Source organism: Akebia trifoliata, chromosome 11, assembly GCF_017979445.1.
Source record: "Akebia trifoliata isolate Shusen 1 chromosome 11, ASM1797944v1, whole genome shotgun sequence".
In the NCBI taxonomy this organism is placed as follows: Eukaryota; Viridiplantae; Streptophyta; class Magnoliopsida; order Ranunculales; family Lardizabalaceae; genus Akebia; species Akebia trifoliata.
The window spans coordinates 8710870-8782620 of record NC_141385.1 but is presented as its reverse complement, the minus strand read 5'-3'; the positions used below and the strand labels follow the sequence as shown (position 1 = coordinate 8782620).

Here is a 71751-nt window from a genome sequence, read left to right as displayed (position 1 = left end):
TATCCATGTTAAACAAAGAGTTGAATGGCGAAATAAGATTCATGAGTCTCCATCCATCAAGACGTCAAGAATCTCCATGCCCCAACAAACAGAATGAACACGAACATAACTAGTGCAACAAGGACCATGTACTGAGATGAGAAACTTGAGCGACGAGTAGAAGGTAGCTCTGCTAATAGGGATGTGGGTTGTCTATCCTTGTTTATTACACCATCCCGTCTCGAACTCAGTCTCAACCTCAGCTCCGTGTTGGGTTCATGTAAAATTTCCTCATTAATTAGAGAGTCTACGAGGGAGGTCTCCTGAACCTCATCATTGGCAGTGTGTTCTATAGCTTCTCCAACAACCTGCAAACAGCAAGTTTAATGGAGTTCAAAACCATCGAATAGATATAACAGCTTATCTACATTGCTTCTGCTAGGCATAAAATGGTTCAGATTTTATGCTAAATCTGAGTGATCCAAATTTAGCGGATTTGGACACTTGGAGTAGATCTGAATAAAAAATGGGTCGAATATGGGTTGATGTCCCTTGATCCAAGACGGATCCAGGTCAGATATGGATCCATCCTCACTATATCTGCCTACATCCGAATGATATATTACTTTGAAAATTAATTTTTTATGTTTTTCAAAATATCTTTCTTTTTATACCTTAATATAACATGAATTCTTATAATATAAAAGAATAATCATGGTAAAATAAAATAGTATAGCAATTAGAAAAGAAATATAGCAAAAAAATGTTCAGTGGTCCAAAATTATCCTACTGGAATCAAGTAATTCGATCAGGTTGGATCCGGATGTGGGTTTATTGAAACCAAAATGATTCGAATATGGTTTTAGCTAATAAGATCCAAGTCGGATCAGAAACGGATCCGGATAAAAATTAAGATATGGATGTACTCAAATCCAACCCGAACCGTATCTGACCCATTTTAAGCCCTAGTTTCTGCTTGAAGAAATACTCTGCCCAGTAAATGTTTGTTTTACCTCATTATCTTCTGCATTGCAGCCCAATTCTCTCCCCTCGAAGGAAACTGCTCTGCGGGTAAGCTTCCGTTGAAACCGGAGCCTTCGCACGGCGTTGCCTTGGTTTACAAAGTTCTGGGAATTCAAACGAGATTGTGACTCGCGGGACCTTATCTTGATTCCAGTCCCAGAAGGAATGTCACTGTCGTAGACAGAACGACCATTGAAGAGATCATGGAAGGGGAGTGTAGCAGAGTCAGGGGAGGAAGCATCAAGAGCAGCATAATCATTCAAAAGGGAATTCATATTCCCATCCCCATGTTTGACAGTTTGCATCTGTAAAGAATCATTGATACCCACAATCCCATCCGAAAACTGGACAATTTCTTCAGGAGTCTGTGACTTAGAGGGGAAAATATAAAAGGTTAGTTTCTGAAGATCAAAACCATCTATGAAAACTAGGGGTGCAACTTGGTTCAGTTTGGGTCCAAATTGGAGCAAGCCAACATACATTGGTGCCACTAAATAAGAACCAAAACCAAACCAAGATGCCATAGAACCAAACCAACCCAAAACAAACTAAGGTTGGTTTGGTTCGGTTCAGTTCTATGGGTTGGCAATATTCTATAAATTGAAGTAACATATTTTTAATGAAAAAAAAAAATGAATATATAATAAACATAAATTTCATCAATAAATTATTAATCTATCCATAAAAATTCATTCATTTATCCATAAATAAATAAAAAGTCATTAATCTATGTCCTAACTCATAAAATAATTCATAATAAATTTATATATTATGCAAGGGTTGGGTTCTATACAAGCCTTGAACTGAGAACCAAACCAACTGATCGGTTCTCAATTTTCATAATCCAGAACCAAACCGCAACTTGTTACAAACCAACCCAAAGCTATTGCTTTGGTTCGGTTACTAGGTTTGAACCAGACCAAATTGCACCCCCAAATGAAAACATACAAGGCCCAACCAACTATTAGAGGGTTTAGCTTGCACCTGTTCTTGTCCCACTTCGGTGTCTGTGTCAATGAGAAAATCATCCACATATGCCACATCAGTATCATCCGGGGATTGCATCCTATTGAGGCCATCGCCAAAGGGAATGGCAGAGTAATGCAATTGAGGCAAAGTTTTGAGATCCAATGTCTCAAGTGTTGGCGCTTGTGAGAAACTCCAATCTACTCCTAGTATTGTATTCACCTGAAAAAAGCAAGAGCAGGAAAGCTTTAGTTTTGAGTTTCTTTTACTCATTCAAGGATCCATATGAAAGTAGAAACTAAAATATCAAATTCCCAATTCACCCCTCTAGTTCTCACTTCTTCTTCATGATCGTCCTCGTGGCTCTCTTCAGGTGCAAAAGCATCAGAACTTGTATTGTCTGATTCATCATCCATTCCAACTTGCAGAACTGTCTCAGAAGTTGCTTGAACTATTGCCTGGTTTGAAGGTGAACCTTCAAGAGAAGATCTAGCTGCAGTGGGAGGGGAGCCAAGCAGCTGTATCTCCTCACTGTTTGAGTACTCCGGCTTCTCCTCTTTATCAAATAACCGACAGAGAACAAACTGACCCTGCAAAAGAACAATAATATACATTTTACTAACAAATTCTAGCAATGAAAAGGCCCTCGCGACCAATAATAATATATATTGCTAAATAAACGACTAACAAAAGGAAATCCAAAGAAAAAATAACAGAATCTTTAGAATCCACTACTGAAACAGTGACAAACCATAAATCACAGAAAGACAGATACAAAACACAAGAACAAATCAAATAGAACACTCAGAAATATAAGCAAAAAAATCCATTTTCCTAGCATTCAGGATTGCCAAGCCAAAGGTCTAATTTGAAGAAGCAATAAAATTTATTCTGAACCTGCAAGGGAGTATCAAGTTTGAAAATGTTACAACATCAACCCTCACGTTTTGTAAATAATTTCATCAAACAAAAGTGCCACCTCAGTGATGTGGTAAAGTCTGTGTGTGGGTTATTTTACTACAGACCGGGAACCTAAACCAACTTCAAACATAAACCTATCCAAAAATAAATAACTACAATTAAACTTTAACATGAAGTCGCTACTAGATTCTGTTAGTTCACATTAAATGAACAAACTCTTCAGCACCCACAAGATCTATTAAAATTGGACCCCCTCCCTCCCTCTAGAGTAGCCAGCAAATCCATATATAATCCAAGTGAAATTACGTTTCTAACAAAACTCGATATCTCATCTATCATCTGCTATAGAAAAAAATATATCTCATTGAATACAACCATATATAATATCTGGGTTGAAAGGAATAACAGAGTATTAGATAATAAACTTCTCTCTTGAGAAACAACCATTGTTAAGAGAAGTTAAGAACAAAGGCTCCTGTTTTCTAAAACCAAAAATGAAATTGCACCTCGTTCTCAGAAAAAACTATGTACTTAATTTTCAAACACTATAAGCCCAACCACCCAGACCATTGGTTCCAATCTTGAGTAATTAACCATGTTAACAGACAAACAAGGCATTCTCTCTTGCTTTCACTGAAACAGAGGTGAGTTTCAAATACAATTGATCAAACCAAGACTACAGAACAAGATAAAAGCATGTAGATTTCTCACAACCATTAATGCAAGGAAACAAGGTGGAATTATGAATCAAAACCAAAATTTTACACAAAAAAATAAAAAATAAAAATAAAAATAAAAAATTAAATAGAACAAGTTCAGAAACAATAAAACTCGGCCAACTCAACCTGGTTTTTTGTAGTTTTTTTTTTATATATAAAAATAACATTTTTAGTAATTTAAATGTTTCTTTTATCTAAATAAAAATATGATATTGTGAGATCTTCTAATCCACCTTGTTTTATAAACAAACAAACAAACCAAAAAAACAGAAAAAACAGATTGAGAGAAAAGAGGGATAAAAATCCCACCTGAACAGAGTTCATGCGATACTCATGAATGATCCAATTGGTCTTCTGACCCTTTGGAGCACGTCCTCTATGGAAAACCAATGTCTTCTTCATACCGATCACTTTCTTTCCACATGAGCGAGATTTAATTCTTCGATCCATTCCTGTGGCTTTCCAATACCCGCCTACGGTCGCTCTGTTCGATCGACGACCTTTTGGGTACTTTTGATCTCGAGGAGTAAAGAAGAACCACTCTGGATCACCATTCTTAATTTTCGACAAACCTATAAGAAATCAAGAAATTTTTTTAAAAAATTCTAGAAAGTTAACATTTTTATCTCAAAATCAACTCCCAAAATTGAAACCCTAATGAAATCCCTAATTAAAAAGAAAATTATCATAAACCCAGATCAAAATTCATGAAGAACAATAGACCCTATTAAACAAAATCACTAATTGATAAAGAAAAAAACTGGTTTTTTCTTACTGGGCAATTCCTCTGGTTCATGTTTGCATATATCAATTTCTGGAATAAGTTCGACTAGCGATTCTTTGCCTTCGATTTTCAATCGTAAGAAGTGATCGATTAGTTCTTCGTCCGTAGGACTAAATCTAAATCCTACTGGAAGTTTCAAAGACAACATATCCATCTCTCCTCCCAAATCAACACAAAAACGACTCAATTTATATATTCTTCTGCAAATTCTCCTACTCTTGAAACCCTAAAAACATAAGAGACCTTTAAATCTCTCTCTCTCTCTCTCTCTCTCTATGAAGGATCCTCCGAAGCAGCTTAGCACCTGTATGTGCGAGTCGACTTTAAAATCAAGCCGCGTTAAATCAGAGTGAGTAACGTAAGGCGTACACGTCATACTTTCCGTACAGGTCCCACACGGTTGACAATGTGGACATTTGAATCTTCGTAGAAAGAAAGTGGACATGATCGCTTAGATCCTGTTGGGACCTATTAGTGCTCAGTATTACACGTGGCTGATATATTACAAATCACAAGGATCAACACCCATTTTCCCTATAAAGAGTTTTCACGTTATAATCTCACTATAAATTTTAACGTAATTTTTTAATTTTATTGTCTTTTCTCGTCTCTTCCCTATTGACTATAAAGAGGGACTCATAAAAATAAAATAAAAAATTTGATCCCAATGATTTAAATGCAAATACAATGATTGAGATTTATCCCAACTATTTGAATAATACCCTTTTAATTTTATTATTTTTTCTTTTCTACTTTTTTCTCAATACTCCTTGAACTTAATAGTCTTTCCTCTTCTAGTCTTATTAGCCCCAAACTCTAATAATAAAATAATGGTGACCTTGCTCTTTTTTTCTCAGACAAAAAGAGGGGTTGAGATTTAATATAGTCAAGAATCTTGATGATAATTTTTAAGTTTATCATATTTTCTCTTCCTTACCTAGGACTTAAAATGGGTTGGATTTTATTTAGAATTAAAGTGATCTGAAATCTGAATTTAAAAGGTTTGTTCCTTCAAGTATATTTGAATTTAAAAAAATGGGTCATATATGGGTTGATGTCCCTTGACCCAAGTCGAATACGAATATATCCCTATATTTACTTAGATCTGAATGAGTTATATTTTTCAAGATATATTTCTTCAACCAACAAGTATTCGACACAATGACTAAGGTTTCCCTAAAAAAAGGAAGAGATTTTAAGTTCAAGTTACCTTTTGATCACGATTTTCCTTAAAATAACCTTAAACGACTCGAAATTATCTAATCCAAATCAAATAATTTGGTTGGGTCGGATTTGGATATGGATTTAATGAAAATGAAATGTTTCAGGTATGATTTTAACTAGTAAGATCCGAGACAGATAAAAAAATAAGACATAGATATACTCATATCCGACTTGAACTCAACCCATTTTAAACCCTATCGTTCCCAAAAATATCCTTCCAAATTTGATTGTTTTTCTTTTTTTACCTCTCTTTCTAATAATACCCCTCCAACTTAATTTTCTTTCTACTATTAATTTTTTTTAACAATACCCATTCGACTTTATTACCTTAACTCTTCTACTCCATATAGATTGTCCCCTCCATTTGTCTTAGCCTTTATCTTCTCGTAAAAAGGATTTGAAATTTGATCTTACCATGAATCTCAATAGCAACTAGTGTTGTTAATGGGTGAGTTCGAACTGGGCTTGGTCTAACCCTAATTCGACCTTAAAGAATCAACCTCTACCTAGAACAACTCATGAGAGTTAAAGTATACTTATACAATGTATTTTAAATTAGTAAAATTTTAGTAGAAAAGTTACAATAGAGGCCTAGGCATTATTAGGCTATAGCCCAACCAAAATTTAATGGGCTGTAAATTATTGAGCCCAATCCTACCTTTGCTGGATCAATAGTCAAATCCCAACTCTTGTTTTGTCAATTGAGTTGGGCGGGGCTAGTGAGCTCAAGACACCCTTAATAACAACTTTCATTTTTATTGACTTTTCTTTTCTCCATTTTCTAAGAATACACCTTGAACTTTATATTTTGCAAATCCTCAGTTTCTCATTTTTCGATAATATCCCTTGAACTTTATTATTTTTTCCCTTCTCCCCCTTTTTTAATAATATCCTTCTAATTTTATTGTATTTTCTAATTTACCCCTTTACCCCTTAAAAGGATGTTGTACCCATCACTATGAGCACACTCTAATTTTATAATTAAAGGGAAATATCACTTCCATGCTGTCTAGAACCAAGTCTTATTTATTGAAAGCGTTATAAGAAAGTAGATTTTGTCTCATTTTTTATTTCAATTAATTTCTAATATAAAAATTAAGTAATCACCTTTATAATACAAATCAAATTTTTAAAATTTTAAAATAGAGTCGTGTTGGAGCGACCTCAAGCTAGAACCTCACATCGCACTTCTTGACGTGAAAGTGAATAGCCAGGAACTACAAATGCTTTTTTCACTCATATCTCGATGAAAAGCATCAATGGTTTCCATACACTTTCACGTCAAGAAGTGAGATATGAGATTCTAACCTATGGTCACTTCAGCATTATTCTTTAAAATATGGACTCAAATTAACCTTAGGTCTATTTGATTGCATGGAATTCATTTTTAAGATAAAACAAATTCTTTGGGAAAATGAAGTTCATCATTCGATTGTACCTTGGAAAATAGCAAAAAGATAATTGATTTTTAACATGATTTTCTAAGTTTACTCAATTTAATTGGATTGTGAAGCAACCCATTCCCAAAATTTGATGAAGACAACTTGTCGAGTCAGCTCGAAAATGCACCTTATCAAGTCAAAAACTAAACCGAGTTATTCAGCTATATGTAATATTTTTGTGAAGAACAAGAAATTAAATACTTTAGAATATAAAAATTATTTTTAAAATATTATTAAATTTAATATATTTTTATCTAATTTGTTCCAGTTGACTTGAAAGTTTTTGACTTGACTCAACTCGATGAGCATCAAGTTGAGTTGAGTTTTAAAATTATGATTTTTAATTTGGGAGGTGAGAACATAATTTTCTAAGGAGATGGATTTGGAATCCATCAATTAGTAATCAAAGTCCCAAAAATCACATTTTTCAAGAAAAGTAATTGTTTTAATCCATTTTCCATGCCCAAATCAAACATACCCCACAGGTTTGTCATGTTCACCAAGCTTCTTCACCAAGTTTTTGGGGACGTCAACGTCATATTTTTTTAAATAATTATTTTTAATAGAGAATCTTCACATACATAGTATTACATACAACCCCACTTTAAGTTGTACTAAAATCCTTTATTATATGCTTTTGACCACCAAAACTTCCAATAGCAATCCAAATCCATACTTGCTTTTAGCACGTATTGTTCTAAAAGGAACCGACTTGGAGACATGATTTTAAATTTTGGCCGAGATTGAGGTCCAAGTCATCTTGATCTTGTTCAACAACGATATGGATATACATGACATCTTAACATTTATCTCATCTCGCGAGATAAACGAGATGTCTCTGACGATATTTCGAAAAGTTCAGACGAGTCAATATAACTCGATCGAGTCAATTGGGAATTTATAGATTTTGATTAAAATAGTAATTATTTTTTTAAATTTTAAGTATTTATTATTATTCGATAAAATCCTGAGAAACGAACAAAATAAAAATTGATCGAGGCTTGCATTGAACATAATGTCCTTAAGACAATTTTGTTCTCCCAATTTGTTGTCCACGGATCAATGAACAATTATCTCCCATTATACAATGATCATACGTGCAGATGCAGCATTTCAATCTACACTTCTGATGAACCGATCACTAAGTTTGTACTCTCAAAAAATACATACGAGAAATCAAAATGCAACTAAGTTAAAACAATAGAAGAAAAAAAAATTGAATGAAAAATGAAAATTAGGTTTTAAGAGACATAATGTTTCTTAAAAAAGGAAAGATGTCTCTTAAGAAACAATTTAAAGATTCAAAGAAGGTGTCTTAACTAGACAAACAGGTACCCATGGAAAATAAAAAGGTGTTCTAAACTTAGGCTTAAGCCTAACATGTAAATTAGTAAAAGGGCCCGCCACGCATACCCACGTGAAGCTAAATTATCAAAATTTGCACCCCTTACGCGTGCACACGAATTAAGGATTTTTTTGACCTATGGTTTAAATCTTTTTTTAGCCTATGGGCCCCTTGCGTGTGCGTGGGCTTATTCAAGTCTTTCTCTCATATTCACTTAAGTGATATGAGAAATTTTATATAAGAACTAAACAAATTTCTTATTCTTATCCAATGTGAAACTAAAGAGTTTTACTAATAAATCCAATAGTTTTATAAACCACATATAACAAATCATGGCTAGTAAAGATTGTTTGAAGTCGATTTCTCATTTACTCAAAAAATATTTTTAACAACTAAATAAATAAAATTATTTTCTTCAATGAGAAGAATAAGTTTTCAAGTGATCTTGTCTCAAATAAAGTATGAGACCCACTTAAATCGTAGTTCAAATAAACCTACTTGGTCACAAAAATCTAAAAAATTCTACAAATTTTTTCAACATTTATTATATAAATAAAATATGATTTTATGACTAAATATTTTCTAATTATCTTATTTTATTATGAAATTATAATTATTTAGAGTTAAATAAATTGTCTCATCACAAACAAGACAGTCAAACCAAGTTTTGAAACCATACTTAAAAACAGTCATAAGTGACAAATTCTTTGAAGGGTTTTGTTAACATGTGACCTAAGGGCTCCTGTTAAGGTATGTTAAGTACACCTTGGAAATAAGTATTTAAAGGCATTTTGGTAAAAAAGATTTTTGAGGGCATTTTAATAGGAATAAATAAATTTGCAAGGTGTGTTTAATGCACCTTAATGTAACAAAACCAGACTTTGTACATCTCTACTATTTAAGGTCTATTTAATCATTATGTTTTCTAAGCATTTCATACTATTTAAAAATCATATACTTCCATGATTATTCATAAGTAATTTATCCAAATAAATATTTCTAATCCATTAATATGAATATTTATTGTAATATACTAAGAAATTTGATTTTTCAGACAACAAGCAATAATATAGCAAAAGTAAAATAAATATTTTAATCTTATTTGAAAACTTGATTAGTCATAAGAAATTTGTGATTGTACGTCTACTTTATGTTTATTATTATAATGAGAGAAGATGGAGTAGAAGTGGTTCGACACTAAAATTTTAAATTTTAAAAATACCCCCACCTTGAACTTTAAACTTAATATATAAATATGGTCATTTTGATGAAAAATCAAGAAAATTGCAACCCATGACTCAGAAGTACGTTGTTAATTTCAATTTTTTTCTTTTAAATCATTTTTACTATGTAATATTCAAAAACTTTTTAATCAATATTTTGATTATAGATAAACCCTTTTAATATATATGCATTTTCACATGCCACCTTCTAATGACACCTTTAAAATGAAAAATATTATCACCTCAATTTATAAGAATGTGAGGATAATTATGTGTTCCAATTAGAGTTATCAAGGGAGTGGGTACAAGTGAGAATGATTGACACTATCCCATCACTACAAATGTGGGTTGTAACTTATTTTCCAAGGTGTATTTAATGTATTGCAACATTTGTCTTTAGAGTACATGATCAACAAAACTCTTTAAGAGAGTTGGACTAAACAGTAATATCGTGGAGGATTGAAAGCAAACTAGGGGTGTCAATGGTTCAGTTCCTAAGGAACTTAGAATCATAACTATTATATTAGTTTGGTTCTAGTTATTGTCGATTCCAAGTCTAAATCCAAAATAAATGAAATCGAAATTAGAATCGTAAAAAATCATGGATACCCATCGATTCCGATTCTCAAGAATAATGAGAAAAAAAAGTATTTCAAAGCATTATAAAAAAAAAAAAAATTCTTTCAAAAAATTAATATATTATCAACAAAATTATTAATTTACTTATAACTTATTATACTTAAGATATAAATTAATAAAAAAAATTTAAAATAAAAATTTATTTTTGTTAAAACTAATAAATTTTTAAAAAAGTAACTCATTTTAAGTTTCAACCCATAATTTATATGAAAAATTGAAAATTTTTTATATAATATGCATTTATTTTAAATAAAATAATATTTTAAATTATTTATAATATAAAAATAATAATAAAATAAATTGGTTTTGGGTAGGCATGAGTACCCAATTAATAGAATCTAATAATTTCGATTTCTATTGATTTCATTTCATTTTAAATCCAACTATAATTATTTTCAATAGAAAAAAGATCGGGAATTGAGGTAATCGACTCCAATTCCGATTCAGTTGCGGTTAAATGGGTCCCATTGACACCCTAAAGCAAACATCCATCATCAACTCCCTTTCTTAGCTTGACTCTTGTTTCGACTTTATATGGCCCATTTCTTTAATTACATTCTTCTTTTCCTTCACAAGTAAAAAAGGATGGGACGTTTGACATGGACAAGTAACGGTTTTTGATATTTTTTTTTAAAGAATACCTCCCCCAGTTTTTTAATATCAAAAATATCCTATAGGCTATTGCATTAGGACATAAAATGGGACAGATTAGATCCAAGATTTAGGGTATATTTGATTGTATGAAAATTGATTTTTCATGGAATTTGAAATCCATAGAAAAATAGTTGTGAAAAATAGGTAGAGTTAAAAAATCAAATTTCATTGTTTGATTTTACTTGAATAAAATCATGAAAAAAATATGAGAAAAAAGAAGAAGAGAAGATGAGGAGGAAGAGGAAGGGGGGAGGATGTGGTGGCGGCGACAGCGACAGCGACGAAGACGGTGGTAGTGGCGATGGCGATGGTGGTGGTGGCGGCGGAGATAACAACGACGACGATGGTGACGATGGAGGTAAGTGAGGAAGAAGAAGGGAGAATGTGATGGTGATGGTGGCGACAACGGAGGTAAGTGAGGAAGAAGATGATGAGGAAGATGGGGGAAAACGTGGTCGTGGTGGTGGCGGAGGTGGGATATGGAGAAGAAGAGAGAGAGAGAGAGAGAGAAAAGGTGGTTGGAGATGGTGATGATAGAGACGGCGACGGTGACGGTGATGACGATGACAACGAGGTTAGTATAATGGTGGTGGTGGTGATAGAAAAGAAGAAGATATGAGTGGGGAAGAATTGAGGATGAAAAATATTGGTGAATTTCACTTTCCCACCCATATAGGTGGGAAAGTGAAATCCATGTTTTGGTGGACTTTTTGATTGGGGTGGAAAATGAATTTTCATTTCCATGTGCAATCAAACACTTAAAAAATATCATTTTCCATGGAAATTGATTTTTCACCCTATTTTCCATGTGCAATCAAACATACTCTTAGGTGGTGTTTGTTTGCGCTACTTTTCAGTGCTTATTGCTGAAAAAAATTAAATTCAGCACTTTTGTCAAAATAGCGCGTTTGTTTACTCGTGCTTATTGCTGAAAATAAGTGGAAAAAATTCAGCACTATTTTGATGCTGAAAAAAAGTGCTGAAGCGGTAAGCACTTCGCTTTTTCAACGCGGACAAGTATGCCCTTTGTTTTTTTGAGCATGGACAACTATGCCCTTATTCTTAAAAGGATATTACCTCTTATATCCCATGGATAAGTATATAGACACCCCACAAATTAATAGACCCACACCATAGCTAAATTATTTTGTCTTATATGGGTTAAAATTTTTGGAATGAGTTGATTTTTGGTGAGGATGATCTCTACAATGAGGAGATCATTCTCACAAAAAATCAGCACATCTTGAAACTTTTAACCCTATCAAAACAAGTTCAAGAACCGTAAATTGTCCATTTTTTTTTTTTTTGAAAACTATTTTTAACGAGTTAGAAGTTTCAAAATAAACTGATTTTTGGTGAGGATGATCTCTAGACCATATAAATTATCCTCACTAAAAATTTGGTCATTCCAAAAATTTTAATCCATATAAAACAAAACAAAAAATGGCTATAGGGTGGGTTGCCCTTATTAATTCATAGGGTGCTTTTATAATTACACATCCTTCATTTTCATCGAAAATTATTCATAAAAAATTAAGTTCTTTTTAAAGTTGATTTCAAATTTTGGTGACTTGTATGACATTATTATTTTTAATTTGAAATTTGTGGGCTTTTATAAATAGAAATTATTATTTATAAATTGAAGATTTGAGTATTATTTATTATTTAAAAATAAATTGTATTTTAATTTTATAAGAAATAATATATTTTATTGTGTTTGATAATAAATAAGCATTTAAAACATGCAAACAATGTATAATATGATTGTAAGGGTAACAAAGACAATTTATCAGTTTCAGCAATGTGTAACAAACATGATTCAGCATCTAAACAAACAACTTTTTTAGCACTTAAATTCAGCGCTTATAAGTTTTAGCGCTTAATGCTATTCAGCACTTATTTTTTTCAGTTTAACAAACAGCATCTTAGTAGATTTGTAATTTTCCATTCTTAAAATTAGGGTGTCAATGAGTCGGTTCGGTTTGGTTCCTAAGAAACTTAAATTCATAATTATTATATTAATTCGGCTTTGGTTCTTATTAGTTTTGAGTTCGATTAAAAAAAATAGAATTAGAACCATAAACAATAAAAGGTACTCATCGGTTCCAATTCTCAAGAATCGAATGAGAAAAAAAATATTTCAAATCATTATTAAAAAAATTCTTTTGAAAAAATTAACATACTATTAATAAAATTGATAACTTAATTATAATTTGTTACACTTAAGATACAAATTAATTATTTTTATTCAAAAATAAAAATTTATTTTGTTAAAAATAATATATTTTTTTTAAAAGATAACTCATTTTAAGTTTCAATGGATAATTTATATGAAAATTTGAAGAATTTTATATAACATGCATTTATTTTTTAAATAAAAAATACCTTAAATCATCTATAGTACGACAAGAAATTACAAAATAGATCGATTCCGAATACTCGTGAGTACCTATTGGATAGAACCTAACGGTTCCGATTCCTATTGGTTCGATTACATTTTAGACCCAGTTCTAATCAGTTCCAATAAAAAATGATCCGAAACTAGGGTATTCATTTCCAATTTAATTTCGATTGAATCGGCACCCATTGACACCCCTACTTGAAATAGACTTGAATTAAAAAAAACCGGTCCGCTATGGTTTAATGTCCTTTACATAACTCGAAATTGGTCCAATATGATTTAATGCCCTTTACATAACTCAATTCCGGGTTGGATAGATTCCACTTGGATCCAAATATATATTACTTTGAAACCTATGTTTAAGTTTTTAAAAATATTCTTTTTCACTACTTATGTGCAAGAAGGATTCTTATAAAATAAAGAAGTACAATGCTAAACTTGAATAATATTACAAACTTGCAAAATAGGTAATAAAAAACATGATTCGGCATTTTCTGACTTGAAAATTTTCACTTCGTCTGTACTTGACTGACCTGGCAAGAGCACAGAACCATAGATCTTTTCTTTGAGATACACAAGAAAAAGATCAACGGTTATGTGCCCTTGCCACCTCAGCCGAGTATAGACCGAGTGAAAATTTTTAAGTTAGAAAACCATTAGCGGATAAAAAAATGTTAAAATTTTCCAAAATTTGCCGACCCAATTCAAGTTAGATCCAGATATAGTATTACTAAATAGAATCCAAGTAGGATCCGGATCCAAGTATAAAAAATCTAGATCTGGAAAATGCTCTTTATACCATATGATATAACCAACTGAAAATCACATTAAATAAAAATAGATATGCATATGTACATACACACAATAAGACAAAATCCAGAATTTTTACATACATGCACACATAACCTATCCACACTCCTACCAAAGAAAAACCTGTTAATAGAGTTTCACCACTAATCTATAAAAAAACATTAATAATTAGTATATCAACGTTCAAGATAGAGTTGAATGGTGAAATAAGATTCAAGTATAGATAAACTGTAGATGATGATAGCGATGAGTCTCCATCCATCAATACTTCAAGCATCTCCATATTCCAACAAACACCATGAACAGGAACACAACTGTTGCAACATGGACTGTATACTGAGATGAGAAACTTGAGCGACAAGGAGGTACATCTGCTAATTTGGCTCGGGGCTGTCTACATTCGCTCATTACGCCATCACGCCTTGCATTTGATCCCAACCTCAGCTCTGCATTGGGTTCACAGGAAACTTTTTCCTCGTTAATTTCGGAGTCTATGAGGGAGGTCTCATGCACCACATCAGTGGCATTGGTTTTCACCTCTACAAAAGCAACTTGTTGCACCTCATCGCTATCTTTTGCGTTGCAACTCGTCTCTCTTTCCTCAAACGAAACTGCTCTGCGGGAAAGCTTCCTTTGAAGCCGGATCCTTCTTCGGGCATTGCCCTGGTTAATGAAAGAGTTCTTATGAGTAACTGACTCTTCACGACTGTTGAAAAGATCAGGGAAGTGGTATGTAGCTGAGTCAGACGAGGAAGCATCGTGACCAACATAGTCATTCAAAAGGGCATTTGTATTCCCATCCTCAAATTCGCTCAGATAGCAACCTATATCCATATTTCCAACTTCTACTTCAGGATTCTGAAATTTTGAGGGAGAAAAATAAAAGATCAGTTTCTGAAGATCAAAATCATCAATAAAAACATAGGGGCCGTCAACCATATTAGATGGTCTCATGGGTTACAATGCTGAGGATCTTGCAACCCATGGTGTGTGCACTTGATTGACAGAAAAATCACACCTTTTGGTTGCTAACACCAACACAAATCAAATACTGACTGGATTGAGAGATCCATGCTGTTATAACCATAGTGACAAAGTTGGGGTTCGGGAATAATTTGGCAAGAGAAAGCTTCAGAAAAAGTCTGGCAAAAATTGATAAAGTTGGGAAAACATCGTATAAATTAAAAAATAAAAATAAATCTTTTAAGTAAAAAAAAAAAACTAATGTATATGATCATTTAACACTTAAAATTACTATAATATGTGAATTTTTCAAAAAAATTGTCAATTAAATCATGATTAATAGTGAATTTTTGAAAAACCAAAGATTTTTTCAAGAGCTTCTTGATTTTTTTAAACAAAAAACGTAATTTTATTGTCAACTATTAAAATTGTGATTCAATCACGATTTTTTGACAAAATTACTTTTTGTCATTATGGTTATAACCATTACTACACTAATAAAGTCGCTCACTAACTATTAGAGGTTTTGCTTTCACCTGTTCTTGTGCCACTTTGTCAATGTCACTGCCTGACATAGACTCCCCTACGATGACCTGCAACATAGAAATGTGAGCAAAACCTGGATCGCTCTCCGGATCAATGATAAGATTTTCCAAGAATTCATTGAAATTTGGGTCGTGCTCATCACTATCATCCGGTGTCTCAAGTGTTGGCAAATGTGAGAGACTTAAATCTTCTCCCAGTAATGGATTCACCTGAAGAAGCAAGAGCAAGAAAGCTTTAGTTTTTTTGAGTTTCTGTAATGTTTGATTTTCTTTCACACATCACAGAGTCCAAACGAAAGTAGAAACCGAAATATCAAATTCCCTATTCACCTCTCTAATGCCCACTTCTGCTGCATGATCTTTCAAATGAGAAGCCATAGAGTTATTGTCATGGCCCTCTTCAGGTACTAAAGAACCAGAGCTTATATTGTCTGATTTGTCATCCGGCCAACTCTCTATACCTGCCGACTGCCCTTTGACCTGCAGATCTGATTCAGAAGTAGCTTGAACCACTTCATGGTTTGATGGCATACCTTCAGGAGAAGATATGGTTGCAGTAGGAGAGGAGCCCGTCGGTTCTCTCTCTTCACAGTTTGAAGACTCAGGCTTCTCATCCTTATCAAATAAGCGACAGAGAACAAACTTATCCTGCACAAGGCCAAGGATGGAACTAAGAAAATTCTAGCAATGAACAGGGCCACAGACAATAATATATATTGCTAAATAAATACCCAGAAAGAAGGAAAATCCAAGAAAAAATAACAAAAACTGTAGATTTCGGTAGTGAAATAGTCACAAACCAGAGATCACAGAATGATTATTATAAAAAATAAGAAAAAAGTCAATTAAAACCCTCATAAATGGAAGCAATACACATTGCCAGGTGATTCACAAACAATGTTGAAACAATAACATTTATTCTGAACCTGCAAGGGAGTATCACGTTTGAAAATATCACAACATCAACCCTCACGTTTTGTAACATAGTCCTGAAAATGGCCACTTTTTCTAACATACAGTATTGACGGAACACAGGCCCAAGTTCAAAGAAGCAATAACATTTATTCTGAACCCGTTCGGGAGTATTAATTTTGAAAAAATACCATATGGTCCATATCAACCTTCATGTTCTGTAAATAATTTCATCAAATGAGGTGCCACCTTGGTGAGGTGGTATGGTAGTACCACACACCAGGGCTGAAAACACAAGATTCACAATTAAACATATCAAGAAAAAAATAAAAATCATCAAACTTTAACAAGTAGTCGCTACTAGATTCCATTAATTCACATTAAATGAACAAACTTCTCAGCATTCATAAGATATCCAGTAAAATTGGACCAAGAAAAAATGCAGTTTGGATATCATTGATGGGTTTTTCTCTTGCAAGCAATTTCGTATACAAATGTCTTACACTTCCCAGCTTCCTAAGCATATCCAAGTGAAATTTCACTTCTAACAAAACTTGGAATCACGTCTGTCACCATGTCTGGGTCGAGAGGAATAAGAGTATATCACTTAACGAATTTCTCCCTAGTGAATTTGCCTTGATAAGTTCAAAACAAAAGCTCTGGTTTGCTAAAACAACAAACAAACAATCAAACATTCCTCATTCCGAGATGAAACTACTTCGTATTTCATAACAAAATATTTAAATACTATAGAAACAACCACCCAAAACATATAACCGACAAACAAGGCATTTTCTCTTACATTCACCGAAACGTAAGCAAATTGTAAAACAAGTTAATCAAACCGATTATAAAACAATTACAAAGATGAGGCAAAAACAATGTAGATTTCCTATAACCTTTAATGCAAGTAAACAAGGTTAAATTATGAATTAAAACCAAAATTTTACACAAGAAATTGGGGAGGATCAAAATCCAACCTGTGCTGAGTTCATCCGATACTCATGAATTCTCCAGTTGGTCCTCTCACCATTTGGAGCACGCCCTCTGTGGAAAATCAATGACTTCTTGATACCGATCAACTTCTTACGATATTTGATTTCTCGAATCTTTCCAGTGGCTTTCCAAAACCCAGATTCGGTTGCCCTATTAGAACGACGACCTTTCGGGTACTTTTGATCACATCGACAAAAGAAGTACCACTCTGGATCACCATTCTTAATCACCGACAAACCTATAAGAAAGATTACATTTTGATCTCAAATTCAACTTCGAAATGGAACCCTAATTGCAATCCTCAAATCTATACAGCCTAATTAAACAGAAAAATATCAAATTTCTCAAAGAACAACAAACCCTATGAAACAAAAACACTAATTGATTTAAAAAAAAAAAAAAAAGGTTTCTCTTACCGGGCAATTCCCATGGCTCCCATTTGCAAATATCAACTTCTGGAATCAATTCGACCTCCGATTCTTTCCCTTTGTTCTTCAATCGTAAAAAATGATCGATGAGTTCGACATTCGAAGGGCTAAATCTGAATCCTGTTGGTAGATTCCGAGACCAAACATCCATCTCTCCTCCCAATACAACACAAATGCCTCGATTTAGAAACTTAATCGAAGAACTAACAACCAAGAGATCTAACACAACTTGAAACCCTAAAACACCGATAGTGAACTTGGAGCTTTAAAGGCACTCTCCCTCTTTGTGTGTCTGAGCGAGTCCAGACTCCGGACCTCATCACCTCAAACCGCGTTTAAAATTCCCGCGAAAGGTAAAATTATTAAACCATGTTTATTATTAAAATAACGAAAATACCACTGTGTTGTAGAAGAGAAGTGGTGTGAAGTGTAATATTGTAGAAATACTAGGGTTGTTTCAGTGAAATATGACAAGGTTCATGAAAGGCCAATGAGAATGAACAGTGAACAACGTAAGACGTACAGTGTGGGGTCCACAGTCGGTTACGAATGTGGCCACTTGAATCTACAAAGAAAGTTAGTGGACCTGATCATCATCTTTTTGTTAATTTTACCTTTATGAATTTAATTATTAATTATATATTTTAATATTTCTAATGATATTTTATTAACATATATATTACCAACCAATCACATTTAATTTTTTTTAATAATAAAAATAAGAATAATTTAAACATTCCCCTCTTTATCAATATTCGAGATTGAGATATTCTTCAAATACCCCCTTGAGTCTTGATTAGGTATTCTAATGAAAACTCTTTCATCTTTAATTTTTTTATAAAAATTTTAATTTTCTCGAGAACTCTTCTATCTTATTTAAATTTTTCTATTTTTTTCCTTCTAAATAAATAAGAAGGAAATAAATAAATATCATAAGACAACTAAATATATCGAAAGTTGAAAATGATGGTTTTTTTAAAGTTGATTTTCAAATAGGAAAATGTTGAAGTGACATTAAAATTTACAATGGTTCACACGTTGTTGTGTATGGAGTCATAGATGCTTTTCATCGAAATACAAGTCAAAAGCATTTATGGTTCTGGGTATACCTCCACATCAGCAACGTGTGAATTGATGTCGATTTTAGTGTCACTCTAGCACAACTCTTTCCAATAAGATATTTTTCTTAAAAATTTGTAATTGGCTAAACAATCCATGCTATTGAAAGAGTCTAAAATTACATTGTTTATGATTTTAATTATTAAATTTTTTTTTTATGTAATTCAAATTAAACTTAAACATGAGATTTTAGAATATTTAATAGCTTGAAATTTTAAAATATTGATGAAGCTTGTTCTTGAAGTTTTCATGGATCACACACTGTATCATAGTACTCTATATACTTTTTCCTTTTATTAACAGAGAATCTTCTCTCTTTAAATCGTAACAAACCACTCCCACTTTTAAGATAATAGTTTATGCTTTGAGAAGGAATCTTCCAAAAAGCAGCTAAATCTGTTCACACTTGCTTTTAACAAGTAAATGTAGGAAACGACTGACGTGAAGTGAAACCACTATTTATAGTTTATTTAATTGTTTTACAAAGCATTTTATACTATTTAAAAGTTATTAATTAATATTTTGATTCGTTAATATGAACATCAATTGAATATTTTTTTTTATTATTTTATAAATGGTGATAATATAAGAGAGAGAGAGAGAGAGAGAGAGAGAGAGAGAGAGAGAGAGAATTATTTTGGGTTGGACATAATGAACCATTTATTAATCTAATTTATAATAAAATAATTAAATTGGTTTGGAAGGAGTTTACTTTTTAGATATGAGACTACTTGTCTAAATCATCTTGATCGAAGTGGGTCTTATGAGACCCACTTCCTCAAGAGTCACCTGCGAGGATGCATCCTCACTTATCTGGCGTGTGTGATGTGTGGGCGTTACACGTACCCCAAGACTAATCCTTGGACAAGACCATGGTCTATGGATTGGATAAAACCTAAACAAAACCTAGATACGGGTTTGGTCCGCTATATATAGGAATACTTTGTTATCAAAAAAAAAAAAAAAAAAAATCACAAGTGCACTTTCAATTATGTTTTCAGGGAAACAAATTGAACTGCAAATTATCTTGTTGCCACCCAAGTTTCTATGAGGTGTTCTGACTTAAATGGTGATTCTTTTCCTTGTAACCTTGTTTCTATCATTGTTTAGAATCGTAGAGATTTTCTCTCTCTAAGTGTTGTAATTGGTTTGAATCTGCCTTAACCCTGTTGACCTTTCAAGAAAAAAGAAAGAAAAAGAAGTGCATTAAAATTTTTTAATTGTCTAAGCATTAGAATATAGATTTATGTGTGCTAGTTTTTGCAAATTTTTTCATTGATTTCGTAGATTTTACATTATAGTGCAAGTTTAGCAAATCGTACAATATGCAACAGAGGATCATTTTGTTTTAAAGATAATGATGTTCATCATGCATTGAAGCAATTACTGGATCAATGTTAATTTTTAATTCTTCCTAATTTTGGATCGATGCCAACCAACATAATGGACATAGCTCTACTTCAGAATCAGATCCTTACATGGATTTGCCCATAACCCAATCATCTCTAGTCCATGGCTGGACCCCACTGTTCTTAATTTATTCCTTATAATAGATGATTATTATTAATTGGTATAAATAAATAAAATTAAAATATCCTAGACAAATTAAAAAGAGAGCTTCTAATGACACCCTAACTTATATTTATTGCACCCCAATTTCTTAGATTATTTACATTAAATAGTAAAACCCACTCTTCAAACATTACGAAGGTTTGACTCATATTACAAACTTAGCTAGGAGTGCAATTTGGTCCGGTTCAAATTGAGAACTGAACCAAATCAATTGTTTTGGGGTAGTTTAGTTTGATTTGGAACAAATTACGATTTAACTCCGGATTACAAAAATGGAAAACCGATCAATTTGATTTGATTCTTGGATCAAACTTGTATAGAATCGAATCGAACCGACTGAACTCTTATGCTATATATATATATATATATATATATATATATATATATATATATATATATATTATGAATTATTTTGAGAGTTAGAACATAGATTAATGATCTTTTATAGATAAACTAATGACCTTTTATAAATGGATTAGTTCTAATGAAATTTAGTTCGGTTGTGATGCTTATTTAGTGGAAACGACCTATGTCAGTTCGATTCTAATTTGAGCTCAAACCGAATCAAGTTGCACCTCTAATCTTAACATTACAAAGTGTTATAACACTTGTTCAAACATTTTCAGTAGTTGTTTACAATTATAATTAGGCTCATATAAAATCCTTAACCAAAAAATAAAAATCCATTAAAAAAATATAAGAGAGTTTCTATTACCACCCCTCATCTTTTACTTAATCTCAATTATCCACTTATTTTCTTTATTTTTATTTAGTATAAGTAAAAGTTTGGGTGCTCCAAAAAAAAAAAAAAAAATCTTAAAGGCACATTTAAAAAAGCAGACATCATCTGCCCCTCAAAAAGATCATCCAAAACAATTAAAAATTATTACAATAATGAAGAAAACGACATTGAATTAGATTATTCTTTTCCTTATCTAGACTACTTTTTGACTTTATATGGTCACCCTTTAACTACATTCCTTGTTGCCTCATTAAAGTGTAGTTTATATATTTTCTATAGTTTAGAGCATTATTTATCTTTATTTTAAACTTCAAAAAGACACATTTATCATCCCAACTTTAACAAGTAACTGTATTTGGAATCTTTTTAAGGTAACCTAGATACACGCCTCCGGATTTTGGGGAATATTTAAGATACCCTTTAGAATTTTCAAACAGATAACATACCCTTGACGCTGGTCTACCATGAGAGGCTAATAAAAAAATGATGGCAAAGTCCTAATCCAATGTTGAAGATGAAGGGTTTTGGGGGAGAAAATTCAAGGGGCTCTTGTGAGTGGTGAAAAAGGAGTTTTAGTCATTTTTTAATAGTCTTTCGTAAAAGAACATGGTCAAGAAATATGTTGTCAATTTGTCACTAGAGCCCAAAAGGTTGTGTCTAAATTACCCTAACTTTTACACAAATTGATAATGGAACTAATGGGACTAATATTTGAGTTACACTCTTTTGTTCTAAAACTAATGACCGCATATCGATAAGAGACTAACAAAAAGTGAAATAAATTTTAGGTGAAACGTAACTTTCGCTTGGAACAAACTAGCTTTCAGTGCTAGATGGAATTTTCTTTTGGTAGAACAAACGTTCATAAATACCCCAATATTCAACCTCAAACAAAAGAAATTCTTCTTTGTCGTTGGAAAAAAAATATTTCATTCTAAAACTCTTCAACTTATAGGGTAATTTATATTGATTTTTTTTTCTACCCCAAAAAATCATCATTCTCCCAAAAATCTTATATTGTTCTTGAGCTTTGGAGGTGAAGGAGATACATTCTTGAGGTTGAAGTCATGGTTTTATTTTTTATACCATGGAGGTAGATAGATTTTAGGTTATAAAGGGTCAAGATGAGGGTATTTAGGTATATAACAAATAACATCAATGCCTCCTCTGTTCTCCATTGCATGTGGGCAACTATTTATTTATTATTATTTTTTTAAACATGGTATCTTTATTATTAGAGGACCAGGATCCGATCCTTCAAGCAGTCCATAGGACAGTCCTATGGACTGCCTAATGGATCAGGTCGTAGTCCTCTACCAACGAGGATTCCATGTTTTAAAAAAAAAGGGGCCCACATGTAAAAATAATTACTCATGTAAACCCTTTTTTTTTTCTTGTGAGTTTATTGTTGCTTTTCCACTAGATAACAAATAGGGAACACTACTTAATGGACTTTGAGGCATAGTTACAAAATTCTCCGAACTTTTTTAAAAAAAATTATAAAAATTCTTCGAAATTTTCAAAAAATTTATAAAATTATCTAAATTAGGGATTAGTCGATTAGTTTGACAATCCCTTGATTAATCAATATGGTAACATTTTTATCCTTCACCTCGAAAATTATAGTTTTTCAACATTAAAACATCAAGAAGAAGATAAGAATAAAAAACAAGGTGAAGATGATAGGTTTTTGTAAGAAATGCAATAAAATAATTTGCATAATTTCCACACACAAAAAAAAATTCGATTCTTTTACGAAAATTTCTTGAATTTATCCGAATTAATTGACTGGAACCCTCACCAAATAATTACTGAATCCGAACTTTGCTACTATTCTGAGGGAGGGATTTCTTTCGACCCCTAACTTTTAGGTTCTAAGTTAAAGACCCAGTAATAATAATAATAAAAATATTCTTTCTAAATCCCACTCTCCCATCCCCCTATACAATTTCTCTAGATACCCAAAATACCCTTGAGATGTGTAAAACTCCTTTTTTATTTTTTTAATAACATTTTTACCTTAATATCACCTTCAAACTCCAATGACTCTCCAACAAACTCGACAAGTTCGCTTTTTCAACACCCACAATTTGCTCAAAATTGTGATCTAAATTCCCTCTGATTTTGCAACGATTGTTCAATGAAAGAAAATTTCTCTTATACAATTTTTTTATTTTTTATTATAGAAAATTGTACGGCTTTTTTTAATTGTTTTAATTCTTCATTTCTCATCCAAAAGATACATATTCAAACTTTTGCTTTAGCATAAGTAGTGGAAGATGGTGATATGTGCCACTTTACATGCATGCTACGCACGCACCAGACCACGATGTGGTAATGGCAAGATGGAAGACTTGATCTAATTTGTTTTAGTCATTGTTGGTTGAGTCTATTATTGAGTAAGCTTTGAGTGGCATAGTGGGTGGTTGAGTCTAATATTGAGTAAGCTTTGAGTGGCATAGTGGGTGCCATTCTTTTTTCCTATTCATCAGCATTTCTGTTCTTTAGCATTGTTGTTACTTTCCCTACTAGTTTATGGCTATATATAACTTGAAGGAATTCAATAAATTTATGTTGTTTATTCATCAATCAGTCCTCCCGTTCTCCTATTTCCTTTATTTATTTAAAATCCCTTCTTATCAGTGGTATCAAAGCAGTTTTGATCATGGACACTAGCGGCAAAACGAATGTAGAATTCCGCAACGATGTCAACCAAATCTTGGCACAACACGAGAGTAGTTTCGATCAGGTGAATGCAGCCTTACAAGCGGTGTTAACCGAGCTTCAAGCTCTTCAAGCCTCTTGTAGCCAAAACACTAACCCTCCCGAAACCAACCCATTTGCACGTGACGAATCCTCACACCCACATACTTCTCGTTCTAACACTATCAATGACCACCCTCATCAACATCTCAAGTTGTCCTTCCCAAAGTTTAACGAAGACGACCCAATTGGATGGATTTACAAGGAAGAACAATACTTTGAGTTTAAGAACAGTACACCAGACCAACAAGTTCAGCTGGCCTCCTCCCATTTAGAAGGCACCGCTCTGTAATGGCACAGGTGGTTGACGAAATTTCGCAGACTATTCACATGGGATGAGTTCACCAAGGCTGTACAACTCCGATTTGGTCCAATTGACTACGAGGACCCGTCAGAAGCTCTAACTCATCTTAAACAAACCACAACCGAAGCAGCCTATCAAGAAGCTTTTGAAAAGCTTTCCCAACCAGCCTTTTTGACACCAAAGGCCTCACCCAACCCAATAGCTGGTGTACTAGGACCTCCACTAACCCAGTGCATAAACCAAAGTTCCAACACTCAATAAACAACCTTCCGCCGAATCACCAATCAAGAGGCACGAGAACATCGAGAGAAGGGATTATGTTATTATTGTGACGAGAAGTTCATTCCAGGCCATCGTTGTGAAAAATAACGAGAAGTTCATGATCGAGGATTCACCCCATCCTAGCATCGAGGATGTCGAGGGCGTTCAACTAGAATCGGAACATCATGAAGCTATACCTGAAATTTCTTTCCATGCAATTGCTGGTGCCGAACACCCACAAACCATACGCGTTTTTGGCAAGTTGAAAAACAAGAATGTAATGGTGTTAATAGACGGTGGCAGCACTCTCAACTTCATTGATCAGGTTATCGTCTCTAAGTTCGGATTACCAGTAATCCATGATAAGAAATTCCAAGTTATGGTTGCTAATCGGGAGAAGATAAAATGTGCTGGACAATGTCAAGCACTCACCTTCATCATTCAAGGACTTCTCGTCATCACCGACTACTACATTCTTCCTGTCGCAACATGCTAGTTGGTATTGAGAGTGCAATAGCTTGCAACTCTCGGACCCATCGAAACTGACTACAAGCAGCTAACCATGAACTTCAACATGGCAAAAACTTCCCACACCTTCTAGGGATTGGGACAAACTGGCATTGAAGCCTTAACTGACAAAGAATTCAATGGAATACATGGTACTGGGCTATTTTTTCAAATAATTCCTACCAATAGCAACAACCAACCAAATTCCTACCCACCTGAGATGGGCCAACTCCTAGCTAAATTCTCTCAAGTTTATGAATCACCTATCCGCTTTCCTCCGAGACAGTCACATGACCATCGCATTCCATTGCAGTCGACCACGGCACCAGTGAGTGTGAGGCCATATAGATACCCTTATTATAAGAAATTCAAGATAGAGAAAATGGTAAAAGAGCTTTTGCAATTTGGTTTGATACTGCCAAGCCACAGCCCTTTCTCGTCTCCAATTCTATTAGTAAAGAACGTAGATGGAGCTTGGCGATTTTGTGTGGATTACCGAGCGCTAAACGACATCACAGTTAAAGATAAGTATCTAATTCCTATTATCGATGAACTATTAGATGAACTCCACGGCGTCAAATTTTACTCCAAATTGGATTTACGGTTTAGATATCATAAAATTCGTGTGCAAGAAGATGACATTCCTAAAATCGCATTCCGGACGCACGAAGGGCATTACGAGTTTATTGTGATGCCATTTGGCCTTACTAACGCACCATCAATCTTTCAAAGTCTCATGAACGATCTCTTCTGTCCCTATCTCCGAAAATTTATGTTGCTTTTTTTATGACATTCTAGTGTATTTGAAATCATGGGAAGACCATCTCACACATTTGCAAATTGTTCTACAGATCCTATCAACTAACAATTTATTTGCAAAAGAGTCGAAATGTTGATTCAATGTTTCACAGGTCTGACTACTTGGGTTACATAATTTTGGAACAGGGGGTATCGGTTTACCCAACCAAAATACAAGCTATCATTAAGTGGCCAACACCAACATCAGCAAAAGGGGTTCGTGGGTTCCTCGGTTTATCAGGCTACTACTGAAAATTTATCCAGTCATTTCGGATGTATAGCAGCTCCTTTGACCCGTCTCTTGAGCAAGGACGGATTTCAATGGAATGAGGTAGTAGAGATGGCTTTCAAACAATTAAAAGAGGCATTGACGACACCACCAATTTTATGCCTTCCCGATTTTTCTCAACGATTCGTGATTGAATGCGATGCCAGAGGAATTGGACTCGGTGCAATTCTTACCTAACAAAATCGACCAGTGGTGTATTTTAGCGAAGCATTGAAAGGTTCGACATTGACATTGTCCACCTATGAGAAAAAAATGTTGGCTATCGTTAAAGCAATCAAGAAATGGCGTCCTTACTTGCTTGGGAAACCATTTACAGTTCGCACTGATCAAATAAGTCTCAAGTAACAAATTATTATACCAGCATAAACACGATGACTACCAAAAATACTTGGTTATAGTTACGAAATAGAGTATAAGCGTGGGCCTGAAAATCAAGGTGCAGACTCTTTGTCACGTATAGTTGAATTCCAATTTTTATCCATTTCTCAACCACGTGCAGATTGGTGGCCAATGCTTCAAAAGGAAGTCCAACAGGACTCATTTAATGAATAACTATTACAAAAAAAAATCCCTCTCAAGCCGCCCACAAGCTACTCCAATGTGATGGAGTGTGGTTCAAAAGAGACAGAGTTTATTTGAGCACCACCTCACCCTTGATTTCGAAGATAATGGCTGACTGCCATTCGTCGCCAATAGGTGGGCACTTTGGGTTTCATAAAACCTTCACCTGTATCAAACATAGTTTTTTTTTTTTTTTTTTTTTGTCTAATATGAGCCAGATGGTGAAGGATTTTTTGCAGCAATGTGATGTCTGTCAGCGGTTCAAAACAGATCGTATGAAGTTGACAGGGTTGCTTCAGTCGCTACCCGTCCCTACTCAAATGTCGACTGATGTCTTAATGGATTTTATTGAGGGGTTACCATATTCTAATGGATATACTGCCATCATGGTAGTCGTCGACCGATTGACAAAATATGCTCACTTCGTTGCCTTGAAACACTCGTTTATCATTGCAATTGTCGCTAAGGCATTTGTTGCCAACGTGGTTCGCCTGCATGGTATTCTAACATCAATCGTTAGCAACCGGGACAAGCTGTTTATTAGGTCCTTTTGGCGAACATTGTTCTAGCTACAAGGAACCAAGTTGTGTATGAGCTCAAGTTATCATCCCCAGTCCGACGGCCAAATTGAAATTGTCAATCGAACTTTAGAGCAATATTTACGATGTTTTGCAGGTGACCAGTTGCGGAAATGGCTCGAATGGATTCCCTGGGCCAAGTTCAACTACAACACTTCAGCTCACTTCTCCACCAAGATGACACCCTTTGAAGCTGTTTACAACATTCCACCTCCAAGTCTACTGGCTTATGTACCAGGCACTTCCCGTGTCCAAGCAGTGGATGAGTACCTACGTGACCGAGATGCCATCCTACGTGAGTTACGACATAACCTTCTGCTTGCTCAGGATCGGATGAAATGTCAAGCGGACCAACACCGGCGTGAGGCCTTGTTCCTTGTGGGAGATTATGTGTATGTGATACTCTAGCCATATAGACAGACTTCTGTCACTTTTCGGGGCTCCATGAAGCTCACTCCACGTTTCTTTGGTCTATACAAAGTCATTGAGAAAGTTGGTCCAGTGGCTTATAAACTGGCTTTGCCTCATGGTTCTCAAATTCATGATGTGTTTCATGTCAGTTTGTTAAGGAAGCATTTGGGATCAATCACTCCAACGTCTACCCAACTTCCCCCTATCTCAGATGCTTTGACTGTCCTTTCACAACCCGAAGTCGTATTAGATAGACGTGTGATCCGCAAGGGTAAATACCGCCCAACTGAAATCTTGGTGAAATGGGTTGGTGTACTAGTAGAAGACACAACCTGGGAGAATGAGTGGCATTTCACCAAGTCATATCCTGATTTCATCCTTGTGGACAAGGATCCTTAAGCGATGGGGAATGATATGTGCCACTTTACATGCATGTTACGCACACACCAGACTACGATGTGGTAATGGCAAGATGGAAGACTTGGTCTAATTTGTTTTAGTCATTATTGATTGAGTCTGTTATTGAGTAAGCTTTGAGTGACATTGTGGGTGGTTGAGTTTGTTATTGAGTAAGCTTGAGTGACATAGTGGGTGATTGGGTCTGTTATTGAGTAAGCTTTGAGTGGCATAGTGGATGCCATTCTTTTTTTCTATTCTTCAGCATTTCTGTTATTTAGCATTGTTGTTACTTTCCCTACTAGTGTATGGCGGTCCTCTCTTTCTCCTATTTCCTTTCTTTATTTAAAATCCTTCTTATCAGATGGATAATCGACAATTTATCCAAAATCCCCAATGAATGCTATAGGATCCCAAATTCCACTATTTTTCTCTTGGCAATTCTAAGGAATGAGTATTACACACAGAAAATCATTATTAGAATCTTACGATTATAAGGAGATTATTATTGTTATCCTAGCTTCTGTTTTCTTTCGATTGGTTTGTGAAGGCATGGCATAATTTGTGCTTGGACAATATTTTGTGTGGTCTCTTCTGCCATTCATTTCATACAATGATCTATTACTATGGAACATAGTTTTTATCTAATACAAATGATAATTAATTTATACAAACAATAAGGTTAGTTACACAATAAGATCCACTAAAATTTTGTTTAATAACACTTCCACTCAAGTGACCCACAACTAAAATTAAAACACCAACATTCTTCCACTCAAATGACACTCAATAAAAACTATAACTTCACTCCATTGAAATTCCTATACTAGTCAACCTTTAACGAGATTCCACATCTATCTCTCGTAAGGTTTGAACTTACAAGATATCCATCTTTAGCCATCAAAACCTATTCAGTAACATATTTTTCCTAGTCCACCCATGCCAAAGCTCGAGCATGCAGCCTAGACAAAGAAAAATAAAGAATTAGAACTATCAAGAATTAGAACAATTAAAAGAGACCGTACAATTTTCTAAATAAAAATATTTTTTGGAAAAAACCAAAAGTCCAAAAGTGTCAAGCTCGATGATTTATATAAACAAATGGTCGAACTTGACACTTTCTATTCTCGACGCAAAGCGTCAAGTTCGATCATTCGTTTGTACAAAACACCGAACTCAACACTTTAAAAATAAAAAACAAAATTGAACCATCATGCTTGATGCTTCATATAAACAAATGGTCAAACTAGGATTACAAAGCGTCAAGCTCGACCCTTTGTTCATTTTGTGTTTACTATAGAGAATGTCTAGCTCAATGTTGGTTGTTAATAGGATTTCTAGGGTGTGGGGCAGGATGATCCACCAAATAAAAGGAGGGCAAGAGACTAGATAAAATTCGCATGCAAACTATAGGAGGTTTTGCTTTCACCTGCTCTTGTGCCACTTCGGCTTCTCTTTCATTGATGACAGTGTCCAAGAAGTGCGTGCCAGATGGGTCGTACACATCAGCAACATCCTGGATTTGGAAGCCATTGCCTTCAACAATGGTATCATAATACGGGTTAAAATATCCTTCCCACGTATACATGTCAAAATGCAATGGAGAAAAAATCTTGGGATCCACTGTCTCAAGTGTTGGTGCATTTGAGAAATCAACCTGAAGAAGCAAGAGCAAGAAAACTTTATTTTTTTGAGTTTCTATCACACATTATAAAATCCAGATGAAAGTAGAAACTGAAATATCAAATTTCCTCTTCACCTGATTAATAATCATTTTGAATTCATTATCTTCCACATACTGAAAAGCCATATAATTATTGCAGTGTGTCTCTTCAGGTACTAAAGCATCAGAGCTCATATTGTCTAATTCATCATCCGGCCACAAAGTTGTTTGAACCATTGTGCGGTTTGATGGTGTACCTTCAGGAGAAGATGTAGTTGTGGTAGGAGAGGATTCAGTCGGTTCTATATCCTCACCATTTGAATACTCAGTGTTCTCACTCTTATCAAATAAGCGACAAAGAACAAATGCATCCTGCACAAGGCAAGAAAGATGGAATTAATCAAATTCTAGCAAAGAAAAGGGCCACACAGCCAATAAATATATGTATTGTTGAATACTGCAAGTAAATCCAAGAAAAATAACAAATACTACAATAGATTTCAGTACCAATATAGTGAGACACCAAAAGTCCAAAAACGAGTGATACAAAACTTAGGAAAAAGTCATTTATACACATAAAAAATGTAAACAAGACATTTCCAGGTGATTCCCATACACATTGTCCCGTTTTCCTAACATTCAAGATTTTTTGAGTCTTCAAAAGAATATCAAGTTGGAAAAATAGAATTTTTACACCACTGGATATAACTTTTTAAAAATTTACCAACAAAAAAAAAAAAATGTAAAATTACATTTATAACAAGCATTTTGCTACATAGTTGCTTTACGCTTCCTAGTTTCCTAAGAATTTCCAAATGAAATTACACTTCTAACAAAAGCAAATTGCCCATCACATTGACTCGTCTAATTTAACAGGGGCTTTTATTTTCTTATAAAAATGATTATTATATGATCTCATAAATAAGGTTCTTCAATTCGACCCTATTTAATAAAAACAATCATAATTATTTAAACTATAAATATATTTGAATAACAGATTATGATTCAAATTCCAAATAGTCAAAATTTTATAAAAGAAAAAAAGAAGAAAGAGGACTAAAATTTCACCTGTGCTGAGTTCGTCATTCGATACTCGTGAATCCTCCAGTCGGTTTTCTGACTCTTCTGACCTTTCCGAGCACGCCCTCTGTGGAAAACCAATGTTGTTTTGGTACCGATCAACTTCTTTCCCGAAGAGCGAGACCTTATTTCCCGATGTTTTCCTTGAACTTTCCAATACCCTCCCTTGGTTGCCCTATTAGATTTAGGACCTTTTGGGTACTTTTTATTAAGGCGCCAAAAGAAGTACCACTCCAGATCATCATTCTTAAGTTCTGATAAACCTACAACAAATCAAACATTTTGATCTCAAATTCAACTCCCTTAGATATTAAACCCTAAATGTAACCCCTAATCTGTAAATTAAAAAGAAAATTTTCAAAGAGCAATAAACACAAAATTAATTGATAAAGGAAGAATAAAGGTTTCTCTTACCGGGCAATTCGGAAGGTTCATGTTTGCATAGATCAACTTCTGGAATCAATTTGGATTTGAATTCTTTACCTTTGATCTTCAATTCTAAGAAATCGATGAGTTCTTCGTCTCTAGGACTAAATCTGTATCCTTTTGGCAGCTCTATAGATAAAACATTCAGATCCATCTCTCCTCCCAAAACAACACAAAATGCTTTAATTCAAATACCTAATCGAGAACCAACAACCAATAGAAACCCTAAAACATACAACTTGAAGATAGCTTAAAATCTCTCTCTCTCTGAAGCTGATCACTCTGTGCGAGTAAGAGCAGAGAACAACTTCAAACAGAATTTGAATAACCGCGTCAAATATTGAACCCTTTTATGGTATAAATATCGAAAACGCTACTCTAAGTGAGAAACGTAATATAAGAGAGATACCAGGGGCAATTATGACAGGGCATAAACTTCGGATGGAAGAAAGGAAGTTGACGAATTAAAATACGCCACGTAAGATGCATATGTTTTCTGTCCGTAATGTGATGACTTTCACACTACAGTGTTGTTGACTAACATGGTCACTTGGGCGAATGTTCTCGAAGAAAGTGAGTGGCCCTCTGGGACTGCGTAGATTCTTATGTAACTAACTAGTGCCAAGTTAGACACGTGGCTGTAAACAGTTGTATTTTATATATAGATATTTTTTAAGAATTTAATTATTTAATATAAAATTATATTTAAGAGACATTTATGGGCAGACTTATTACAAAAACTCTTGAGCAAAAACCTCACTTTATGAATCATACCATCATGACTAACTTAGAAAGATTTCAAATCTTCATTGGGCCACATGGATAAGCAAATTAAAAATCCAAAATTACAACCTTCTAGGTTTCTTGAAAAAAAAAAAAAAAAAAAAAACTCATATTCAATAAAAAAAAAATTAAAAATAAAATCTTTTTTAACTTCATCGTGAATGTTGAAAATGGATAGCTACCGAACTCTCAAATTTAAAATTAAAGTTCAAGGTGAAAACAAATATTTTTTCTTTGAATTTTTTTTCAAAATTCTTAGAATTTTATTTTTTATAATCTAGTGAAATCAGATCACGTTTTTTGGATGCCACAAATTGATGTGGTTAGAATCCACCCCAACGTATGTTAAGTAACAAATTAACATTATAAATTTGTATTTTATGATGTGGATCCTCACTCCAGGGTTTGTTGGGTAACAAACATAATGAAGTGAGGTTTGGTGGGTAACAAACTTCATAAAGTAAGGTTCTCTTTGAGTTGTCAAAACTCTAAGGGAGTTTTTGTAATAAAAACGCAAACAGTGGGGTCTGGGAAAATCTCTTTATTTTATTAGTGTACTAGATTTCGCACATGCCTACGATATCATGTTTGGGATTAAAGGGTAGGAGTTAAAAGCATAAAAAAAAAAAATTAAATAAAGTTGAGAGTATTATTAATTTTTTAAGGTTATAAGGTAAGAGATAAAAAATAATAAAATGGGTTAAATGGTAAATATAGTGAAATTAGAGAAAGAGAAAATAAAAGACGATGAAGTGGACTCCATAAAAGCTATTGTTGGATGGGATGTTTATTCTAGCTGGATGGAAGTTTATCCCCCTATAAAGTGGGCTCTATAAATGTGTTTTATTATATAAATATGTATCATCTATAATTTTAAAGATAAATTTACTTGATAAATCTATATGTTGCATTTTTATTAAAAAATTTCCCTACTTTACCAAAGTTGTTACTCGTCAAAGTTTTCTAAAGAAGAAGACTAGCTTGATTTACTTAATAAAACATAGATTATCATATGGACAATCCAACACCACATCCTTCTAGATTTTATTTGAAAAATATAATTTTTTAATTAAAAATATTTAATTTTAATCATTTTATTTAACCATAGTCCAAGCCCGTTAGGGCTAGGCTAGCGCTTAGTCGACTTAGGCCTTGTACTAGATAGGACTAATCTAGTTAGAACTTGCTTCTTTGGGTCGAGTTAGGGTTCAATCAAACTTGACCTGAACCCAACCATTGACATCCCTACTTTTTTAAACTTAGAATCTTCATTTTGGGTCAGGCTCACACAATTTGGAATGTTTATAGGTGGAAAATGTTGGATCATCAAAAAATAATTTAAAATATTTTATCGTTGAATTTTAATTTTAAATTCTCCTAACTTTATAAAATAAAAGTCTAAAAAAGTTAATTTTTACCGTTGAATTTTAATTTTAAATTAGAGAGATGGATGGAAGTTCGATAGCTGTCCATTTTCAAAATCATGAATCAAGTCTAAAATAATTTTTTTGAATGAGTTTTTTTTCCTTTAAAATCTAGAGGACTAGCGTTGGATTGCCAATGCGGTAATACACTTGAGCAAAACTACCGATAGTAACTCTTAAAATCTTATTGAGGTAGCAAGGAAAGTGTTAGTGTTGTATAAATATCGAATATAACATTATGAGGTGAGAAACATAATATAAGGGAATACCAGGGGTAGTTATGACAATGAGAATGAGCCACGTAAGACGCATATGTTCTCTTTTCGTACTGTGATGACGTACCCACTACAGTTTTGACTACGTGGCCACTTGAATGAAATGTTCTCGAAGATTCTTACGTAACCAAATTTTGCGGGACTGCGTAGATTTCTATGTAACCAAACAAAATGTCTATACGACACGTGGTTATAAACAGGTTTTTTTTATAAAAAAATTCGAGATTTTTTAATGCATTAAATACACTATTAAGATTTATTCAGGGGTTTTGTTGACTTGTGGCTTTAGGGTAAATTTTAAGATGCATTAAATACATATTAAGAATGAGTATTTAAGGGTATTTTTATAATATAAAAAATTGAGAATATTTTTTATAGGAAAGTAAATGTTGGAGGTGTATTTAATGCATAACAAAAGCATTATTTTTCTATCAAAAATATCCAAACAAGATTTTTTTTATAAAAAAATACCCTTAAATTAATATGTACAAGGTGTATTTAATGCACCTTAAGGGCACACGTTAACCAAGCCCAGAAATACATGTTAAGTATATAATTATGAATTTTGTTAGGGTCACCTTAAAATGTATTCACTACAGCTTGTAATTTATTTTTTATATCAAAATTATCCTTCAAAATTATTATTTTTAACTAAAATAACCCCAAATGCTCTTTTTCTAAGTGTAGTTAATAAGGGTGCAATTTGGTTCAGATTAACTTGTAATCGAGCTAACATAGGTCTGTTCCACTAAATAAAAATCAAAATTGAATCAAATTCCATTAGAATCAAATCAATCCAAATCGAATTAAAGTTAGTTTGGTTCGGATCGGTTCCACTTGAATTTTTTAGCATTTTATTTTATATGGGTTAAAAATTTTAGAATGGGTTGATTTTTTGTGAGGATGATCTCTATGATGAGAAAATCATCATCTCAAAAAATCAGTTATTTCTAAAATTTCTAACCCTAATTTATAAGATGAAGAATCGTGAACCATTAATTTTTACCATTAGTTTGTAACCACTTTTCATGGGGTTAGAAGTTTCAGAATTGGGTGATTTTTTGTGAGAATGATCTACTGATTATAGAGATCATCCTCACAAAAAATTCTGTAAATTCCAAAATTTTTTAGTTATATAAGATCAACTTTGTCTAGAATATTATCTAGGATTTTGTCAATAGAATGCTACCCACACATAAATATATATATATATATATATATATATATATATATATATATATATATATATAATATATATATATATATATATATATATATATATTGGGGAGGTTCATGGCACATGTAAAAACAATGGTTTTTCAAAATATGGGTTAGAGGTCTTGGATTGAGTTGATTTTTTGCGAGGATGATCACTATGATGAGATGATCATCCTCACAAAAAATCAGCTCAATCTGAAACTTCTAAATCCATCATAAGTGATTTACAAATTATTGGCAAAAAATTGACAATCCACATTCTAAATCACTTTTAATGAGGTTAGAAATTTCAGATTGAACTAATTTTTTTGTTTTTCTCAAATAATCTTCCCATCATAGAGATCATTCTCACAAAACTTCAGCTCAGTCCGAAATTTCTAACTCATATTTTGAAAATTTATTAATGTTACATTGTTTTTACATATGTTTTTTCATATGTCCCTTGATCCGTCCCTATATATATATATGGGGTCCCGTTCATCACCAAACATTTTAGCCAATCATTTTTGTCCTACATGGGTTAGAAGTTTTGGAATGGGCTGATTTTTGGTGAGGATGATCTCTACGGTGAGAAGATCATCCTCACCAAAAATCAGCCCATTCCAAAACTTCTAGCCCCATGTTTACAAGTTGAAAAATCGTGGACCGTCCATTTTTTGTAAATCATTTTTGATGGGGTTAGAAGTTTTGGAATGGGCTAATTTTTGGTGATGATGATCTCCTCATCGTAGAGATCATCCTCACCAAACATCAGCCAATTCCAAAACTTCTAACCCATGTTTTGAAAAATATTTTGCCAAAATGTTTGGTGCCGAACATTTCCCTACATATATATATATATATATATATATATATATATATATATAATATATATATATATATATATTGGGGAGGTTCATGGCACATGTAAAAACAATGGTTTTTCAAAATATGGGTTAGAGGTCTTGGATTGAGTTGATTTTTTGCGAGGATGATCACTATGATGAGATGATCATCCTCACAAAAAATCAGCTCAATCTGAAACTTCTAAATCCATCATAAGTGATTTACAATTATTGGCAAAAAATTGACAATCCACATTCTAAATCACTTTTAATGAGGTTAGAAATTTCAGATTGAACTAATTTTTTTTTTTTCTCAAATAATCTTCCCATCATAGAGATCATTCTCACAAAACTTCAGCTCAGTCCGAAATTTCTAACTCATATTTTGAAAATTATTAATGTTACATTGTTTTTACATATGTTTTTTCATATGTCCCTTGATCCGTCCCTATATATATATATGGGGTCCCGTTCATCACCAAACATTTTAGCCAATCATTTTTGTCCTACATGGGTTAGAAGTTTTGGAATGGGCTGATTTTTGGTGAGGATGATCTCTACGGTGAGAAGATCATCCTCACCAAAAATCAGCCCATTCCAAAACTTCTAGCCCCATGTTTACAAGTTGAAAAATCGTGGACCGTCCATTTTTTGTAAATCATTTTTGATGGGGTTAGAAGTTTTGGAATGGGCTAATTTTTGGTGATGATGATCTCCTCATCGTAGAGATCATCCTCACCAAACATCAGCCAATTCCAAAACTTCTAACCCATGTTTTGAAAAATATTTTGCCAAAATGTTTGGTGCCGAACATTTCCCTACATATATATATATATATATATATATATATATATATATATATATATATATATATATATAGGAAATGTTCAACACCCTACCATTTACCCAACAATTTGCCCAACATGTTTTGTCCTACATGGCTTAGAAGTTTTGGAATGGGCTGATTTTTGGTGAGGATGATCTCTACAGTTAAAAGATCTTCTTCACCAAAAATCAGTTAATTCCGAAATTTCTAGCCCCATGTTTACGAGTTGAAAAATCGTGGACTGTCCATTTTTTGTAAATCATTTTTGATGGGGTTAGAAGTTTTGGAATGGACTGATTTTTGGTGAGGATGATCTCTTCACCATAAAAAATCAGCCTATTCTAAAATAGAGATCATCCTCACAAAAAATCAACTTATTCCAAAACTTCTAACCCATGTAGGCCAAAACACGTAGGGTAAAGTATAGGGTAAAGCGTAGGGTGTTGAACAGGACCCATATATATATATATATATATATATATTATATATATATATATTTTAATAAAAAAATTTAGTTTAAATGAATTTTATAATTCAAACCAAACCTAACTTTATAGAAGAAGTGCAATGTGGATTCACCAAAATTTTAACATGTTCTTGAAGCTTAGTTCCAAAGTTTGTGGTCTTCATTATGCAATCTTCCTCTAAATTCTAAATACTATTTTTCAACGAAGAATCTAATCTCACAATTTTTCGATAAGAATCTTATCTCCTTAATTCGTTACAATCACCCCACTTTAAGCTATGCTCTGAGGACGAATCTTCCAAAGGTAGACGAATTCATCCACACTTGCTTTTAGTGGGTAGCTCTAAAATGGATGGACGTGAATGTGATAAGGCTTTTGGTTATATTTCTATTGGGACATGTGCTACACCCTACACTTTACCATACACCCTACACTTTACCAAACGTGTTTCGTCCTACATGGGTTAAAAGTTTTGGAATGGGCTGATTTTTGGTGAGGATGATCTCTACGGTTAGAAGATCCTCCTCACAAAAAATCAGCCCATTCCAAAATTTCTAACCCCATTTTTACAAGTTGAAAAATTGTGGATCATCCATTTTTTGTAAATCATTTTTTATGTGGTTAGAAGTTTTGTAATGGGCTAATTTTTGGTGAGGATGATCTCCTCATCATAGAGATCATCCTCACCAAAAATCAGCTTATTCCAACACTTCTAACCTATGTAGGACAAATCACGTAGGGTAAAGTGTAGGGTGTTGAATGGGACCCATCTCTATTATTTATACTCCAAAAAATTTCTTTTGCAGAAATGCTCTTTATACCATAATAAAAGGCACATAAAATTCCATTACATAGAAACACAAATACATAAGTACACACACATTAATACAAAATCCAGAATTTTTACATATATGTACAGCACCTCTAAACACTCCCACCAACCAAAAACCTATGTAGTTTGCCTACCCGTCATTATCAAAAGCATTAATTATAAGCAGTATATTAATGCTCAATATAGACTTGAGTGGCGAAATAGGATTCATGTTGGTATAAGGCGTAGATGATAGTGATGAGTCTCCGTCATTCAAGACTTCAAGCATCTCCACGTCCTGATGAACATAATAAACAGGAACATAACCAGTGCAACAAGGACTGTATAATGAGATAAGAAACTTGGGTGATGAGTGTTTGTCATCAGCCCAACACAGCCCATTGATGATACTGTCTGATCCGATGATATTATATTCGTCCTTCTCGTTGATGATGATAAACGAGGGAGTTGAAATATGAGAAAACGATTCGATGAGATTAAACTAATGCTCATCGCCGATCATAAAAAAGCAGAGAACTTAAAGATGAAAAAGATTGGAGAGAGAGAGGTAAGACTTTAAAATAATCCTAAATGAGATATTTCTATCTCTTTGTTTAGGATATTTTGAGATTTAAGGCCACTTTAACCAAATTTGGTGTAAGCCTGTGAAATTGAGATATTTCTGTATCTCTTGTTGGGTTTAGTGAAAAGGGTAGGGATCAGTTGCTGAATAGATCCACTATTGAATGCGGAGTGCAGAGGTTTGTACTCCTCATTTGGGATTTCTAGTTTTAACCCATGGATAAGTTGCAGGACTTGATATAATGCAACTTTGAGATCAAGGGATCGAAACCATATTACCCACTAAATAAAAAAGAAGTGTCTTTAGAGAGTGGATGATAATTGGAAAGGTGTTCCAAGATGCTCAGAAGCATTGGAATGGTTTTCAAAGGTAGATATTTGGGTGGGGTTTAGAGAACACTCAAGAAAATGGAAGGGGATTTGAGTATTGGAGATTGTCTTTAGGAAATTCGAATAGATATAGTTTAGGTTATTGGATAGAGAATTTGATGATAACAGAGTAATTGGAGAGGTCAAAGGCTGAGTGGATGGATTTTGCAAATACTTGGATAAATTTATATAGTGAAAGCTGTCCACAATATAAATTTTTTAAGACTTTCATTTTGTTAAAATTTTCCCCTATTTTCCTAATTGTTTTATTTAAACAATTAGTAGTATTTTTGGGGTGGTAGGATCGTATCCAACGAATAAGAGGAGGGTGAGGGAAAATCCCAGAAATTACTCAGAGATGAGAACTCATCAGTAGCATTCTGGGATTGGCAGCCATTGCCTTCTGCAATGGTATAGTCATCAGAAGAGAAAATCTCGGAATCCGATTTCTCAAGTATTGGTTCATTTGAGAAATTGACCTGAAGAAGCAAAAGCAAGAGCAAGAAAGCTTTAGTTTTTGAGTTCATGTAAATATTGAATTTCTACACATTATAGAATCCAGATGAAAGTAGAAACTGAAATATCAAATTTTCTCTTCACCTCTTTATTAATCACTTCGGCTTCCTGAACTTCTACATGAGAAGCTATATTATTATTGCACTGTCTCTCTTCAGGTACTAAAGCATTAGACCTCATATTGTCTAATTCATCATCAGACCACGAAGTTGCTTGAACCATAGCGTGGTTTGATGGTGTAACTTCAGGAGAAGAAGAAGTAGTTGCAGTAGGAGAGGAGTATATCGGTGTTCTATCTTCACCGTTTGAATACTCGGTGTTCTCACTCTTATCAAATACGCGACAAATAACAAGCGCATCCTGCACAAAGCAAGAAATTCTGGCCCAATAAATATATATTTCTAAATACTACAACTAAATCCAAGAAAAAATAACAAATATTACGACAGATTTTGGTACCAATATAGTGTGACACACCAACAATCTCAAAAAACAAGTCATACAACACATAGGAAAAAGTCATTTATAAATCTTAGAAATTTAAACAAGACACATTGCCAAGTGATTCCTGTAGATGCAAAATTTTGTTCTACCTCGTTGATCCTCACTGAGATAAATACTCTCCTTTTTCTGTGCTCATGGGAGGGCCTATAATAAAACCACTCCGACGCCCAAGTTAGAATCTAGCACAATTTGTGTAGAGTATTTTCAGAGAGGGAATTGTGTACCTTTGTGGTGTGATGCATCCTTGTATTTATAGGGGTTTCTGCCCTTAGATTTTCTTGGATTTTCTCCATGATTCTCGTCTGAGTGGTTATGCCTTCTTAGGGATTTGCCTTGATTTTCGTGAAGGCAATTACATATTGCCTACTTCGCGGGATTTGCTCCGAGCTCCACACCTTTGAAACCTGGCAGACCGGCATAATAGTAGGTTGGGCGATCGGTTAAGTTATCACACAGTTCGATTCTTCGGCAAAAATTCCACGAGATTGCCACGTGTCGCTTGCTCGAGAAATATCCTCCACAATACCCTTATACTTTGTTGAAATGAAATTATATTTCTAACAAAACTGAATCTGTCCAACACATTGAACTGTCAATGATTTTTTATTTTATTTTTGTAATTTATATATTTCTTATCTAAATAGAAATATGATCTCATTTCATAGCTACCCATCTTATAATCCACCTTATTTTATAAAGAGAGATTATATTGTCACCCCAACTGTTGCTAAGAGCACCCAAATCCATACAAAATCATCAAAGAATAACAGAATTTGGAGATTTCTCTTCTGGTAAATTTCTCAAAAAAAAAAAAAAAGAAAATCATTAACTACCACCATCTATCATTTCTAGGTTAAAAAGAATAACAGAATTATATTCAAACCCAAATAATCAAAATTTTATACGAAAAAAAAGTTGAAATCTCACCTGCTCAGAGCTCGTAGCGCGGTACTCGTGCATAACCCAGTTGGTGCTCTGACTCTTATGACCCTTTTGAGCACGCCCTCTATGGAAAACCAATGTCGTTTTGGTACCGATCAACTTCTTTCCAGATGAGCGAGACCTTATTTGTCGATGTTTTCCCTGTACTTTCCAAAACCCTCCTTTGGTTGCTCTATCAGATATAAAACGACCTCCTTTGATTGGTCTATTAGAACGAAGACTTGTTGGGTACTTTTTTTTAAGGCGCCAAAAGAAGTACCACTCCAGATCATCATTCTTAAGCTCTGACAAACCTAAAATAAATCAAACATTTGATCTCAAATTTCAACTCCCAAAGAAATTGAACACTATATCCAACTCCTAATTACTACAAATAACTTCAAAGAACAGTAAACCAGTAAATCCTGAATAAATTGATAGAGGAAAAATAAAAATAAAAAAAGGGTTTCTCTTACCAGGCAATTCAGATGGTTCATGTTTGCATAGATCAACTTCTGGAATCAATTTGAATTTGATTTCATCATCTTCGTTCTTCAATTCTAAGAAATCGATGAGTTCGTCGTCCCTAGGCCTAAATCTGTATCCTTTGGGCAGATCAGTAGGTAGAATTTCCATCTCCCCTCCCAAAACAACACAAAATGTCTTGTAAGGAAATAGGATGATCACTCTATAGACATCAGAGAACGACTTTAAACAGAATTTGAATACTCGTATCAAATAATTAAACCTTTTTTGTTCGATAAATATCGAAAATGCCACTTTGAGTGAGTAATGTAATATAAGAGAAATACCAGGGGCAATTATGAGATGGCAGAGACTTAGTAGGAAAGAATGATAATCGACGAATGAAAATGAGCCACGTGAGACGCATATGTTTTCCTTCCGTATTTTTTTGATGATGTAAACAGTATACATTAAAAATTTACAATGTTGACTACATGACGAGTTGGATGAATGTTCTCGAAGACCTTTGTTAGTTATAGTTTCCTATGTAACTAACAAGTGATAAATAAGACACGTGGCAGCAAAAAAAAATATATGAGAGATTTACCGGATAGACCTAACTGTGACAAATTTATTACAAAAACTTAACAAATTTGCTAACATGACTAAAGTAAGATTTTCAATCTTATTAAGAGTTGTTGGGCCCACATATTATCGAATCGGCAATCCAGCACCACAAAATTTTAGATTATATGGAAAAACTCAGATTCAAGATAAAAAAAAAAAACAAAAAAAAAAAAAAGACTTTTTTGAACTTGATCAACAGTGTTGAAAAAGGATGGTTACCGGACTTTCAAATTTAAAATTAACATTCAATAATGAAAATTAACTCACTTTATTTTATTCAAAAAAATATTCAAAATTCTTTGAATTTTATCTTTTATAATGCGGTGGCATTATATCATGTTTTTGGAGCTACAAATTAATGTAATTAAAATGCACTCAGGTTTGGGTTACAACAAACATCATAGAGGAAAGTTCTTAAGTCCGAAGGATTTTTTGTAAAAAAATGCAACAGTTTGGTCTGTCTGGTAATCTCTCTAAATATATTTTAAAAATTAAAATTTTATTATTTAATATAAAATTGTACTTTATTAGCACATATGTATCCATCCTATCAACCTTACTAAGGATCCTTGGGCTCACCTTGTGGCATCAGAAAACATGATCTGATGCTCCAAGGCTGAAGATGGCAAGATTCTATGAACTTTAAAATAATAAAATTTAAAATATATATATATATTTTTCACCCTTGAAATTTAATTTTAAATTTAGGAGTTCCGGTGGAAGTTCGGTAACCATTCATTTTCTAAACCTTGGAAGAAGTCCAAAATATTGGTGTTAAATTGCCAATATGGTAATCTATTTTAATAAAGCTACCTTACATAAGACTTAAAATCTCACTAAGTTAGTAGGAAAGTGTTTTTTTATATGTATCTCTTCTGTCCCAAAAATTTTATTAACAAAAATAATTTAAATATGATCTCCCTGATCACTACTTAAATTTTAAAAATCATTTAGTCTTTGGATTGGTTATTTGACATTGCACTTAGCACTATGGTGGCGTGAGAGTATTGAAAATATCATAGATTTTCATCAAAATACGAGAGAAAAATCTATGATTCTCTGAAAATTGCCACGTCAGTGCAATGTTGAAGGAAGTTAGTTTAGCATTTTCCTTTTCAACAATATCTTTTCAATTTTATTGTTTTTCCTCTATTAATTTTTTTTCTTGTAGTACAATATGAATTAAGATCGCAAAAGTTTTACATATTCTTGAAGCTTAGTCCCCAAGTCTCATAACCTTGCTATAGTATACTAAAAACAATAATTCTTTTTTTTAATAAAGAAGAATCTTCTCTCTTTAAATCATTACAGCGACTCGCACTTCAAATTACGCTATGAGGAAGAATTTCTAGTCCAAATTTATTCGCACTAGCTTTTCTGATGGAGACAATGTGATAATGCTTTCACTATCTCTACTACTTTATTTTCCATGGACAAATGCACATGTATTAAAAAAAAATTTAGGATTTATGTAAAATTTTCTTTTATAATTATTTTAAAAAATATTTTTTAAACTTTTAAATAAATATTTAATTTGTATCATCTTGTATATTGTAAGGCCCTTTTGCAAGTTGAATTATTAACTAAGGGGATTTTAAATTTTATAGATAATAAAAAGGACTTTTACATGATTATATAAAACTAATAATGTATAGGTATAGGGGGAGTTGGATCATACTTTTTTTTTTTGTGACCAAAATTACATTAATAATGACATGTTTAAATATAGAAGTGGGAGCATCTTTAATTTTTGTCAAACGTAGACCTCATATCATATCGCACTTCTTGACGTGAAAGTGGATAGGAATCATAAATATTTTTTCACTCGTATCTCAAGGAAAGCATCTATGGTTCCCATACACTTTTACATCTGAGTTTGCGATGTGAGGTCCAATCTTGAGGGCACTTCAACATTATTCTTAACTTTAATTAACAAAACAACAACAATATAAGATATTCTCTTACCAAAAATAATTGGATTATAAAAAATAATGTAAGCTTCCTCCCCAAGTTCTCTCGCTCCCCAACAAACCCTAGCCCACTCCCACGTACTTTTATGTCTTCCGTACCCTTTTTCCTTATGAATCGCAAATGGGTCAATGATGTGGGGTTGAAGAAAAGACTCATGTGCCATAAGTGAGCAAGTTGGGGAAAACGTGTCATGTAACAGTCTTATTTCATTCAAGAGCTCTATAGATGGAAAATGAATTTGACAAGTTGCAATCGATGGACTATTATTATATCAACAAATTCATTTTTTACCCCCACCAATCAATAACAAAAATTATAAATTAGAGAGAACAAGAGAATAGTCTAATCCAATTTTGACAAATTTTGATTACTCTCAAATGTCGAATATGTTCATTGGGCTTTTGAAACCAATTCGTTAAAATCCTTATCTTAAATAACCTCTGTACAATTGATTTTTTATTTTTTACTTTTAACTTTCGCACACTTCAAGATCACTAATGCATGTGTTATAATTTACTATAACTGGATCTTCTCCTCGATCCATGTGGTATCTATCAAAGAATATGATGTGGTACCTGTAAAAAAAAATATGATTCTTAAGTTAAAAAATCTCATAGATCAATCAAAAATCCCCCTCCTATCATTCTTCTTTGACTATTTTTAAAGCTTATTTCTTACAATCTCAATTAAGTGATTTTCTCAAGATACAACCCCTCAAAGATTATTCTTTCTGACACACTAACTGACCCAAGTTACCACTCTTTCCCTCGCTAATTGTCATTTCTTCAATTGAGCTTCGTTTGTTATGGTCCTGTTTGATTCAGTTGCCAGAATTTGCTGTCAAATTCTACTATAAGAAACTACAGAATTTGCAGTCAGAAGTTAAAACACTGAAAAGTTTGTTTGATAGAATTTTGTAAAAGTATTGTGCTATTTACCAGAATCTGGTAATTATTATTTGATACAGCTTCTGGAATTTGCTGTATTAAGATAAAATGATCAGAATACCCTTAAAGTTGATAATGCATCCAGAATGTATCAAAAATTATCAGAATACTCTTATAAATATATAATTACATTAAATATATATAAATATAATAAATTTATATTAAAAATTTATAAAAATAATTATTTTAATTTTAAAAATTTTATAATTTTATAAAAATATTAATAATTCTATAAAAATTTCGGCAACATCTCCTCTTAAAAATGGACATATGAAAATTTTCTGATAAAAAAAATACCTGCATAATATGCAATGTTGATAATACACCTATAATGCATAAAAAAACAAATACCAGAATACCCTTATAAATATATAAGTACATTAAATTTATATTCAGTTCGATTTTAAAAAAAAAATTATAAATTTATAAATTAGATTATCGAATACCCGATAATATTTGATTTATAAAAAAAATTTATAAATTTATAAATTAGATTGTTGAATATCTGATAATATTCGATTTATAAAAAAATATTTATAAATTTATAAATTAGATTGTCGAATACCCGATAACATTCGATTCGATTTATAAATTTTTTTTTTTTAGTTGATTACACATTCCATATTGACTATATCACAACAAACCGCAAATGGAAACCACTTCCAAAGTAATCGGTTTCTAGAAGACAAAACAAAGGTGTACCAACTTTGAAACATATCCATAACTAACCTTGGCATAATCCAACTTATCTCAAACTATGAGAGGAAAGAACCCCACATTTCCTTGGCAAATCCAAAGAAGCAACTCAAGCAAATAATGCACTTTGGATGGGAACTTTAAATCCCAATTTTTTTTTTCGAAGAATGACAATCCCTTTAGAGATAAAAAATGAAATGGTTGTAATTGCTTCAAAAAAATTTATTTTCACAGATGGAGGGAGGCAAACACTATTGCGGATGCTCGTGCAAACACAGTAGTCCACAACTGCTACTCTTGTCATTTGCCAACTCACTAAGAATCATTTTCATCAAATTCTATGTGCTAGCATATTTCTCAATTCAACTCTACCTCAAGGGTCTTTTCACTAGGAACTCATTTATGGAGAAATACTACATTTGTTCTGATGTTTGAATAACTCTGACTGTATCTAAAACAAAAATAGGGAAAGAAACTATAACGTAGGAGTTTGTTTTTGGAGACCCCTAAGAGATCCCACATTCTCATTGGCCCACATGTATAGAAGGGCAACTGAATTAACAAAAATACTTATATATTACTAACATTGAGATGCCTTCAATACACGTGAACCAATGAGAATGGGCTTTCAAAACCGCACTCATAACATAGACATTAATACTCCGAATGCTTCAAAGAAGTTGTAGCGAGAAATTTACAATTTACCCGAAGAAGAAAAGAAGTCGCCTGCCTCCCCATTCCACCGAGGTGAGAAAGCAGAAGACATGAAAATGATTCTTGTTGGATAAATCCAAACTATAGGTAATGAAACCTATTCCCACATACAACAAATAAAATATATCACATACATTAGAAAACTTGTACTATAATAAAGAAAATCTAAAATACAAAAAGAAAAAATAAATTTACTCACTTTAGTTTAGTCCATATATATCAAAATCAAAACCCAAAAATTTAATATGGGAATGCTAAAAAGCAACATCTTAAACATCTTGAACAGATTTAGCTCCGTAAAAGACATTGAATGGTAAAAGTTATTCAAGAATTACTTTGAAAAAATTACTCTTAATTAAAAAAAAAAAAAAATCTTTATCTTTTGATAGGAAAAATACTATGTTTTTTTTTTTTTTTTTTTTTCTGATTATTGATCATTTATTCTTTCCAATTATTGGTAAGATAGTGATGCATGCTTCTGGCATGGTTCAACATATCAAAAGCCGACATGAAACATTAAACCTAAATCATTGAATGTTTGGGAATATTTCAGAATTTATTGGATTGTATCAGAATGTTTCGGAAAATATCACTGTGTTGGTCGATACAATATCAAATTTTCTCTTGATTGAAAGGAGATTTTAAACCTTGCTTTTGAGTACCATTTTGATTCTCATCAAGCTTCCATCAAATTGTTCATGAAATATTTCATTTTGGGTTTCCTTGATTTGCATCAATTCAATCACACAATGGCATTGGAATTGGGTATATTTCCTTTTGAGTATAAAAAAGAATGATGTGTGACTTCAATGTATAAATATTATAAATTATCAACAAAAAAATAAAAAAGAGGACAATTTATCACCATCACAAGTTAGATGTTTAATCGTTCACTCAAATTTCTTGACTTAAAATTCTCAAAATCTCCATAACAACATAACACAATCTCAATCAACCTAAACGGCTAGTCAAAATTCAACAATAGATCATTTCTTGCCTAACCAATCATGAAATTCAACCACGAGCGTCAATTCTGACCCTAATTTCAGATTCTAAAGAATTTCTCTCATAAATACCTAAAAAGGAAATTTTTTTATAGATATTAGAAACTCGTAATAAATCTTTCATTTAATCTAAACTAAATCTCCATCAATAAAAATTTTAATTTTGCAAGAATCAATCGATTTGATCATCAAAACCCAAACCACCCCCCCCCCCCCCCAAAAAAAAAAAAAACACAATATAGAACAAGAATCCAAAATTTCATCAAAAATCCGAAATCTTCCCACCTTTTTTTTATTATTTCTCGAACGACGATTGGAGAGAAATGGAGGAGAGTCCACCGCTCGCTTTCTCTGTTCAAGAGAGAGAGAGAATCTATGTGGGAGCGCAGAGGAAGAGTGGTTTCATGAGCGCAAAGGAAGAATTGTATATAATGAGGAGAAGTTTAAAGAGATGAACCTTTTTGGAGTTTGCTGAGGTTGTTGGCTTTGGTCTTCAGCTCGTACTGTAGTTCATGAACTATAGAAGACGAACTCATTTCTTCTTCTTTGTTGCCTGAGTCGACTCTGAGAGAGAGAGAGAGAGAGAGATCTGTTCTGTCGATAGAGGAGAAGAAGAGACAAAGAGACGATGAGAACAAGGGCATTTCAGTTTTTTTCCTTTTTTGGTGATTGCGTCTCCCGCAAACACAAAACAAAAAAAAAAAAAAGGCTTTATAGAACTTTTCAAAATTGCGGTTAAAATCACAAATCTGTGTTAAAAACTTCGAAACGCAGATTTTCGAAGCTGAATCAAACGTGAAACGCATCACAAATCTGCGTTTTGAAGCTGAATCAAACACCACCTAAATTTCTTGTGGATTATACAACCTCGATTAAACGACAACTTAAATAAATCTGACTTCAATCTCCAAATCTAAACGCATTCTTGTTAAATATTAATTCATTCCTGATGCACATTTATTATGTTTAGTACCCACCTCGAGAACGTAACGGATTTTTGTTTCTCCAAGAGATAGCAAGCACATGGATTTAGGCATTCTAACAAACCAGCCATGCCATTCTCCACGCAATTCCTGTAATAAAACTCCTTGAAAATGATTTCAGAATATCTTTTACTTGCTTTTTTTTTTTTTTTTTAAATGTGTAAATGGAAGACTATATATATATATATATATATATATATATATATAGGGAAATGTTCAGCACCCTAAGTTTTACCACACACTTTAACAAACGTTTTTTATCCTACATGGGTTAGAAGTTTTGGAATGAGCTGATTTTTGGTGAGGATGGTCTCTATGATTAGAAGATCATCTCCCCAAAAATCAGCCCATTCCGAAATGTTTAGCCCCATGTTTACACGTTGAAAAATCGTGGATCGTCCATTTTTTGTAAATCAATTTTGATGGGGTTAGAAGTTTTGGAATGAGCTGATTTTTGGTGAGGATGATCTCCTCACCATAGAGATCATCCTCACCAAAAATCAGCTCATTCCGAAACTTCTAACCCATGTAAGACAAAACGCGTTTGTTAAAGTGTGTGGTAAAACTAAGGGTGGCGAACGGGACCCATATATATATATATATATATATATATATGGGAAATGTTCAGCACCCTAAGTTTTACCACACACTTTAACAAACGTTTTTTGTCCTACATGGGTTAGAAGTTTTGGAATGAGTTGATTTTTGGTGAGGATGATCTCTATGATTAGAAGATCATCCTCCCCAAAAATCAGCCCATTCCGAAATGTTTAGCCCCATGTTTACACGTTGAAAAATCGTGGACCATCCATTTTTTGTAAATCAATTTTGATGAGGTTAGAAGTTTTGAATGAGCTGATTTTTGGTGAGGATGATCTCCTCACCATAGAGATCATCCTCACCAAAAATCAGCTCATTCCGAAACTTCTAACCCATGTAAGACAAAACGCATTTGTTAAAGTGTGTGGTAAAACTAAGGGTGGCGAACGGGACCCTATATATATATATATATAATAAAAGTGGATAAGGGCCACAAAAGAAAATACAGAGGAGGAGCCAAGGACTACAAAGGAGGTGATAGTACAAACCCACTCCCATCTGCCCATAAAATCGTAAAAGAAGACACTCTTAAACTCTTTAAAAACTTTACACCAAAAAATCCTCTAAACTGATACAATAACATCGTCCAAAGGTACACCTGCGTATTCTTCTCACTCCAAATGTCCCAACAAATTGCAAAAAGTGTAATTCTCTACGTGAACTGAATCGAAGAGAAATACCAAAAATGTGAATGAAGAAGGTCCACACACCACGAGCAATGATGATCATGAAATCTAAGCCAGTTCAGGGGACATGGATCTCTTCCCCCTTACCCAACAACTTCAAGCAACAATTGCGGTACTATCCAATTCTGTAAGACCTGCACATTCAATGGATACAAGGAAAAAATTCCCTTTGCAAAAATGCTTTTATACCTTGTCCATCAGATAAGGCACTCGAAGTTCCATTAAATAGAAACACAAATACATAAGTTCACACCCATTAATACAAAATCAAGAACTTTTACATATATGTACAGCACCCGTGAACACTCCCACCAACCAAAAACCTATAGAGTTTCCCTACCAGTCATTATCAAAAGCATTATAATAATGCTCAGGATATAATTGAATGGTGAAATAAGATTCAAGTTGGGATAAGGCGTAGATGATAGTGGCGAGTCTCCATTATTTAAGGCTTCAACCGTCTCCACATCCCAACGAATATAATGAACAAGAACGTAACCAACATAACGAGGACTTCATATTAAGATAAGTAACTTGGGTTATGAGTGTTTGTCATCTACCCAACACAGTCTATTGACGATATGGTCTGATTTGATGATACATTTTAACAACAGAGTAACAAAGAGAGTATATGGAGAGGTTTTGGGTCGAGTGGAGGGTTGTGGGTTTGATTTGGTAATAGCAGAGTAATTGGAGAGGTTGTGGGTTGAGTGGAGGGATTTTGAATACTTGATAAATTTATATGATGAATGCTATCCACAATATAAATTTTATCCATATTTTCCAAATTGTTATATTTTAACAATTATTGGATTCCCAGGGTGTGGGGCAGGGCGAGGAACTAAATAAAAGTCCCTCACTATCTGTTGCAGGTTTTGCTTTCACCTGTTCTTCTTCCATTTGGGTGTCTATTTCATTGAGAAGATCGGTCCAGAATATATAGTTAGATGAGTCGCAGTCATCTAAGGTATCCCGGTAAAAATATTGTTCCCCGGTGTGGATGTTAGAAGGCAACGGACTAGATAGAAGTTCCTCACTATTTATAGGAGGTTTTACTTTCACCTCTTCTAGGGCTTCTTCGACATCTAAGTCAATGATAAGACCATCCAAGAATTGTTTGAAAGATGAGTCGTGCTCACCAGTAGCATCTTGGATTTGGAGGCCATTGTTGAAGGCAATGGCAGAGGTATTCGGGTAAGAATATTGTTCCCCTGTGTGGGTGTTATAAGGCAACGGACTAGATAGAAGTTCCTCACTATTTATAGGAGGTTTTACTGTCACCTGTTGTTGCGCTTCATCGACATCTAAGTCAATGATAACACCATCCAAGAATTGTTTGACAGATGAGTTGTACTCATCAGTAGCATCTTGGATTTGGAGGCCATTGTTGAAGGCAATGGCGGAGTTATTCGGGTAAGAATATTGTTCCCCGATGTGGATGTTACAAGGCAACGAACTTGACAAAAGTCCCTCACTATTTATAGGAGGTTTTTCTTTCATCTGTTGTTGTGCCTCTTCGGCATCCACAATGATAACACCATCCAAGAATTGTTTGAAAGATGAGTTGTACTCATCAATACAATCTTGGATTTGGAGGCCATTGCTGAAGGCAATGGCAGAGTTATCTGAATAAGAATTTCCTTCCATGACAAAAGGCAATGGAGAATAAATCTTGGGATCCGTCTCAAATGTTGGCGCATTTGAGAAATTGACCTGAAGAAGCAAGAACATGAAAGCTTTAGATTTTGAGTTTCTACCATTAAATAATAAAATTCAGATCAAAATAGAAACAAAAATATCAAATTTCTTCTTCACCTCATCAGTAGTCATTTCGGCTTCATGATTTTCCACACGGGAAGCCATATAATTATAGTTGCATTGTATATCTTCAGTTACTAAAGAATCAGAATGGTCTGATTTATCATCTGGCCACAAAGTTTCTTGAACCATCGCGTGGTCCGATGATGTACCTTCTAGAGAAGAAGATCTAGTTGCAGTAAGAGAGGATTCACCGTTTGAATACTCGGTGTTCTCATTCTTATCAAATAAGTGACAGAGAACAAATGAATCCTGCACTAGGCAAGAAAGATAAAAATTAATCAAAATCCACCCATGATTATCTTTTATTGATTAAAAATAATTTTTGAGTCTCCATCCCACCCATGTTCGAAGAAGCAATTATATTTAATTCTGAAAAAAGAAGTTTTACATCGCTAATTTCTAACAAAGCATGTCCAATTGTGATAAGGGGTGAACACCAAACACAAGGCACAATGGAATTTATCTACCCACTTTATATAAATTAAATAGTCAATAGCAATAAAATAACTTAATCATAGTGCAAAAAATATAATCAAGTACGACACCACAATTTTTTACATGGAAAACCCTCCAAGGAGAAGGAAAAAACCACGGGACCTAGTTCAGTCAAAACTTTCACTATGAATAATAATAGGATACTCAATCTTCTCTAGAAAGATATCTAGAGGCTACCAGTTCATTAAGAATATATATATATTCTTGGATTAAAAAAAATTCATCACTATATAAAGTGGATTCCAACAAAAATAAGAAATATCTCACCGAACAACTGAAGAAGAAAATATATTATCGACACTAGTCGATGCGTAGCACTTGTAGTCAAGAACAATATACTGAAATTTGATCAAGATCAGGTCACAGAAGATCTTCCAATCTCTGACAAAATGATCAAAACAAAAACCCAAATTCTCTCTTCCAAAAACGGCAGCTCTCTCTCTCTCTCTTTCTCTGTTTTTTTTTTAATATATATATATACGGTTGTTTTGTTTTTCTTTTAAAACAAAACCTAACTCACGTGCGTCCCACATAAGATGGACCCCTAATAACATATCTAACAAAAATGAATCGTCCATCATATTGACTTGTCAGAGTCGATTAAAAATGATTTGTTTGTTGTTGTAATTTATATATTTGTTATACAAATAGAAATATGTATCTCTACCAAGTACCACCATCTATCATTCAAAATCCAAATAATCGAATTTTATAAATAATAAAAAAGATTAAAATCTCACCTGTGCAGAGTTGTTGATACTATACTCGTGAATAATCCAATTGGTCTTCTGACCATTTGGAGCACGTCCTCTGTGGTATACCAATGAAGTCTTGGTACCAATCAAAGTCTTGCCAGACTTTATTATTCGAGGTCGTCCTTGAACTTTCCAATATCCGCCTTCTGTAGCCCTATCACGACAACTACCTTTGGGATACTTCAGATTACGGGGACAAAAGAAGTACCACTTCAGATCATTATCTCTAGTATCTGATAAACCTACAACAAATCAAACATTTTGATCTAAGATTCAACTCTCTAAGAAATTGAATCCCTAATTATTATTACTAAACAACAAATTTCTCAAACAACAATAAACCCTAAATTAATTGATAAAAAAGGGTTTCTCATACAGGGCAATTCGGATGGCTCCCATTTGCGGAGATCAATTTCTGGAATTTCTTCTACTTCGGATTCCTTACCTTCGTTCTTCATTCGTAAGATATCAATGACTTGTTCATCCGTAGGACTAAATCTGATTTTTTTTGAGAGTTTCTTGGATAAAACTTCCATCTCTATTCCTAAAGCATCCAAATCCAATCGTAAGAAATCGATGAGTTCTTGTTTTGTATGGAAAAATCTGTCTTCTTTTGGGAGTTTTATACGTAATAAAACATCCATCTCTCCTCCTAAAAATACAAAAAAACGCCTTAAACCGGAAATTAAATCGAAGAAACAACTACCAAGATAAACCCTAAAAATACAACTTAACAGCTCTCTCTCCCTCCCTCTCAGATGATCACTCTGTGATCGTAGAAAAAGAATTCAAACTGAATTTAAAGACGCATGTCAAATTGTTAAACCCTATCTATTGTTTAAATATCGAAAATACCACTGTCAGAGAAAAAGAATACCAAGGGCGGGGACTGAACTTAGGTGAGAAGAAAGAGATTATTGAAATAAGACACGTAAGATACAAGTGTTTCCTTTCCGTATGGTGATGACGTATACATTACAGTGTTGACTACGTGGTCATTTAGAATGTTCACGAAGAAAGTGAGTGGACCTTGTTAGTTTGCGGGACTGTGTAGGTTCTTATGTAACTAACAACTGCTAAGTACGACACGTGGCGGTAAATAATTGAAAATTGTGTTTTGTTAACACGTTAAGCTGTATTAAATACACCTTGGAAATAACCATGTCATGGTATTTTTGGTAAAAAATAAATCATTTTTTTGAGTAGTTTTGATGGACTGCTTCATAATTTTGAAGAAACCCTCTCCATTGGATTACACATGGCATTTCTAAGGAGTTATTCCAATTTTGACAAAGATGTAGGGGTGTGAAATAAATTCAAAATGCTATGTGTCTTCTAACTAGGAGAGTTGCTTGAAAATTATGTAGCCGTCTATGCGTTTAAAAGTCAAACTCGCATTTTTGGTAAGAAATTCAATTTTCAAGATGTATAAGCAGCTTAGTGTGTGCTCTTAGAGCACGTGTTAACAAAACCCTTAAATATATGAGGGTATGCCCTTACTATGGCTGCAACTTGAGTGGGTTGGAGGGTAAATCTAAACCCAACCCAAGTGGTAAAACTCTAGATTGGTAAAACTCTCAACCCGACCATTGGGCCTAAGCTCACTAACCCAAACTCAACTCAAGTTTGATCATCTAAAATTGGGTTGGCCGAGTTGTGTAATTATTGACGGATTAGCTCGTTGAATATCCCTAATTTCATTTTAATAAATAAATGTTAAAAAATATACGACATCAAAAATAAAATCACTATTAAATGAAATCACATATAACCTTCAAATCCATCATGGAGAGAATATTTAGACAAACTATACTTCAAAGCTCACATTAATAATATCAATTGTCCACAAACCATAATAATAAGATAGATAAAAAATTTAAACAAAAAATATATAATTACTATAAAAATATTTGTATATTAGTATATCGGCATTGGATTCAGGTTGAGTCGAATTGCTCGATCCCTCAACCCAAATAGAAGAGAGAATGAATGAATAGGAAGATGAATAGTAAACTTGCATAATGATATTTTTTTTCTTATAGGATTCCAATCCATCAGCCAACTAGCAACTCCTTTTTCGTCTGGTTAATTAGTTTTTATAGATGAAATCCAAAGACAAATGTCACCACACGATTGATTCAGGTGTTAGATGAGCTGTTAATTGAGGTGCATTTGAGTGTTTTGTAAGATGGATTCATCATTTATTAGTGAGATTTCAATTTGATGTGGACGTGTTGTAGGTCATCAATGTGAAATAAAAACATCTCTGACACAATCTGTCACATTTGTCTGATAAAATCTTTTTTTGTACTTATCCATCCATATGAGAGGTCATGCTCGGATTTATGTATTTATTCGGGATCATTTATGTGTTATGGATCTGGTTGGATACAAGTTAGGGGTTTAGATGTAAAATCCTGAGTTTTTTATTCGTATATCGAGGAAAATAAATAGTGAAATTTTGAGAAAATTCTAAAAGTAGGATTTAGGGTAAAATTTTAGGATTTTTTCAAGTTATTTTTAATGAAATATAACTTCACCGTTAGATTGAAAAGGGTCGAAAAACATACTTTAACCTGTAAGCACGTTTAAATGCGAGTCCGAATAGAAAAATTACAAAATCCTCGATTTTCAAGTCGAATTAGACTAAAATAATGACTTTCTGCTATAACAAAATTTTTAAAATTCAATCATATCATTGGGTTTATAACAAAAAATTATAGAAAATTGACTATTTACTCGTCATTTTTGAAGTCTAAAAAGTCAAATAATCGTAAAAAATGGAAACGACGTCAATTTTATGGTTCTATCGGATCGAAGAAGTGAATTTTTATTAGAAATAAAATTCATAGAATCTGACTACGCTATTAGATCAGGAACGAAAAATTATATAAAATAAAATATTCACTCGTTACTTTTGAAGTTCGGACAATCAAGTTATCGTCAAACGAAACAATATGTAAAATACTGATTTCATCCCACAACTTATATAAATAATTTTTAAAACAAAAATCACTATTCATCTTCTTTTCTAACGCATAACAATCAGTCAAGAGTTTTTTAAAAAAATTTTGATTTTTTTTCAACTTTTAACCATAAATTAAGCACGACCAAATCGTCGTCGGCTTTTAACGAATAAAGGAAAAACATATGTATCATTGACCTCTACAAAACCCACCCAATTTCTTTTCTTTTTCTCTTCTCTTTCTTTTTGTTTCGTCGAAAATCAGCTGTATGAGATACAGAGGTTTTGACTTTTAAACATCAGATTTCATCTATTTCAAGTCCAAATCATCTTCCGTTGCAGAAAGGAGAAATAACGGCAATATCGAGATCTTCAAAATCATCAGACTCAATTAAAAAATAGTCGCCTTCACGTCTGATCCACCTCAATTTTTGCACTGATCATCTCAATTTTTGTGCACATGCTTCAATTATGTCACATAGAGATTGACAATGACTCTCAATTTTTATTGATAATCGTAGATTGTGAAAATTATATTTAGGATTTTTAACGAAGATTTGTAATGTGTTTAAAAATATAGAATTCTTTTCATTATTTCAAATTCATGCCAGGACCTGTATATTTGATGTGTTTAATTGTATTTTATAACAAATTATACGTGAGTAGGATATTTCACCGAGTTATATCTGTCAATTGGGTTTTGTGTACTGCTTGGACCCCGTCTTGATATAAATTTGATAAATTTTCAATTTAAATGATAAAAATAAATTTCAAAGTATGAAGAAAAGATTGATAAATTTTTAATTTGCGTTTCTCTCAATACTATCGCATTAATGCAACGTTAAAGGAAGTCGGTTCAATATTTTCATTTTCAATAATATCTTTTTAATTTTATTATTTTTCTTCTACTATCTTTTTACTATAGTACTCTTTCAATTTTATCACCTTCCCTTTTCTACCCTTTAACCCGAAACTCTAGTTATAGAATATGGACAATATGAATTTAGATGGCAAAATTTAGACATATTTTTGAAGCTTAGTCCCTAAGTCTCATCACCCTGATATAATACTCTAAAGTCTAAAAGCATTTATTCATTTCTTTACATAAAGAATAATCTTATCTCTTTAAATCATTATAACCACTCCCATTATAAACTATTCTATGAGGAAGAATCTCTAGTCCAAATCTACTGGCACTAGCTTTTTGGATGGAAATGAATGTGATAATGCTTTGACTGTCTCTACCTTTTATAGTCCATGGGCAAACGCGCATGTATTACAAAAAAAAATAGGGTTTATGCAAAATTAATTTTTTTAATAATTAACTTAAAAGAAAATTTTAAATAAATATTTAATTTGTATCATCTTGTATATTTTAAAGGCCCTTTTGCAAGTTGAAATTTTAATTAAGTTGAATTTAAATTTTATAGATAATAAAAAAGACTTTTACATGATTATATGAAACTAATAATGAATAACCTAGTTACAGGGGGAATTGGATCATAATTTTTTTTTTTTTTTTGTGACAAAAATTACATTGATAACAATATGTTTAAATAGAAAAATCGAGGCATCTTTTATTTTCAAAATTTTAGTGTCAACAAACATGGCCTAATTCTCTCATTATAATAACAATGATTTAATCACCTTTTCCAAAATCTTAGAATTTATTTCCTAAAAATCCATAATCTTAATCCAAATTTTAAGATATGGTGATAATATTAATAAAATCCATTATAAAGATGTAGGATTTTTGGAAGGAATCAAGAATTTATTATTTTCTTTGAGAGTAAGAAGACAAAGTTATTTTTAATCATTTTCACGTCTCTCATAGAATGTAATCAGCTCACAACACAAGCGTATCACAAATATTTCCTAGAACTACAAGAGATTTCTCGTGTTTTCAAACTAATAGCATACCCCTTGACCATGGTTAACCAATAGAAACTACCAAAAATTGACCTAAATATCCCCATCTTCAGGTTATGGTAAAAAAAAAAATCATTGATTTGTCTCTAATAAAGGTACCATTTAAATTATTTTAACCAATTCTCCCTCTCACTTAAAAAAAAAAAAAAATCATCCCTTTTAATTTAACAAAAAATCCTATATGTTTTTTTTTTTTTTTTCCACATTTGAAGACAGAAGGAGAGATATTCTTGAGGTCCTAGAGGTTGATGATGACAGGTTTTGGTTAGACAGGGTTTATGAATAGAAATTGAAGATGAGGACATTTAGACCATTTCCAAGTATATAAGAGAAGACTTAAGTCAATAGGATAAGCCAAAATTTAAGGGATATGTTAAATCATGGACCCCACCAATTGATGTTCAATTTAAAATAAATAATATACTATGCTTTAACTTAACGAAACTTGCTGGAGTGACCTTTAACTTTGGACCTCATATCACAGTTCTAGATATGAAAGTAGATTGGAACCGTAAACGTTTTTTCTCTTGTATTTCGAGGAAAAGCATTTACGATTCTCATACACTTTCATGTCAGGGTGTGTAATGTGAAATCTAATCTTGAAGTTATTTCAGCATTATTCTTAGCTTTAACTAGCAAAATGACAACAATATAAGATATTTTCTTACCAAAAATAATTGGATTATAAAAAATAAATGTAAACTTCCTCCCCAAGTTCTCTCGTTCCCCAACAAACCCTAGCCCACTCCCACATACTTTTATGCCTTTCGTACCCTTTTTTCTTTGTGAATCGCAAATGCGTCAATGATGTGGGGTCGAAGAAAAGACTCATGTGCTAGAATTTAGCAAGTCGGGAAAAACACGTCATGCAATAGTGTCTTATTTCATTCTACAATTCAAGTGATGGAAAATGAATTTTACAAGTTGTAATCGATGGACTATTCACAATGTGAAAAAAGTCCAAATTTAACGGAATAAGGAGTCAAATATTTTATTGTCAAATTTTTTTTTTGACAGGTCGAAACTGTCAAATTAATGAAGGATAGGAGAAATTCAACAGTTCTAAACTGTCAAATTTGGAAACATCAAGAATTTCGACGGTCTTAGATCATCAAAATTCAGTTTCTAAAATTCATGGGGGTTTTTGCCCGTCAAATTTTTTTGTTGAATATTTCAATTTTCACATAGTGATTATTGTACCTACAAATTCATTTTTTTACTCCCACCAATCAATTACCAAAATTATAAATTAGAGAGAACAAGAGAATAGTCTAAACCAATTTTGACAAATTTGGATTACTCGCAAATGTTGAATATGTTCATTGGGCTTTCGAAACCAATTCGTTAAAATCCTTATCTTAAATAATCTCTGTACAATTGATTTTTTTTTTTTACTTTCACTGTCATACACTTCAAGATCACCAATACACGTGTTATAAGTTATTATAGCTGGATCTTCTCCTCGGTCGATGTGGTATCTATCAAAGAATATGATGTGATACCTGTCAAAAAAAAATCTGATTCTTAAGTTAAAAAATCTCATAGATCAATCAAAAGATGCCCTCTACCATTCTTTTTTTGACTAGTTTTAAAGTTTATTTCTTAAAATCTCAGTTAAGTGATTTTCTCAAGATACAACCCTTCTAAGATTATTCCTTCTGACACACTAACTGATCCAAGTTATCACTCTTTCCCTCGCTAATTGTCATTCCTTTGATTAAGCTTTGTTTGTTTAATTTCTTGGGGATTATACAACCTCAATCAAATGACAAGTTAAATAAATCTGATTTCAATCTCCATATATAAACGCATTCTTGTTAAATATTAATTTATTCCTAATGCACATTTACTATGTTTATCACCATTTTCGTTTCTCCGAGAGATAGCAAACACATGGATGTAGGCATTGTAACAAACAAGCCACGCCATTCTCCATGCAATTACTGTAATAAAATTACTCGAAAATGATTTCCTTTGAAAACGTTTTGTCAGAATATCTTTTACTTGGTACTTGTTTTTTCTTTTAAAATCGGGTTAGTCCGAATTATGTAATTTTGGGCCGATTACCTCGTTGAATATCCCTAATTTTATTTTAATAAATAAATTTTGTTTAAATATCGATAATACCACTCTGAGAAAAAAAGAATACCAAGGCGAGGACTAGACTTGGGAGAAAAGAAGGGAATTTGACGAATCAGATTATGAGTACGAACCACGTAAGACAGAAGTGGTTCCATTCCGTACGGTGATGATGTATACACTACAGTGTAAAGGTGTGAAATAAATTCAAAATGCTATGTGTCTTCTAACTAGGAGAGTAGCTTGAAAATTATATAGCAGCCTGCCCGCTTCAAATTCAAACTCACATTTTTAGTAGGAAATTCAATTTTCAAGGTTTATAAGCAGTTTAGTGTGTGCTCTTAGAGCACATGGTAACAAAACCCTTAAGTATATGAGCGGTGTGCCCTAGCTATGGCTGCAACTTGGGTGGGTTGGAGGGTAAATCTAGATTCAACCCAAGTGGTAAAACTCTCAACCCAACCAACTCAAGTTTGATCATCTAAAATAGGGTTAGCCTGGGTTGCCTCGTTAAATATCCCTAATTTCATTTTAATAAATAAAATTTAAATCTTAAAAAATATACAACATCAAAAATAAAATCACTATTAAATGAAATCGCATATAACCTTCAAATCTATCGTGGAGAGAATATTTAGACAAATCATACTTCAAAGCTCACATTAATAATGTCAATTGTCCACAAGCCATAATAATAAAACGGATAAACAATTTAAATAAAAAATATATAATTACTATAAAAATATTTGTATATTAATATATCGGCATTAGATTCAGGTTGAGTCGAGTTGCTCGATTGCTCAACTCAGATAAAAGAGAATGAATAACGAAGAAGACGATTAGTAGACTTGTAGAGTGATATTTTTCTTATAGGATTCCAATCGATTAGCCAACTAGCAATCCCTTTTTTCATTTTGTCAATTAGTTTTTATAGATGAAATTCAGAGATAAGTGTCACTACATGATTGATTCAGGTGTTAAATGAGCTGTTAATTGAGGTGCACTTGAGTGCTTTAAAAGACGAATTCATCACTTGTTAGTGAGATTTCAATCTAATGTGGACATGTTGCAGGTCATCAATGTGAAATAAAAACATATCTAACACATTGAGTCTCATTCGTTTGATAAAATCTTTTTTGTACTTATCCATGTGAGAGGTCGTGCTCGGACTTAAGTACTTGTTCGGAGTCATTTATGTGTTGTAGGTCTAGTTGGATATAAGTTAGGGGTTTAGATTTGGAACGAACTAAGGTAAATACGATCTCAGGCTTAGATCGAAAACGAGCTAGGGATCGAATGCGAGTTCAGACTCAAATTGGACATGCAATATCGTTCGGACGTGAAAACATATATCATGGGGTTGATGTAGTTTAATTAAAATAGATGATAAGCATATGCTCATTATTTTAGAGTATTTGTGTTTAAATGGGAAAGGTGGGAGATGAGTGTCTTGTACATGGGTAGTTTGAGAATTAATTTGTAGGAAATTAAGTTGTAGTGGGTAGTTAGGACTCTCTCTATTTAAGTCTCTTAATTGTATTTTAAATTATCCAGAGAAAATATTTGTAAATCCTATTATAGTTTGGAGACTAACCATCTCAAATTGGTTTTGAAGGACCGATCTCTCTCAAATGAGATCATATCTATGTTCTTTTTTTTGTTATATAAAAAAAAAGGTATTTTTATGTTTTCTAAACAATATCTTAAATATTCACTAGAACTTATGAGAGTATATCTAAAGGGTCAGGTTCGTTGACTCAAAAAATATGAATTAAGAAATGACACAAGACCTTGATTGTGCAAACACAAAATCTAACGGTTGAAATTTTATGGGTATTTGAACAATACATATCGCAATGATACTTTTCTCAAGAATAACTTTCTACATTATATTTTGTATTTACATAATCAAGATCTTGTATCATTTCTTAAGTCATTAAATTACGCTAATTTTATACACAGAACGCAACTAGTACATGGGCCCAGTTGTCCTCATTTAGCATACCGTTTTCCAAGTTTAGACGACTATAATGAGATTTTCCTTGTGTTTTCAAACTAATTACACACCCCTTGCCCTTGATCATCACATAAAGACTAACAAAATTGACTTAAATATCCCCATCTTCAACCTTAGCAAAAAATAAAAAATCCTTAAATGTGCCACGGTGTTGTTGAGGATGAAATTTTTCGAATTAAAAAAAAATGAAAATAATATATTTTACACCATTGAATTTTTATTTTAAGTTTGGTAGCCTTCCATTTTCAATTCCCCAGATCAAGCTTGAAAAACAATTTTTTTTTTAATTTCTTTGAATATGAGTTTTTTCATAAAATTTAGAAGGTCGGGGTGTTAGATTGACAATGTGATAATCCATGTGGACTTGATGATTCATTTTAAGATTTTAAATCTTAAAAATGAAATTTGTGTCTTTCAGGCAGGAAAGAGAAATTCTCTTTATTGCTGAGGTCATGTTAGCCACATGTCAAACGATAGTTGGGCTGTGAGCAAAAAATCTTTCACCAATTACTAACCATGTCAGAGCGTTCCTCTTCAAGCTTGAGGGGAATAACCTATACATCCAGCCCTCGTTTCCCTCCCATAAGGTTAACATTTGCCAAAAGTGGTGCATGTGTTTGATCGGATCTTTCGTACCAAATCTTGGCTATAAATTTATTTATAATTCCTACAACCATGATCTCAGCTGTAAAGGGTGATTTCTGTATCCCTCTAATAGTCTGGGCTACAACCAATCCTATTTATGTGCTCTTCACTACCTCCTTCTCCTTTAAGATCATATCCATGATCTTTTCTCGAGTTAAACCTACTAGAGGTTCAACTCGAGTTATTGTCGTAGTGGTTGCAACTTTAATGTCTTCCTTTCTGTCTGAGTTCTTTGATCCAGAAATGTCTTTTGTATTCCAATCTTGTTCACCTTCAACTCAGGGTGGTGGTACTTGTCTTTTTTTTTCGTTGAATCCCCATATGTTGGTTTAATGTCTTATTTTGTTCAGCTAACTCATCCATCTTCCGCTGCATCTCCTCTTGTTGTTTCTTCATCTCATTTATCTGATTCTTTAAAATAGATTCCATAGTAGGGGCGATAGGAGAAGGAAGAGCATTGGCTTCAGTAGAGCGAGTGGGTCTCCCCATTGTTTCGGTTGAAATCAATTTTTTGATTTTCCCACGGATTGTGCCAAATTGTAGAGGCAAATTTGGATTTTACCTCAATTTACTTCACTCAATTGTTCCAAAAAGACATTCCTTGCTCCTCTCTGATAGTACTGGTATGGTACTTGCCAATAATTTTCTAACGATTAAGTTAGAATTACATAAAAGATGTCACCAATATTAGCTTCAATCTCCAGGGGATTGAAAAGAAGCACCCCCTCCAGCCTTGGGTCCTCCATCCATTATATAGCATGTCCCTAAGATCAAGGTTTCCCTTTTATTTGAGATTTGATCATAGGGGATCTCACTATCACAGAGATTCTAAATCGAAAATGGAACCCCCTTATCATGCTTCAAGAATCTTGGGATTTTTCCTAGAGTCTCGGAGCTTGATAACCAAGGTAAAGGATCACACGAATGTTCTGACTTGGTCTACCCTTTCAATTAGGGTAGATTTTGATCTATGTCTTGCCCTCTTATTAGCCAGGGCTGAATTATTGACCTGTCCTGAATACCACTTACCTTTCACAATCTCTTTTCTACCCTTCAATTCTTGTCTTCATTAGGACACGTGCAGGACCCTAATGAAATCTGATTTTATCTTCTATATATATATATATTGAAGGATTTGAGTTTTTGCCTGGAGTCTAGAGGGTTGCGATGTTGGATTGCCAATGTGGTAATCCATTTTAGTAAAACTACTCTTAGTAAGTCTTAAAATCTCACTAAGTTAGTAAGGAAAGTGTTTTTTTTTATTATGTGTATCTCCTATAACTCTAAAATTTTATTAACAAAAATAATTTAGACATGTTCCCCCCTATCACTATTTAACATTTAAGAATCATTTATTCTTTGGATTAGTTACTAGACATCACGGTGACATGAGATTATTTGAGAGTACCATAGATTTTTTCTCAAGATACGGGAAAAAATCTGCGATTCTCTCAACACTGTTGCGTTAATGCAACGTTGAAGGAAGTCAATTCAATATTTTCTTTTTTAATAATATCTTTCAAACTTTATTGTTGTTCCTCTATTACCTTGTTCCCGCAGTACTCCAATTTTATTTCCTTCCCTTTTCTACCCTTTTAACTTGGAACTCTAGTTATAGAATATGGACAATATGAATTTAGATGGCAAAATTTAGGTGTATTTTTGAAGCTTAGTCCCTAAGTCTCATCACCCAGTTATAGTACCCTAAAGTCTAAATGGATTTATTCATTTCTTTACATAAAGAACAATCTTATCTCTTTAAATCATTACAGCTACTCCCACTATAAACTATTCTATGAGGAAGAATCTCTAGTCCAAATCTATTGGCACTAGCTTTTTTGATGGAAATGAATGTGATAATGCTTTGACTGTCTCTACTTTTTATAGTCCATGGGCAAAGGCACATGTATTACAAAAGAAATAGGGTTTATGCAAAATTAATTTTTTGTTTTTATAATTACTTTAAAAGAAAATTTTAAAATTTTAAATAAATATTTAATTTGTATCATCTTGTATATTTTAAAGGCCCTTTTGCAAGTTGAAATTTTAATTAAGGTGATTTTAAATTTTATAGATAATAAAAAGGACTTTTACATGATTATATGAAACTAATAATGAATAACCTGGTTATAAGGGGAATTGGTTCAATATTTATTTTTATTTTTTTGAAAAGAATGACATTGATAACAATACATTTAAATAGAAAAATCGAGGCATCTTTTATTTTCAAAATTTTGGTGTCAACAAACATGGCCTAATTCTCTCATTATAATAAAATTGATTTAATCAACTTTTTTCAAAATCCTAGAATTTATTCCCTAAAAATCCATAATTTTAATTCAAATTTTAAGATATAGTGATAATATCAATAAAATCCATTATAAATTCTCACTAAAATTTATGGGGTATGTTAAATCATGGCCCCCACCAATTGAAGTTCAATCTAAAATATATAATGTAAAGTGGTAGCACAAATGTAGAGGCTTTAACTAACAAAATAACCATAAGATGATATAAGATCTTCTCATTCCCAAACCAAAGGTGGATTATACTTAGTAAATCTAAGCTTCCTTCCCAAGTTCTCTCGCTCCCCAATTAACCCTACCCCACCCAACACATACCATATAGAATCCGTACATGTTTTTCTTTGTCATCAGTTACAATTGCGCGTTAATGATTTGGGGTCAAAGAAAAGACTCATGTGCCACAATTGAACAAGTTGGGAATACGCGTCGTGCAACAATGTTTTTATTCCTTCTATTAATATTTATATGAAAGGACGAAATTCTACGAAATGAAAAATAAAAAATAAAAATTTCACCATTAAATTTTAATTTAAGTTTAGGTACTCAGAAACCGTACATTTTCACTTCCTCAAATCAAGCTTGAAAAACATTTTTTTTTTAATATGAGTTTTTTCATAAAATGTAAAAAGTTGTGATAGAATGACAATTTGACAATCCTCGTGGACTCAATGACTCATTTTAAGATTTTAAATCTTAAAAATAAAATTTGTGGGCAAGAGAGAGAAATTCACTCTCTATTATTAATGTCATTTTTGCTACATGTCAAATGGTTGTTAGGCTGTGAGCAAAATATTAAATAATCTTAAATAATCTCTATGGATGTGAGCAAAATATTCAAAGATGTCCTTTGGGCTTTCGAAACTAGATTATTAAAACCTTATCTCAAATAATCTCTATTGATATGATTTTTACCTTCACCATTCAACATTTCGAGATCACGAATGCGTGCGAGCTATAATTTATCATAGCTGGATTTCTCCTCAATTGTTATCACCTTGGAGCATTGATGCAGTACATATCAAAGAATATTTGATGCTTAAGTAACAAAATTTCAAAGATCAATCAAAAGTCCCCCTTTATATTCTTCTTTGTCGATTTTTAAAGCTTATTTCATTAAACGTCAATTTAGTGATTGTCTTAAGATACAATCCTTCTATGATTATTCCTTCTGACCCTCTTACTAACATCATATAAGGAGATATTGTGACCCAAGATATCACTCACTCCCTAATATCCTTAGATTTAGCTTCATTCTTTCATTTCTTGGGACTCGGTTGAACAGTATATTCAACAAAGAGTCCTATTTTGAAGCGGGCAGACCATGTCAAAATTTTGAAGGAACCCTCCTCATTATAAGATGTGTGGCATTTTGAATTTATTTCACGACCCTACATTTCCTCCAAAATTTGGGATACCTCCTTGGAAATGCCACATGTAATCCGCTTCAACGTTTTTTTTCCATTCAACATACCTGACTTCAATCTTCATATCTAAATGCATTTCTTGATAAGTATTTATTAATTCCTAAAAGATATTTATTACATTTATTTATCGTCTCTTGAAGAACATAAATAATTTTCATTTCTCCAAGAGATATCAAACAATGTAGGCATTCTAAGAAGCCTTGCTCTTCTCCAAGTGATTACTATAATAAAGCTCCTCGAAAATGATTTCGTCTGGAAACGCATTGTTAGAATATCATTGTTTTCTTGGGCTTATCGTGGGTATCTACCCTTCAGGTGAGACTAATCTGATAGTCACACATACCGCCCCCTTGGAAAGTCCTATGTGCACTTGATTGATAAGGCTTAAAATGGATGGGAGTGGGGCAGAATTTGAGTATATTTACATTAAGATCCAAACTTTTTGTCCATATCCAAATCCAACGCTCCTACTAGATAAAAACCATATCCCAAAGATCCAAATTGAGGGAGTTTAATGAAAAAATTTCTTGGAATTAGGTGGAAGATGTAGTTTTGGTAGTAAATCATGAAGTTAAAATTCTCCTATTTTGGGTGCTTGATTTCTAATGCTACACATATGGATCTGCAAAGGCTATCGGTCACAATTCATGAAGAATATGAGGTTAGAAGGATGTATTTGATTTAGTCCCACATCGGGTACAACTTGCCTTGTCTCTCTCCTTACAATTCCAGAAGTTCAATGAGTCAATTCAAAAGGTACTTTCAATGGAGTTTAATTACTCACGGGAAAGGAAGTTCATCAATTCTATCTCAAGTTAGATATTTTTGTACGACCAGAATTATGAATCAAAAGCTAAGTAGGAAAAGGAGTTCGTGTAGATATCGACTGCCATCGAGTTCTTGGCATTCAGGGAAGATTTTTACTCCATGTTGCTTAGGGCTTGAATTCAAACTCAAAATCCTTCCCATAAATAAATAGTGCCACAAAATCTTCATACAAACTCCTAAAAGTGTTTTTTAAAAGACTTAAGAAGGCTTTTTATGGCACCATCCATGCCATATCTTTGTTGTGGTACAACGAAGGCTATGAGCCATTTGAGGAAGGCTATAAGCCATTTGACGAGGAATAACTTTTAGCACAATTGAGGATGATGAAATCTAAGCCAGTTGAGGACATAGATACCTTCCCCCGTACCAAACAACTTCAAGCAGCAATTGCGGTACTATTAAATAGTAAAACCTGCAAATTAAATGGCTACGAGGAAAAATTCCCTTTGTAGAAATGTTCTTTCAATTAAACAGAAGCAAAGATACATAAGCACACACACGTTAATACAAAATCCCAGAATTTTTACATATATGTACACACCTGTAAACACTCCCACCAACCAACAACCTATTAGAGTTTCCATAACAGTCAGTATCAAAAGCACTGTCTTAATGCTCACGATAGAGTTGAATGGCAAAATAGGATTCAAGTTGGGATAAGGCGTAAATGATAGTGATGAGTCTCCATCATTCAAGACTTCAAGCATCTCCACGCCCCCAATGAACATAATGACAGGAACATAACCAGTGCAACAAGGACTGTATATCTTTAGAAAAGAGACTTGGGTGACTAGTGTTTGTAATCTACCCAAAACAGCCAATTGATGATATGGTCTGATTCGGTGATATATATCCATACTTCTCGTTGATGATGAGAAACGGGGGAGTTAAATGGGTTTAATGTATTCAAATATGAGAAATCTATTTGATGAAATTATATTAATACTCATCATCGATTATAAGAAACGAGATGATTAAAAGGATTTAATGGATTCAAAGTAAGAGAAAGGAATAGGGGAAAAAAGGGTTTGGCATGAGAAAGATTGGAGAGAAATAGGTAGACTTTAAAAAATCCTAAATGAGAGAATAAGAGAATTATGATATTTCTATATCTCTTGTTTAGGATATTTTAAGATGTCGAGATTTACAGCCATTTAAACCGAAATAGGGGTTAAGTTGCAAGACTTGGAAAGCTGTTCCAAGTTGCTCAGAAGTGTTGGCATGGTGTACAAAGGAAAATATTTGTAGGAAATTCGAATAGATATATTTTGGGTCATTGGACAGAGCTTTTGGAAATAAGAGAGTAATTGGAGAGATTTTGAGTTGGGTGGAGGGATTTTGAAATACTTTTATGTGGGAACTACGGACTTATTGGTTCTTTTATTTGGTTGAACTTTTTCCCTATTTTCCTAATTGTTATATTTTAACAATTATTGGATTCCAAGGGTGTGGGGCAGGGTGAGGTACTACATAAAAGTCCCTCGCTATCTATCACAGGTTTTGCTTTCACCTGCTCTTGTGCCACTTGGGCATTTATATCATTGAGAAGATCGTTCCAGAATTTATAGCAAGATGAGTCGTAGTCATTAGTACTATCCTGGAATTGGAAGCCATTGTTGAAGGCAATAGCAGAGTTATCTGGGTAAGAACATCCATCCCCAGTGTGGATGTCAGAAGGCAATGGACTAGATAAAAGTTGCTCACTAACTATAGGAGGTTTTGCTTTCACCTGTTCTTGTGCCACTTGGACGTCTGTATCATTGAGAAAAACGTCACAGAATTTTTTGTAAGATGAGTCGTACTCATCAGTAGTATCCTGGAATTGCATGTCATTGTTGAAGGCAATGGCAGAGTTCTTCGAATAATAATACCCTTCCCCATTGTGCAAGTCAGAAGATAATGGAGAAGAAATCTTGAGATCTAATGTCTCAAGTGTTGGCGCATCTGGGAAATCAACCTAAAGAAGCAAGAGCAAGAAAGCTTTAGTTTTTGAGTTTCTACCACATATTATAAAATCTGGATGAAAGTAGAAACTGAAATATCAAATTGCCTCTTCCCCTCATAAGTAATCATTTTGGCAGCTTCATCTTCCACATGAGAAGCCATATAATTATTGGCGTCTCTCTCTTTAAGTAAGTAAGCATCAGAGCTCATATGGTCTGATTCATCATCCAGCCACAAAGTTTCTTGAACCATTGTTTGGTTTGATAGCATACCTTCAGGAGGAGAAGAAGATTTAATTGTAGTAGGAAAGGAGTCAGTCGGATCTATAACTCCACTATTTGAATGCTCAGTGTTCTTATTCTCATCAACTAAGCAACAGAGAACAAGCGAATCCTGCAAAAGACAAGGAGACATGAAATTAATAAAATTCTAGCAATGACCAAAGCCACACAGTCAATAAATATGTATTGCTGAATACTACAACTAAATCCAAGAAAAAATAACAAATACTATAGTAGATTTCGGTGCCAGTATGGTGACATACTGAAAATCTCCAAAAAACAAGTGATAATAAAAAATAAAAAATAAAAAATAAAAAAAACATAGGAAAAAGTCATTTATAAACCTCAGAAATGTAAACAAGACATTGTCAGGTGATTCCCATTCCCATACATTGTCCCATTTTCGTAACATTCAGGGTTTTTTTGAGTCTACGGCCCATGTTCAAAGAAGCAATAACATTTATTCTGAACCTGCAAGAGAATAACAAGTTCGAAAAAAGAGTTTTTAAAAAATAAATTACATACAAAAATGTAAAATTACATTTCTTAAAAACATTTTGGTATTCAGATGCTTAGGCTTCCCAGCTTCCTAGCCAAGCATGTCCAAATGAAATTAAATTTCTGACAAAAATGAATCGTCCATCACATTGACTCGTCTGGGTTTCTATATCTATATATATGATGAGGATGATCTCATGTTCCACATGAGCTGATTTTTTGTGAGGATGATCTCTATGATGAGGAGATCATCCTCACCAATAATCAGCCTATTCCAAAACTTCTAACCCCATCAAAAGTGATTTACAAAAATAGGACGGTCCACGATTCTTCAATTTGTAAACTAGGGTTAGAAATTTCAAAATGAGCTGATTTTTTGGAGAGAATGATCTCTTCACCGTAGAGATCATCCTCACAAAAAATCAGCTCATTCCAAAGCTTCTAACCCATGTTTTGAAAAATGTTTGGCACAATGTTTGGCAAACTTTAGGGCTTTTGAATATATATATATATAAGGTCCCGTTCAGCAACAAACATTTTGGCAAAACATTTTTCAAAACATGAGTTAGAGGTTTTGGAATGGACCGATTTTTGGTGAGGATGAACTCTACGGTGAGGAGATCATCCTCACCAAAAATCAGTCCATTCCAAAACTTCTAACCCCAGTTTACAAGTTGAAAAATCGTGGACCGTCCATTTTTTATAAACCATTTTTGATGAGGTTAGAAGTTTTGGAATGGGCTGATTTTTGGTGATGATGTTCTCCTCACTGTAGAGATCATCCTCACCAAAAATCAACCCATTCCAAAACCTCTAACCCATGTTTTGAAAAATGTTTTACCAAAATGTTTGTTGCTGAACATTTCCCATATATATATAGGGACGGTTCAGCAGTCCTAAAGTTTGCCAAGTTTGGTGCCAAACATTTTTCAAAATATGGGTTAGAAGCTTTGGAATGAGTTGATTTTTTGTGAGGATGATCTCTATGATGAGGAGATCATCCTCGCCAAAAATCAGCCTATTCCAAAACTTCTAACCCCATTATAAGTGATTTACAAAAATTGGACGATCCACGATTCTTGAACTTGTAAACTAGGGTTAGAAGTTTCAAAATGAGCTGATTTTTTGTGCAGATGATCTCTTCATCGTAAAGATCATCCTCACAAAAAATCAGCCTATTCCAAAACTTCTAACCCCATCAAAAGTGATTTAAAAAAAATGTTTGGCACCAAACTTGGCAAACTTTAGGGCTGCTGAACCGCTCCCATATATATATATATAGGGGGGCGTTCAATGGCCAACTTTTTGGCAAAACATTTTTCAAAACATGAGTTAGAGGTTTTGGAATGGGCTGATTTTTGGTGAGATGATCTCTACGGTGAGGAGATTATCATCACCAAAAATCAGCCCATTCCAAAACTTCTAACCCCATCAAAAATAGTTTACAAAAAATTGACGGTCCATGACTTTTCAGCTTGTAAACATGGGTTAGAAGTTTTGGAATGGGCTGATGTTTGGTGAGGATGATCTCCTCACCGTAGAGATCATCCTCACCCAAAATCAGCTCATTCCAAAACCTCTAACTCATGTTTTGAAAAATGTTTTGCCAAAAAGTTTGCTAAAAAGTTTGCCATTGAACGCTACCCACATATATATATATATGTATATATATATATATATGTATATGTATATATATATATATATATAGATATATATATATATATAGATATATATATATATATATATATATATGTATATATATATATATTATATATATATATATAGATATATATATATATATATGTATATACATATATGTATATACATATATGTATATATATATAATATATATATATATATATATATATATTATATATATTATATATATATATGGGTGGCGTTCAAGGGCCAACTTTTTGGCAAAACATTTTTCAAAACATGAGTTAGAGGTTTTGGAATGGGTTGATTTTTGGTGAGGATGATCTCTACGGTGAGGAGATCATCCTCACCAAAAATCAGCCTATTCCAAAACCTCTAACCCATGTTCACAAGTTGAAAAATCGTGGACCGTCCATTTTTTGTAAAGTATTTTTGATGGGGTTAGAAA

The 71751-nt window shown here is 33.1% G+C and overlaps 7 protein-coding genes across 11 annotated transcripts in view; 2 read left to right on the top strand and 5 right to left on the bottom strand.

Moving 5' to 3' along the window:
- The window catches only part of LOC147390761 (NAC domain-containing protein 62-like), a 4894-nt gene extending 214 nt beyond the window's left edge, over window positions 1-4680 (bottom strand). Inside the window, exons 1-6 of one of the 3 annotated variants that reach the window (XM_086458797.1) lie at window positions 4384-4680; window positions 3918-4180; window positions 2292-2558; window positions 1987-2190; window positions 993-1373; window positions 1-347 (exon numbers count right to left, since the gene is read on the bottom strand). The exon at window positions 1-347 is cut by the window's left edge and continues 214 nt beyond it. In XM_086458797.1, coding sequence (XP_086314923.1) covers window positions 57-347; window positions 993-1373; window positions 1987-2190; window positions 2292-2558; window positions 3918-4180; window positions 4384-4546 — 1569 coding nt within the window. In that variant the 5' untranslated portion in view covers window positions 4547-4680 and the 3' untranslated portion in view covers window positions 1-56. The remainder of the gene's footprint in view (window positions 348-992; window positions 1374-1986; window positions 2191-2291; window positions 2559-3917; window positions 4181-4383) is intronic. The other 2 variants (XM_086458798.1, XM_086458799.1) reach the window with 2 other exon arrangements.
- A 9435-nt stretch (window positions 4681-14115) lies between these two features.
- On the bottom strand, window positions 14116-18288 carry LOC147390760 (uncharacterized). The gene is made up of 5 exons (XM_086417210.1): window positions 17963-18288; window positions 17531-17784; window positions 15969-16286; window positions 15630-15848; window positions 14116-14988 (listed from the first exon to the last, which is right to left on the bottom strand). The coding sequence occupies exons 1-5, from the start codon at window positions 18123-18125 to the stop codon at window positions 14392-14394; spliced, it is 1551 nt and encodes a 516-aa protein (XP_086273336.1). The 5' UTR covers window positions 18126-18288; the 3' UTR covers window positions 14116-14391.
- Window positions 18289-27099: 8811 nt separating this feature from the next.
- On the top strand, window positions 27100-27876 carry LOC147390759 (uncharacterized). The gene is made up of 2 exons (XM_086458938.1): window positions 27100-27388; window positions 27566-27876. The coding sequence occupies exons 1-2, from the start codon at window positions 27100-27102 to the stop codon at window positions 27874-27876; spliced, it is 600 nt and encodes a 199-aa protein (XP_086315064.1).
- Window positions 27877-27912: 36 nt separating this feature from the next.
- Window positions 27913-28278, top strand: LOC147390758 (uncharacterized). Its single transcript, XM_086458937.1, has one exon. It carries the CDS (start codon window positions 27913-27915, stop codon window positions 28276-28278), a length of 366 nt encoding a protein of 121 aa, XP_086315063.1.
- A 634-nt stretch (window positions 28279-28912) lies between these two features.
- On the bottom strand, window positions 28913-31783 carry LOC147390757 (NAC domain-containing protein 14-like). 2 transcript variants are annotated; one of them, XM_086417343.1, is made up of 5 exons: window positions 31433-31741; window positions 31007-31281; window positions 30035-30310; window positions 29705-29932; window positions 28913-29237 (listed from the first exon to the last, which is right to left on the bottom strand). In XM_086417343.1, exons 1-5 carry the CDS (start codon window positions 31596-31598, stop codon window positions 29187-29189), a joined length of 996 nt encoding a protein of 331 aa, XP_086273469.1. In that variant the 5' UTR covers window positions 31599-31741; the 3' UTR covers window positions 28913-29186. The 2 variants fall into 2 exon arrangements, with proteins under 2 accessions (XP_086273469.1, XP_086273468.1); XM_086417342.1 differs by lacking the exon at window positions 28913-29237 and having other exon boundaries at window positions 29248-29932; window positions 31433-31783.
- Window positions 31784-38055: 6272 nt separating this feature from the next.
- On the bottom strand, window positions 38056-41898 carry LOC147390756 (NAC domain-containing protein 14-like). Its single transcript, XM_086417093.1, has 4 exons — window positions 41441-41898; window positions 40971-41278; window positions 39624-39899; window positions 38056-39502 (listed from the first exon to the last, which is right to left on the bottom strand). Exons 1-4 carry the CDS (start codon window positions 41598-41600, stop codon window positions 39302-39304), a joined length of 945 nt encoding a protein of 314 aa, XP_086273219.1. The 5' UTR covers window positions 41601-41898; the 3' UTR covers window positions 38056-39301.
- Window positions 41899-49378: 7480 nt separating this feature from the next.
- LOC147390755 (NAC domain-containing protein 91-like) lies at window positions 49379-53573 on the bottom strand. 2 transcript variants are annotated; one of them, XM_086458782.1, is made up of 4 exons: window positions 53174-53573; window positions 52714-52970; window positions 51473-51727; window positions 49379-51370 (listed from the first exon to the last, which is right to left on the bottom strand). In XM_086458782.1, the coding sequence occupies exons 1-4, from the start codon at window positions 53370-53372 to the stop codon at window positions 50456-50458; spliced, it is 1626 nt and encodes a 541-aa protein (XP_086314908.1). In that variant the 5' UTR covers window positions 53373-53573; the 3' UTR covers window positions 49379-50455. The 2 variants fall into 2 exon arrangements, with proteins under 2 accessions (XP_086314908.1, XP_086314907.1); XM_086458781.1 differs by having other exon boundaries at window positions 53105-53569.
- Window positions 53574-71751: the final 18178 nt, after the last annotated feature.

Excerpts from the sequence above, each read along its gene's own strand:
- LOC147390757 (XM_086417342.1), bottom strand. The coding sequence starts at position 31,598 with ATGGATCTGAATGTTTTATCTATAGAGCTGCCAAAAGGATACAGATTT. Across the intron at positions 31,282-31,432 it reads TGAACCTTCCGAATTGCCCG|GTTTATCAGAACTTAAGAAT; the intron begins GTAAGAGAAACC and ends GATTTGTTGTAG. Across the intron at positions 30,311-31,006 it reads GAATGACGAACTCAGCACAG|GATGCATTTGTTCTTTGTCG; the intron begins GTGAAATTTTAG and ends TGCCTTGTGCAG.
- LOC147390756 (XM_086417093.1), bottom strand. The coding sequence starts at position 41,600 with ATGGAAATTCTACCTACTGATCTGCCCAAAGGATACAGATTTAGGCCT. Across the intron at positions 41,279-41,440 it reads TGAACCATCTGAATTGCCTG|GTTTGTCAGAGCTTAAGAAT; the intron begins GTAAGAGAAACC and ends GATTTATTTTAG. Across the intron at positions 39,900-40,970 it reads GCGCTACGAGCTCTGAGCAG|GATGCGCTTGTTATTTGTCG; the intron begins GTGAGATTTCAA and ends TGCTTTGTGCAG.
- LOC147390760 (XM_086417210.1), bottom strand. The coding sequence starts at position 18,125 with ATGGATGTTTGGTCTCGGAATCTACCAACAGGATTCAGATTTAGCCCT. Across the intron at positions 17,785-17,962 it reads GGAGCCATGGGAATTGCCCG|GTTTGTCGGTGATTAAGAAT; the intron begins GTAAGAGAAACC and ends TCTTTCTTATAG. Across the intron at positions 15,849-15,968 it reads CAGAAGTGGGCATTAGAGAG|GTGAATCCATTACTGGGAGA; the intron begins GTGAATAGGGAA and ends TTGCTTCTTCAG.
- LOC147390759 (XM_086458938.1), top strand. The coding sequence starts at position 27,100 with ATGAGCCAGATGGTGAAGGATTTTTTGCAGCAATGTGATGTCTGTCAG. Across the intron at positions 27,389-27,565 it reads CAACGTGGTTCGCCTGCATG|GTGACCAGTTGCGGAAATGG; the intron begins GTATTCTAACAT and ends GATGTTTTGCAG.
- LOC147390758 (XM_086458937.1), top strand. The coding sequence starts at position 27,913 with ATGAAGCTCACTCCACGTTTCTTTGGTCTATACAAAGTCATTGAGAAA.
- LOC147390755 (XM_086458781.1), bottom strand. The coding sequence starts at position 53,372 with ATGGATGTTTTATTACGTATAAAACTCCCAAAAGAAGACAGATTTTTC. Across the intron at positions 52,971-53,104 it reads GGAGCCATCCGAATTGCCCT|GTTTATCAGATACTAGAGAT; the intron begins GTATGAGAAACC and ends GATTTGTTGTAG. Across the intron at positions 51,371-51,472 it reads CCGAAATGACTACTGATGAG|GTCAATTTCTCAAATGCGCC; the intron begins GTGAAGAAGAAA and ends TTGCTTCTTCAG.